The sequence below is a fragment of the Rattus rattus genome, chromosome 13 (assembly GCF_011064425.1).
Source record: "Rattus rattus isolate New Zealand chromosome 13, Rrattus_CSIRO_v1, whole genome shotgun sequence".
Classification (NCBI taxonomy): Eukaryota; Metazoa; Chordata; class Mammalia; order Rodentia; family Muridae; genus Rattus; species Rattus rattus.
This window is the reverse complement of record NC_046166.1, coordinates 52,840,466-52,911,401: the sequence shown is the minus strand read 5'-3', so window position 1 is coordinate 52,911,401 and position 70,936 is coordinate 52,840,466. Positions and strand designations below refer to the sequence as shown.

The 70,936-nt window shown below is 45.6% G+C and overlaps 3 protein-coding genes across 4 annotated transcripts in view; 2 read left to right on the top strand and 1 right to left on the bottom strand.

The window, feature by feature from the left end:
* The window catches only part of Mboat4 (membrane bound O-acyltransferase domain containing 4), an 8,186-nt gene extending 2,844 nt beyond the window's left edge, over positions 1–5,342 (top strand). Inside the window, exons 2-3 of one of the 2 annotated variants that reach the window (XM_032919043.1) lie at positions 1,763–1,987; positions 4,349–5,342. In XM_032919043.1, coding sequence (XP_032774934.1) covers positions 1,763–1,987; positions 4,349–5,312 — 1,189 coding nt within the window. In that variant the 3' untranslated portion in view covers positions 5,313–5,342. The remainder of the gene's footprint in view (positions 1–1,762; positions 1,988–4,348) is intronic. The other variant, XM_032919044.1, reaches the window with a different exon arrangement.
* A 13,905-nt stretch (positions 5,343–19,247) lies between these two features.
* Positions 19,248–30,064, bottom strand: Leprotl1 (leptin receptor overlapping transcript like 1). Its single transcript, XM_032919177.1, has 4 exons — positions 29,939–30,064; positions 23,425–23,500; positions 20,721–20,907; positions 19,248–19,723 (listed from the first exon to the last, which is right to left on the bottom strand). Exons 1-4 carry the CDS (start codon positions 29,952–29,954, stop codon positions 19,607–19,609), a joined length of 396 nt encoding a protein of 131 aa, XP_032775068.1. The 5' UTR covers positions 29,955–30,064; the 3' UTR covers positions 19,248–19,606.
* Positions 30,065–36,309: 6,245 nt separating this feature from the next.
* Saraf (store-operated calcium entry associated regulatory factor) lies at positions 36,310–54,751 on the top strand. The gene is made up of 6 exons (XM_032918862.1): positions 36,310–36,493; positions 44,193–44,371; positions 48,775–49,174; positions 51,669–51,807; positions 52,379–52,533; positions 53,985–54,751. Exons 1-6 carry the CDS (start codon positions 36,400–36,402, stop codon positions 54,008–54,010), a joined length of 993 nt encoding a protein of 330 aa, XP_032774753.1. The 5' UTR covers positions 36,310–36,399; the 3' UTR covers positions 54,011–54,751.
* Positions 54,752–70,936: the final 16,185 nt, after the last annotated feature.

Here is a 70,936-nt window from a genome sequence, read left to right as displayed (position 1 = left end):
AATGGAGTGTCTCACACTGAACCATCTTCTGGTCTCAGGAAGGTAACTGTTGCTAACAAGTGCCCGCCACTTCACCCAGAGCCAGATACACACCCCCAGTGACAGCATTCCCATGCTCTGAGTAGTAGAGAGATACGAGTTTTGTTCCCTCACCTCGCTGTGTCCAGTCTAGCCCATTTTACACGTATTCTCATGCCTTCCTTCAGTGGAAACCTTCCATATACGGCATAAAGAAGAACCAAGTCCACATAATACGGGTTCTCCCAGACTTTTCACACCTTCCTGGGGCTTCTGAGCAAGGACCCGGGCACACACTGTTGCTTCCACGTGGGCACCTTTCAACGCTGAAGAAGATAATCGTGTCCCGCTTCCCTGGATGCTTGAAGAATGAACACCGTCACTGAACTCCTTCGGTGTCAATGAATGGTCACCGATGTCCTTCACCCTAGGAAGGCAGTGATACTAAGAAAGAAAACTGGGTAAACCTGGCCAAATGTGCAAAGCCATACCAGACGAAAGCTTTTTTCTTTCAGTCTTTTTGAAACATGGTCTAGCACTAGATATGCCAGGCTAGTCTGGAACTTGCTATATAGCCCAGGCTGGCCCTAGGATTTGTGATTCTCCTGCCTCGGTCTCCTGACTGTTGGGATTACAGATGTGGGACACTGTGCCCCGCAAGTCGTCTTTTGTGTGTGTCACATCTCCTTTGGGAATAGCAAGGTAACCAAGATCGTTTACGGTTCTCTGGCTTACACAATGAAGAAGGAAGCCATGGATTGCATGAGATGAAGAAAGACTGCAGGCCGCGGCAAAAGGGAGCTGAGAACAGAGTGAAGAAAGTGGGGAAGAGACCAGTCCTGGGCTGGAGGGAGAGTCCCTGCAGTGACTGATCTGCAGTAATGGCAGATTTTCATAAGGGGAGGGGGTGTCGATAAACTATAAAAACTTAAAGCCAAAACGGCAAACCATGAGGTCGTAAGAACTGGAGTACAGCAGTGAGGACAAAGGGAGGACAGAGATTTGCTGCTCATGAGTTCAGATACTTGTCTGAGAGAGGCACTTTGTCTCCTCTCTGGAGTTCCCTCAAACACACAAGGCTGATGTACACGCTGTGAGAAGGGAGGAAAGGGCATTTGCTTTGGGGCTGGGGGTGACGGCTCCTCCGTGCTCATTTCCCTTCTCTGTAGTCAGATCTTGAAGAGCCCCATGGTCAAGCTGTCAGAGGCTGTCTTAGTTCCTGTTCAATTGCCGTGAAGAGACACTGTGATCAAGGCAAGTCTTAGGACAGAAAGCATCTAACTGAGGCCTTGTTCAGTTTTTGGAGGGTTAATCCATTATCATCATGGCAGGAAGCATTGGACTGAGAACTTACACCCTGATCCACAGGCAGAGAGAGCTTATATCCTGATACACACACACACACACACACACACACACACACACACACACACAGAGAGAGAGAGAGAGAGAGAGAGAGAGAGAGAGAGAGAGAGAGAGAGAGAGAGAGAGAGAACTTTAGAATGGGCTTTTTGAAACTCCAAACCCACCCCCAAATAACATCCCCCCTCCGACAAGGCCACACCTCCTAAGCCTTCCTAAACAGTTCCACTAACTGCGGACCAAGCATTGAAACATATGAGCCGATCTATGGTGGGCATTCAAATTCAAACCACCCACAGGTTCCTAGTGATTATAGCCACTCATACAATGGATATGCAAGAGTCACTGTCCTAAATGTCACTTTGTTGTCCCTTTCTTTCAGGTACCTCTTTCTCCTGGCTGGAGGAGGTGTCCTGGCTTTGGCCGCCATGGGTCCCTACGCTCTGCTCATTTTCATCCCTGCTCTCTGCGCCGTGGCTCTGATCTCCTCCCTCAGTCCACAGGAAGTCCATGGGCTGACCTTCTTCTTTCAGATGGGTTGGCAGACCCTGTGCCACCTGGGTCTTCACTACAAGGAGTACTACCTGAGTGAGCCTCCCCCTGTGAGGTAAAGACCCCGTCCGGCTGAGCTGATTCTAATTCTCACACATCTGTGCAGCATGTGCTTAAGTTACTAAGCCTCTCCCAGGGCTCAGCTTCCTTTCCTAGAAAAGGAATACGAAGCTGGCAATAGCTTCCTTGACAGGCTGTGGTGTTCCAGCTAACGCAAACGCAGTCCCATAACTACACACCGCCATTGCGTGTTGCAGTCCATAGAACTCAGTACCTGGCGCTCGCTGTAGCTGCCATTGTGCCTGGGAGTGACGACAGTTTGCTCCTCTCAGCCTTGGCAGCGTTGACACAGCCCCACCACAGAGGGCCTGGCTGGTGGCTGCTGGCTGCCATCTTTATTCAAGCTTACCTGCTTCATTGCTTCCTCCAACCAACCTGAGAGCTAATTACAGGCTAGAGACACATGCTGTGAGTCAGTGGGAATGACGAAGACTAGGGAAGAAAGTACCTGTGAGTCTGAGACCCAGTGTTCCTGGCTCCCTGTGGCTGTCGGCTACCCCAGGTCTGTGTCACTCATGACTGTACTGGGCGGGTCACCCGTCTGATTCTAACCTGCTATTAGTTCAGGGGATCAGCCACTCCTACTACCTCTAGAATCCTTTAAAAATTATTACGATAAACCAGACATGGTGACACTTGCCTGCAATCCCAGTACAAGGAGGGAGAGGCGAGAGGATCAGTGGTTGAAGGTGGTCCTCAGTTACATAGCAAACTGAGGACTGGGCTGGGATACAGAAGGCCCTGTCTCAAAAACCACAAACAGAAAAACAAGACAGGGTTCACCAAGGACTTCAGACTCGTGTGCTGGAGAGATGGCTGGAGAGTGCTTGCTGGGCAAGTCTGAGGACCTGAGTTCAAACTTTGGGAACTCAGGGGAACTCAGACTCTACTAAGGGAATAGGCAGACATCGATTGAGCAAGACACACATGTTCTCCTTCAGCGTCCACACATGCATGCACAACACAACACATACGAACACACGCACGCACGCACGCATGCACACAACTCAGCGGAGTTGGGGTGGGTCATAGAGAATGACTTAAGGCTTGTCTCTCTGGGAAAGATTAGATAGTACGTGGGCAGGATTACTGTTCTGGGTATGATGACTCAGGACTGCAGAAGGAAGGCAGGACCCGACAGAGGCCGGAGGGGCGAGTTGAACAGGCCCTGAGTGGGAGGAAGGCTGGGTAGGTATGCAATGAAAATCTATGCTAGCTAGCCAGAGCTGCCATGCAAGGCCAACTGACTGGGTGATACGGGCAGCAGAACTGGGTCTGTCCACAGCCTGGGGGCCCGAGATGGTACAGGCACAGTGGCTGCTGCCTTTGAGGCTTCTCACCTTGTCTTATGGATGGCTGCCTTCCTGGGCTGTCACGTGGTCATCATACGTGTGTGTCTGTGTCTGATCATGCACATGTGTGATTGTCCTCTCTTTAATTGTGTTGGATGAGTATCTGCCCATTATTCCCATTATTATTCTCTTTAATTGCTTATTTTAAAAAAATATTTAATGTATATGAGTGTACTGTAGTTGTCTTCAGACACACCAGAAGAGGGCGTCAGATCTCATTACAGATGGTTGTCAGTCTCTCTGTAATTGCTGGGAATTGAACTCAGGACCTCTGGAAGAGCAGTCAGTGCTCTTAACCTTTGAGCCATCTCTCTAGCCCTTAAAGAAACATTTTAATTAATTTATTTATCATTGGTTTGTTGTACACAACATAGTACTCCTGTGGAGTTCAGAGAGCAACTTTTGGGAGCGAAATCTCTCTCTCTCTCTCTCTTTCTTTTCTCTCTCTCTCTCTCTCTCCCTCTTTTTTTTCTTTCTTTTTTTTTCTTTTTTTTTTTTTTTTTTTTTTTACCGTGTGGGTCCTGGGAATTGAACTGGGGTTGTCAGCCCCAAGTGCCCGATGAGCTCTCTCCAGCCGTTTATAAGCCATTCTAAAATATTATAACCAGGAGGTGGAGAAATGGCTCCGTGGTTAGGAGCACTGACTGTTATTCCAAAAGACCCAGGTTCAAGTCCCAGCACTCACATGACAGCATGTATGTATGCATCAGATGCATGCAATTTTTGCTGTGCAGATCCTGGACTTGCTCTGAAAACCGTGTTAGCCTCGATATTAGAGATCCAGCTGCCTCTGCCTCTGAGTGCCGGTATTAAAGGAGTGTGATACCACTGCTTTGTGTGACTAGTGTTTTTGCCCTGGAATAATGCATGCTTCTGAAGTATTATAAGAGTGTTTGTGGAGTGTGATTTGCTATGAGATCTGTGGGCAGGTTGGAGAAGCAAGAACAGGAGTAAGAGAATGAATACAATGGCTTCATAGACATATGTATTTAAATGTCTTTCAGGTTCTATATCACTCTTTCTTCCCTCATGCTCTTGACGCAGAGAGTCACGTCTCTCTCCCTGGACATTTCTGAAGGGAAGGTGGAGGCAGCGTGGAGGGGCACCAGGAGCAGGAGTTCTTTGTCTGAGCACCTGTGGGATGCTCTACCCTACATCAGCTATTTGCTCTTTTTCCCTGCCCTGCTGGGAGGCTCCCTGTGTTCCTTTCAGAGATTTCAGGCTTGCGTTCAAAGACCAAGCTCTTTGTATCCGAGTATCTCTTTCTGGGCTCTGATCTGGAGGGGTCTGCAGATCCTTGGGCTGGAGTGCCTCAAGGTGGCGCTGAGGAGGGTGGTGAGTACTGGCGCCGGACTGGATGATTGCCAGCGACTGGAGTGCATCTACATCATGTGGTCCACCGCTGGGCTCTTTAAACTCACCTACTACTCCCACTGGATCCTGGACGACTCTCTCCTTCACGCGGCGGGCTTTGGATCTGAGGCTGGCCAGAGGCCTGGAGAGGAGGGCTACGTCCCCGATGTGGACATTTGGACATTGGAAACTACTCACAGGATCTCCCTGTTCGCGAGGCAGTGGAACCGAAGCACAGCTCAGTGGCTCAAGAGGCTTGTCTTCCAGAGGAGCTGGCGCTGGCCCGTGCTGCAGACTTTTGCCTTCTCTGCCTGGTGGCACGGACTCCACCCAGGACAGGTGTTTGGCTTCTTGTGCTGGTCTGTGATGGTGAAAGCGGACTATCTGATCCACACTTTTGCCGATGGATGTATCAGATGCTGGCCCCTGCGGCTGCTTTATAGATCCCTCACTTGGGCCCACACTCAGATCATCATTGCTTACGTAATGCTGGCCGTGGAGGGCCGGAGCTTTTCCTCTCTCTGCCGGCTGTGCTGTTCTTACAACAGTATCTTCCCTGTAACGTACTGCCTTTTGCTTTTTCTATTAGCGAGGAGAAAACGCAAGTGTAACTGAGAGCTTTCCCTCCCCTTCATCCCTCCCAGTCATTAAACACTGCTTAGAAAACACCAGAGGATGCCTTGTTGAATAACGTATTTAATTTTTTTTTCATAGTGAAAGTTTTTAAGTATTGAATGGATAAACGTGAGGGCTAGCCACAGAAATGTGCTTCTCTTCTGGGGTGGTTTGAGTATTAATGGCTCCCGTAAGTTTATATATTTAAATGCTTAGACGGTGGCACTGTTTGAAAGGTCTAGGAGGTGTGGTTTGTCGGAGGAAGTGTGTCACTAGGGGTGGGTTTTGAAGTTTCAAAAGTCCAGCCATGGTTTAGTATCTTTCCCTGCTGCCTGCTGATCTGTGTGTAGAACTCTAAGCTCCTCCAGCACCGTCTGCCCATGTGCCGCGATGGTTCCTGCCATGTTGATGATGGACTAAACCTCTGGAATTATAAGTCAGCCCCAATTAAATAACTTACTTTATAAGAGTTTCTGGGGTCGCGGTATCTCATTACAGCAGAACAGTAATTAAGACATTAACACAAGCTATCCTGTTGTTACTGAGGTACAAACCGGAGAAGCACGGGGACTCTTCTAGAATGTGGAAGTAATGTTGAAGTAAAGCTGTATATAGAAATGTCAGGTGTGGAGAGAGGGCATGATTGAGTGAGTGTCTGCCCAGCAGATGGGAGCTCCTGGGTTCAATCCTCACTACCAGATTTAAAAAAAAAAAAAAAAGCATCCTACCACTGTAAACCACTCTAGGATGTTATATGCACTGAGATTCAAATGCTCGGTGCCCAGGGGGCTCAGTTGATTCTGGGATGTGAATTACAGCAATCTGGCACAAAGGACTTCTTATTGCTAAAATTAAATATTAGAGACAGGCTGACTTATGAAGAAAAGGAGGTTTATTTAGGTCTCAGGTTTAAAGGCTCAAAGTCTGTTGGTTTTAGCTTATATCAAGGTCCTGACTGTGGATTCTGTCACATCACAGCAGAAGTACAAAGACAGTGACTCAAATCTCAGAGTAAACCAGAGAGCTGACAGGACCAATATTACTTTCTTTAACACTCCTCTTGGGAAAATTACTAAGACGTCTCATGAAAACTACTGTCAACTCTTCGGGTCACGTGACTCCATTGGGGCCCATCTCTTAAAGGTTTTTCTGTCGGTCAACACTGCCACCCTGGGCACCAGGACTCCAACACACACACCTCTAGGAAACATGATAATATAAGTCAGGCAAGGTGGCACAAAACTGAAATCCCAGGACTCAGGAATCCTAGGCAAGAAAACCCCAAGTCTGAAGCTGCTGGGTACTGCAGAGTGAAACCCTGCCTCATACAGAGACTCGAACCAGAAAACAAAAAGTATGTCAGACAGAAAGCAAAAATGACAAAACTCAACCATGTTATCACGAACTCAGCCCTAGCCATAAGCTTGAAAAACTTAAGTCTGTGGGGCCATCCCAATTCTGAACACGTCTCTTTACGTCCTACGAGACTGGAACTTCTGCTGGACCTTACAGATGAGCGAATGCTACACTTGAGGTCACTGAAGACTGAAGCTGGCTTCCCTGTTCTGTACCTGAGCTGTTTATTTAACCTGCCTCTCAGAGAACAGTGTAGCACCAACCTTCCGCGGCCTTGAACTTCCTATGCAAACATCTTTTACGAGCGAAGCTAATGAAAAGTTGTAATCTTTTGTTATATACTCTTACATGCCCTTGACCCAGATAATGCATGTGGATCATTTGCTGAAAGCAGCTGTCTTAGTTAAGGTTTCTACTGCTGGGAAGGGACACCATGACTAATCATGACAACTCTTACAAAGGCAAACATTTAATTGGGGCTGGCTTACGGGTTCAGAGGTCTCGTCCATTGTCATCATGGCAGGAAGCATGGCGGCATGCAGGCTGACACGGTGATGGAGGAGTTGAGAGTTCTCTATCTGTATCTGCAGGTAGCAGGAAGCAAGATGACACTAGGCGTGGCTTGAGCTTCTGAGATCTCAAAGCCCATCCTAGAGACACATTTTCTCCAACAAGGCCATACCTTCTAATAGTTCCACTCCCTATGGGGTTAGGGGAACATTTTCATTCAAACTATCACAGCAGTAAATACAGAAATGGAAAGCAACGTCCTAAAATGTACTATAAAGGTTGAAAGAAATATTTACTGATTGATAAACGATGATGTTTGTTGTCTGGGTCAGTCAAGATCAGTTGTGTTGTGGGGTCTGCTTAAATCCAACATACATCCAATCTAATTCAAACATCAGGTCAATGCAGATGTCGACATTTTATAGTAATCACGCTGGTACTGATCTATCAGGGCTGAGGAAGACTCAGGAGCTAATTATGACCCTGAAGGGACCTTGTACAGCATATTTAAAGGAGGAAACCATAAAGCAAGGGGAGTGGTGTGGGCTCTGGTATTGACCAATCATATTTTGACATAAGTTGAACAAGGGAGTGTCCATCAATAGGGATAGGAGTTGGTTCCTGGGGCTGGGAACAAGAACTTTGACCTTGCCTGCGAGATGGAAAAGTTGTCCTTGAGATGTCTAGACTCGGAAACAACTGTTTCCTTACAACAGTTATTGGGAAGTCCCCAGCTCCCTTAGAGCCTTGGACCTTGAATTTAGTTTCTCCCTATGATTAAATGGAGTCTGAAAATGAAATGGTTGTGCTTGGAATAAGTTTCTTTTGGTTGTTTCCAACAAGTTGGAGCCAGTGACTTAATTCCTTGTAAACTCTGTTACAGATTTCTGCAAATTGTCACATTCTTTCCCCATACACAAAGCCTTTTGTTAGGGATGGACATACAGACACACAGCAGACACAGACAAAATAGACAGTTACACAGAAGCAGGCACAGATACAGACTGATGGGGCAGACAAAGGACAGAAGGTATAGAGCATGCAACGGAGTATCCAAATCCCAGGCACGCTTGGTTAAGTGACTCCAAGAGGAAGTGCATTTCTTTTCCTAAGGCCTTCTCGGTGACATGAAGTCAGTCACTACTGCATTTAATCCATGCAGGTCTAAACTTGGAAATTGGATTCAAGAAATATAGACAGTCTGTTATCTTTCCCAGAGGAGAACAAGTGAATAGCCAAACCTGTATTGATTAGTTGTGTCAACTTGACACAAAATAGTCACCTGGAGAGAGGGGGATCTCAGCTGAGGAGTCGCCCCCGTCAGACTGGATGGAGTGTGAGCATGTCTGTGACTCATTTGCTTGATGAAAGGTTGGCATGGGAGGGCAGATGGCAAGCTGAAGGAGCCATGGGAACAACCTGGAAAAAAGCATTCCATGGTCTCTGCTTCAGCTCCCGCCTCTCTACTCCTGTCTTGACTTCCAATCTTGGCCTCCCTCAGTCATGGACTTAAAGTAAGGTGAAATGAATCCTTTCCTCCCCGGGTTTGTTTTGTTTTGTTTTGTTTTTGGGAAGTGTTTTTATCACAGTGACAGAAATCCTAAGACACCATCTAACACTTGGTAATTCCTTAGGGGGTTAGGGTTAGAGGATAACGAAGGAAGAGACAGATGCCGGAAACAAACACTGCCTCTGTGGAACTGTAAGGCAGTTGTCCTCCTTTTTCCTAACACACTGCTCCTTATGTTCCACACAGTATCAGAACCTCCAACTTAGCCCAGAAGGAATGGTACATCTGTGGGCACATGGACTATATATAATTATTCCTTTTCTTTAAGGAAAAAAAAAACCCAACAAATATAAAACAAACAACAAGAACAAACCAAAATTGTCAGGAGTGGTAGCACACAACTTTAATCCCAGTACTTGGAAGGCAGAGGCAGGTGGATCTCAGTTAAGGCCAGCCTGGTCTACTGAGGGAGTTCTAGGACAGCCAGAGCTACACAGGGAAACTCTGTCTTGAAAACCAAAACAGAAAAAGAAAAAAAAAATGTGTGTGTGTGTGTGTGTGTGTGTGTGTGTGTGTGTGTGTTTTGTAAGTACTGGGTGTTTTTCTCACTTGTTCCACCTTATTTCTTGAGAAGCTGTCCCTCTCTGAATGAACCTGGAACTCAGGAATTCAGGTAGAATGGCTGGCTGGCCAGCAAACCCCAGGGATCCACTTGCCTCTGCTTCTCCAGTGCTGGAATTACACACACCCTGCTGTGCCCTGCTTTGATGTGGGAGGGGATGATTGAACTCAGGTCCTGATATTTGCACAGCAAGCACTTTACCTATCGAATCGTCTTTTTAGTCGGACGTTTCTTTAAATCGATTTTAAGTCAACTCACTTTTTCTTTATGCCTTTTACTAATCTGAGAAAGCGTCTCAGCATGCAGTCCAGTCTAGACTCGAACCACAATCCTCCAGTTATTATCTTCTGAGAGCTGAGATTACCTGTCGGCACCTTGTCCACTTTACTAGTTTTAATTCATCCCAGCCTGCACTGAAAGAAACATGTACTTGTTCAAATAAAAATGTTGGTGTGCAGTCAACATTTAGTGTGTAGGGGCCCTGGGTACAGTCGCACACGACCAGGACACAGGGGATGCAGAGCAAAGGCAGAAGCAACTGCACGCAGTTGCAAGCTTTATTAATCCTTATATAGATATGAATATGCATTACCTCAATTTCCATTTTGGCAAGATACCATAAGATGGTTATTCCCACGATACCAGGAACAACTGAGGCAAGACTAAACAAAGAAATACGACTAAACAAAGGTTTCTTCTCAAAATATTCACATAACAAATAACCCCTCTTCTTTTTTTTCCCCATCTTTATTAACTTGAGTATTTCTTATTTACATTTTTGATTGTTATTCCCTTTCCGGTTTCCAGGCCAACATCCCCTAACGCCTCCCCTCCCCTTCTCTATAGGTGTTCCCCTCCCCCCCCTCCCCCCATTGCCGCCCTCCCCCCACAGTCTAGTTCACTGGGAGTTCAGTCTTGGCAGGACCCAGGGCTTCCCCTTCCACTGGTGCTCTTACTAGGATATTCATTGCTACCTATGAGGTCAGAGTCCAGGGTCAGTCCATGTAGAGTCTTTAGGTAGTGGCTTAGTCCCTGGAAGCTCTGGTTGCTTGGCATTGTTGTTCATATGGGGTCTCGAGCCCCTTCAAGCTCTTCCAGTTCTTTCTCTGATTCCTTCAACAGGGGTCCTGTTCTCAGTTCAGTTAAATAACCCCTCTTCTTCTTCTTTTTTTTTTTTTTTTTTTTTTTTCCGAGCTGGGGACCGAACCCAGGGCCTTGCGCTTGCTAGGCAAGCGCTACCACTGAGCTAACTCCCAATCCCATAACCCCTCTTCTTATTATCAAAGTATTCTCGCCATTACCAAGAGAGAGGGAGAACCGCTTCCACAGAAACAGGACACGGCAGAACATAGTTTAAGGCCAAGTGAGAAAGACATTTCCTTCGCAAGGGCGGCATTCCAGCCCCTACCTGCACCTGTCACCAGTCCTCACTTGACCCTGCCTGGGAGCTGCATCTCTATGTCTTCCACAGTGTGCTAACTAAAAGAGTCTGCTTACCTGAGATGACTTCTATTCCCCCACAAAAGGCATCGTATAGGGACTGACTGTGGTTCAGGGGTAGAGCACATGCTTAACATGGGCAAGGCCCTGGATTCAGTCTCCAACACACACACACACACACACACACACACACACACACACACACACACACACACACACACACGGAGGGTGCTGGAGGGAGGGAGGTTATAGGTCATCTAGAAAAGTGTAGGTCCTTGAGACTAATTCAGTTTGAAGCAAGGAGACAAAGAAGTCCAAATCTTAGCATAGAGAGGATCGCCGGGCAACCAATGAGGCTCTGAAGAGCAGAGATGGCGTGGATCTGTCTAGTCTTACACAGAGATGTTCTCTATACTTTCTCTCAATACTCCATAGCCCAGTAGAGCCAAAGCAGACGTGGGATTTCCCTCGATGATCCAGAGGAGATGGCTGATGGTCAAGGAATGTTAAGGGATCTATAAACCTGTCATTATAGTGATCATCCTTTGGCTGACTCTGAGAGGGAGTGTATAGTGGGGGACACACTATGTGGCAAGAAATTTAATGATGGTTGCATCATCGTTATTATTATTTACAGAAAAAAGACACCTGGGGAAGTTAACAATTAATAGCATTTAAAACATTAACATTAAGTAAGTTGTGATTGACCAATCAGATATTAAAAATGAGTAATTTATATGGAGGTGTTTCTGGGGAGCCGCCTATATAGGTATATTCAGCTTATGAAAAAATCCTTCAAGATGTCATTAAAACTTGTGATTCTCTCTCTCTCTCTCTCTCTCTCTCTCTCTCTCTGCCTCTTTCTCTCTGTCTCCGTCTCTCTCTGTCTCTCTCTGTCTCTCTCTGTCTCTCTCTGTCTCTCTCTCTCTCTCTCTCTCTCTCTTTTCAACAATACCTATTTCCTCTGAGTATTTCTGACAATTAAAGAAATATTCTGAGGAAATGTTAACAATGTTTTTTTTAAAAAAAAAAAACATCGGTCAATAAAAGTTAAAATGCTCTGGTGGGTCCACAAGGTGGCTTAGTAAAAAGTGCTTGCCTTGCAAGCCTGATAACCTGAGTTCGATTCCTGGAACCCATGCAAAGGGACGAAGTAATGATGACCACAAAATCCTCCTCTGACCTCCACGTGAACTCGGTGGCATGTGCACCCTCCGCCCATTATGCACACACACGGTAATAGTAAATAAGAATTGAAAATGCAATTTGTCAAAAAACAAATATTGGAAAGAAGTGGAAGGGAGGGAGGAGGAACGGGAGAAGAAAATAGAGAAGGAAGAGGAGGAGGAGGAGGGGGAGGCGGAGGGGGAGGAGGGAGGGAGTAAAGAATTTGATCTCAGAATACAGTTCAAGTTAGAGAGTGAGAAATGACTCCCTAAAGTGGTCCTTTGCTTTTGGCCTACACATATGTGCTGTGGTAACCACCTCATCATACACACACACACACACACACACACACACACACACACACACACACACACACACACACACACACATCAGCAAAAGGTTAAGGTATCATTCAAGAGCATTCTTCTATCTGGTGAAGATCTGCAGCAAGGCAGACTATAGCACCTGTAGGTGATAGATGGGTTTGGACATGTGGTGGTTGTATTTTATAGCTCCATTTTTTTCACCTTCTCCCCCTACATCTTTTTCACAGCTACTTGCCCTAACTAGACAATGGGACAGGTGACAGTCATCTTGATTCTCATGTCTTTTAAACGACTCATCATCAGGTCTGGATACCCCTTAGACCCAGGCTGCACCTAGCCTTGCTTCACGTTTCCTCAGTATGCAGAGGCCAGGAGCCAGATCAGAAGTTGCTCTTCCTGTGTTGCTGCTTCAGTTGCCTGCTGAGCCCCAGAAAGCTGAAGAGCCAACAGCAGAACTCTGGCTGCCGGGACCCCCACAGCTCCAAGTCCTGAGTGACAGCTTGGAACCAGACACTGCCCTGCCGTTACCTGTTTTTTGAATCCTCCATATTTCTCTCTTTAGTAGACAGGAGCTGGAATTCTCTGGTCTACTCTGGGATGTCTTCCGTCTCTCTAGATTGTCAGGTAAATGGGAAACAATGTTGCAACTGGACTTTGGTTATTTCTACCACCCTTCTCCACCCCAATCCCTTCCAACCCCCAACCCCCAACACTAGGTAGGAGAGAAAAAAGGTTAGAGGGGAAGGGGGGGTATCAATATTGTTAGATTACTTCCTGCTGATTAGGTACGTCGGGTTTTTTGGGGCAATTTGGATTTTTGTGGTCAGGACATCACCAACTAGCAAGCAGCCACCAGCAGCAGTGGCTGCATCCCTCTGGGGCTCTTGCATTTATAAACCCTCTCAAGCGTCCCTGGAATTCCAGATATCCCACCCTTGCAAAACCTATCGGCAGCTGGCAAAGTCACGCCCCTGCTAGAGCATGAGGCAAATCATAGTCAGCTGCTGTGGACAGTCTGAGGCAGCCTCATGTCCCACAGCTGGGGTTAAAACAAAGACATATTCCCGTAACATTTCTATGTTTTTAAAGATGCCAAAATTCTTACTACGCTATGTGCTTTAATTTATGTATTCGTTTGCTGAATTGGTTTTCTTGAAGGTCTCTATAACTCAGGCTGTCCTCAGATCTGGAGTCTTCCTGCTGACACCTTCCCTGCCCTGGGATTATAGACATTAACAAGCCCATGCTTAACAGATTTTAAAGACTACTTTGAGCAATAGACTTGAAAGGAATCACTCTTCCATTTATAGTGGTGACAAATGCCAGTTCTAATAGGATGTGTGGCTCAATAGCACATCCCTCTCCAGTGACCTCGGTTCTCACTACTGCTAACTAGCTCTCACTAGTTAGTATGTGTTCCTGTTGTGTGCCCGTGTTTGTGATGCATGTTTATGTGTAGGTGCTTGGCCACAGGTCTGTCAGGTTTCTTTCTCAGTCACTCTACCCTATTTTTTTGAGACAAGAGTCTCAAAAAGACTCTTTGAGACTCAAAAAGAGAAGTCAGTTTTGACTAGGCTGGCTAGCCAGTGCCGGGACCTGCCTCTAAGTACAGGGACAACAGGCACTTACAGGCTACCTGGCCTTTTATGTGGGTGCTGGGTGTCCACCCAAATCCATGAATACACAGCAAATTCTCCCTTGACTGGTCTGTCAGAGATGATTCAGACCATGGCAATAGCCAGTCTATCCCGGGAGGCTGTTTTAACTGCGGACAGTTTTTTAAAATGACCTCAAATCTTTGAAGGAAACCTAACTTTCAGGAAAACAACTGTTCTATTGGGGGGGGGCACAGTTCAGAAATCTATGATTATTTTATGCCACAGCTGCATTTACATGACTTTATGCAGTGGTCATCGCCATGAGAAACGTGCTTTCACAGTCAGTGCTAAGCACGCCGTAACTCAATTACTCACTAGCAATGGTCTTACCCATCACAGGGTGGGTTGGAGAGATGGCTCTGTGGTTAGGAGTCCTTACTGTCAGACGGGCATGTTGGTGCATTCCTGAGGAAGATTCTACATGCAGAGTTCCAGGACAGCCAGGGCTACATCCAGAGACCCTGTCTCAAAACAAGCAAGCAAGCAAACAGACAGACTACTTGTGGTTCTTGAAAAGGACCCAAATTCACTTCCCAGCACCCACATAGGGGTTCACAGCCATCTGCAACTCCAGTTCCAGGGGATCTGACAGTCTCTACTGGCCCCCACAGGCACTACAGACACATGGCGTACAGACAAACACACACACACAGGCAAACAGCTGTACACAGAGAATAAAAAGAAATAAATCTCCCAACACCAGCAAACCCATGGAAGTCCCCAGGCTTGTTCATTCCTCTTTTATCCTATGTGACAGTTTCTACTGCTCTGAGCTGCAGCAAAGCGTTTCCCTCACAGCATTAACTATGCTACTGACGCCTAAAATTAACGTCTTGCCCATTAGCGGGGCAACTGAACACCAAGAAGGAAACAGTGTTAACTGAAAAAGAAAGGCTTTGTGGACCCGACCTCTCATTTGGGGATTTTTTTATTCCACCCCAATATTTCCATGGAACTTAAAAGTTTAACAACAATCTGATTTTTTTTAAAAACTAGAATATGCAGTTCTAAACCCGAGGATCGTTTCAAATTATCTTCAGGCATCTGGAAGCAAAACAGGGCAGTCATTGTCTCACACCGATACATTTCGGTGGGCTTGGGACTTAGCTCAGTGGCAAAAGCAGAAGGCTAGGCTTTCCCAGCACAGGAAAAACAACAAACCAAAAAACTATTTGAGGCCAGGGCAGATGGGCTCAGGGACTAAGACTAAGGACTGTTCTTGAAGAGGACCCAGTTCAACTCCCAGCTCCCATAACAGCTCCGGATTCTGGATCCAGGGAATCTGAGACCTTCTTCAGGCCTCAGCCACACTCGCGTGCACACCCCCACCCCTCAGGTCTGTGCCGTAGATGTGAACGTAATTAAAATAAATACTCTTTTTTTTTTTGGTTCTTTTTTTCGGAGCTGGGGACCAAACCCAGGGCCTTGCGCTTCCTAGGCAAGCGCTCTACTACTGAGCTAAATCCCCAACCCCTAAAATAAATACTCTTGAGAAAAATTAAAATAGTTATAAACTCCACAGCCATTGAGCCGGAGGGAGTTCCTGCTACCATGTCTGATGACTGGAGTTCAATCCCTGGGACCCTCATGATGAAAGGAGAGACTCTCCCAACTCTCTCTAGCTTCCACTTAGACGTCATGGGACAGGCGAGCTCTCGAGCTCTTGGCTCTCTCTCTCTCTCTCTCTCTCTCTCTCTCTCTCTCTCTCTCTCTCTCCCTCCCCCCCCCCCTCTCTCTCTCTCTTTCTCTCCCTCCCCCACCTCTCCCCCCCCCCTCCCTCTCTCTCTCTCTCTCTCTCTCTCTCTCTCTCTCCCCTCCCCCACCTCCACACACACACACACACACACACACACAATGTAATTGGAAAAACTAAACCTTCAACCCTGAACACTTTGTAACTAAAAGCAAACAGTGAGGATACTTAATGAGCCAGAAATTAAGGTCTGTGAGGGGCAAGCACAGATCTAGCTCCTCCCTTAAAGCGTAGGAATCTTAACTGCTGGCTTCTGCTGGTGTCCCACAGCTTGTTTACTGCTCATGGTCTTAGATTGCCTGGACAGTTAAGGGCTACATTTGTAAGAGCCCTTTCAGCAGGAAGTACATTGTTCACAAGGCAATTTGCTTGCACAGGAGGTGAGAGAAGCAAATCCATGGGGTGGCATTGGGATGTGTACAGTGTTAAGTAACTGAATCAGAGCATTTGATTACACTGGTTTTCCCCTTCCTTTCATAGTATACATTAGCAAGCTAGAAACCAATTAAATTAAGGAGTGCTAGGGTCAATTTTAAGGCATCGCTGACATAATCTTTCCCCAAATATGGACATTCAAAAACAGGAAACGAATTCTTTTTAAATTGTATTATTGGTGTACGTGGGGTTGTATGTGTAAAAGCAAACGTTCGGAAATCAGAAGACAGTTTGAGAGTTGGTTATCTCCCTTAAAGTTTTTGTCTAAGATTTATGTGTATGAATTTTGCCTGCATGTATGTATGTATGTATGTATGTATGTATGTATGTATGTATATATATATGTATATATGTATACGGCTTGCATGCTGTGTCCCACGGGAGTGTGAGAGGGTTTGGGGAGCTGTTTTTAGATGGTATGAATGGTTATGAGCCATCAAATGGATGCTGGGAACTGAACCCGGGTCCTCTGGAAGAGCAATAAGTGCTCCTAACCTCTGAGCCATCTCTCTGGCCCCCAGTTCATTCCCGCCATGTTGGTTTGGGGGACTGAACTCAGCTGTCAGTCTTTACTAGCTGAGCCATTCTGATGGCCTGTAATTTTAAAAAAAGCGATTTTTGTGTGTGTGAGCATATCTGTGGGCAAGTGTGCACCACAGCGGGGTGTGGAGCTCAGAGGACAACGTGGAGGAACTGGTTTAATATGGGGGGGGGGGATCCCTGAGATTAAAGTCAGGTTGTTAGTGCCCCTCCCCCATAGTCCTTAATTACCAATGAAAAAGCAAACCGTTACAAAAAAAAAGCACAAGTATATGCTCTCCTTAATGCTTTTGTCGAATAGTTAAAATGAAGGCAGAGCTAGCCGCCTTTTTCAATGGGATTTAATTTCCCTGGGTTGGGTTAAGTGTGGTAAGTGCTCTACACAGAGCTGACATAGTTCTTCAAAACAGGTGATAGAAATTGGGACATCTCACCAATGCCCCGGGGGTCTAAGCACAGGCTAGCCCACACTAACCTGCACTTGCCAAGATGAGGCACTGCTCAGCTGAAATTTCTAAGTCTCTTGGAACTCGCTGTAAATACGGCCTGGTTTAGGCCCATTTAGAGCCACTCAGGACCAAGAGTCTCAAGGCTGTGTTGTTACCACGGTTTCACTTCCGTCCTGCAGGCTCGATTTGTTGGCTTGCTTGCTCTCTAGCCCATTCCTACTTTTGATTCTTTTAGACAGGGTCCCTTGCGGTCTTGGACTCTTGATCCTCTTGCCTCAGCCTCTCTTGTCCTGAGGCGATGGGCGTTTGTCACCACGTCTAGCTCAGCCTCCCGTTCTTAAATGGTTAGTACACTTCAACGACTGAACTTTTATTACAAAAACATCCACGAGCTAAAACGGATATTTAAAATCTTTATTGTTTCGTCATCAAAAGTTCTCTCTCTCTCCACGGCAGAATGACAATGTGTTGGTGCATACTTGTGAGTAGCTAGCCTAGGAATCAGAGATGGGACTGGCAAGCCAGTGTCATAGTGAGACAAGCGATGCTGCTAAGATTAGTACCCAGAAAGAATAGGCAGCTGTTAGAAGAGGAGGCTACGGCCAAGCGCTCAGCACTTCGTTTGTGAAGGAGCAGAGAGCAGGGAGGGCCAGAGACAGAACCTCCCGCCCCATCCTGATCCCAGGCAGGGTCTGACCATGTCCACACCCGCCCGTGAGTCTCCCTCATCATTACTCAACAAGCCATTTCTGGTCTAACCCACAAACGGCACAGTCGCATTTGGGCATTTCATACTGCTTCCCACCTCCCAGCCAAAGGTAATGAAACATGGGTCAAGGCAAACAAAAACAAAATAAAAACTGCAGCTTTAGGCGTCTTTAGTAAAAAGCTGAACAAACTTGGTGCATGTTCCTGGGTTTTGCTGTTTTTGTTTGTTTTTTTGAGAAATAAACTGTAGAAAAAAAAAACAACAAAAGACAGTTGTCATGGTTACTCATTTTCAGCTAAAGGCAGAACACTTCTTTTTATGTGAGCACACCAGAGAAACATACAAATGTCCTCACAAAATACTGCTGGATCAGTCCGAACATTTTCATAACCAGCTCTTAGGTTACGTACTGAGAACTGAAGAAGCAAATGACCGCTACGATGTGGTCATGCCTGGTCACCAAAAAGTTTTTGGTCAGGTCTGTGTTTGAAGCTGTGACACAGCTGGATTTGGCTACTCTGTATTAACACATACAATAGATACCTTCCTTACAACAGCAGATCCATCACCATGAAACCAGAGCCCAGACAACTGAGAGGTTTACAGCAAGCCTGCCTTAAGTGTTTTTAAAATACACGTGCTGTAAGGTGGGGAGACTACTCTTTCCACTGTCTAAGTCTTACAACTGTTTGCTCCTGGATTACCTGCAAGACTAACGAGTCACTTGTGAATCACATCAAGGCCTTGTGGGGGAGGGGCACTCTGAACGTATGGCATAGCAATCGGTTTCCTAGTAGTCAAACATTTCTAAACGTTATTAAACTATATTTGAAAAGTTCTTTTACTTAGTATATACAATGTACAAAATAAGTTAAAAGGAGGAAGCAGAGGGAAGTTTTTGAGCATCTACACTGCAAACACACACCTGTCCCATGCATATCCCTTTTGCCCTCCAAACCATGAGAGGCGACAGAGCTCACACTCGTCACCACAGATGAAGACAGCACTCAGACAGTGGGAAGCCGACGTCGCTTCTTCCCACACGGCAACTCACTTGCTTTGACCATAATAAACAGGAATATAAACTGGATCTCTGAACTTTTCACACGTGTACCTTAGAGTTTAACATAAATTCTTCCAACAGTTGAGGAGAAAAGCACTCTTTTATAGCAATTCCACAAAATAATTTTCGATTCACAAAACACCTGTCCACTAGTAAAACCAGCAACCCTTATGGAGGGCATGGGCAGGGTTAGTCGGCCCCCCTGAGGTATAAATGCAGCTATCTTTGCACTGAGTAAATAGTAGATAAAGTGTGTCAACGCCTGCATGTTTGCATTTACCTGGAGTGATGGCATCCTGACTGGATGAAAACTTTTTACGATAGTTTTTTATAATGGAGAGTAACTGATTTTTAGAGAAAATATGTACTTTAGCCCATAGTACAGCCAGAAGTTCTGAATTCCTAAACCAGTGCAAATGGTCATTACATCTTAAAAAATGTGTAACATTGCATACTGATTTTAAAACAACTGAACAGGGAAAACATGTACGTATTGAGATTCAGCAGGACACCATGGAAAGCATAGGCTAGAGAAGTGGGAAACCAGTCAAGCTTTTCCAAAAGAGAAAATCCTTTTAATCCTTAGCAGGTCCCTGTGGAAACAGGAGGCGGATAACAGTGAGAAGGGAGCACCTAGGACACCCCAGAGGCTCGCCAACAAGTCAGCATCACGGCCCCTCTCCTGTGCACGGGCGGGCAGACAGACGGACGGACGGCCGATGACAGAAGTCCATGTGACTACAGTTCAGCAGCGCTTCACCATTGCTGCCAGCTGAAGTCATCATTGCTCCCGAAGACCAGGAAGAAGCCTAGAATAGTCGCGAAGATGACTGTGTTTCCGGTGAGAACAAGTGCGCATGCTCCCCACTCAATCTGCGGAGGGAAGGGAGACAGTGAGCAGGCGCGCATAGCAAAGGCACCGCGGGGCAAATCAATGCTCTGTGCTTTAGTCGATCTCGGCTTTAAGGAACCTTGACAGTACATCGCCCACAACCTTTATGTGCCTTCATTTGCTACCGACTGATCGAAACAAAGAGAGTTAGGAGGCGATAATCCTTCGGAAAGAAGCTTAGCTTCGAGAACGGCCACTGTAGCGTCTTCCTTTGGCTGCAGTCCTGAGGGTCCATCCCAGGGTCCTGTGCATCTAGGATGCACCCTGCCCCTGGACCCCAGCACCACATGGGATTCTGTAATTACTGAACACAAAGGAAGTTACTCTTAGTGACTCTAAAATCTCGTTTGGGGCTAAAACTGAACTCTCAGCACCAATGAGGGAAACAATACTTGTGCTTTCTCTGATGGGGCAGAGGGAACAACTGCCTCTACCACACGGAGTGGAGCTAGTCTCCACCCTTCTCTCCACCTTTCCAGAGCTGGAGGTGTGACTCTGGGTGCAAGTCTGCCCTTTCTCCTCTTTCACACTTTCCCAGCTACAGAGGATAAACTAACTTCTCACACATCTATGTCAATGGTTCTCAACCAGGCAGCATTTCAGATATTTACGTTATGATTCATAAGCAAAATTACAGCTATGAAATAGCAACAAAATAAGCTTATGGTTGGGGTCACCACAACACGAGGAACTGTATTAAAGGGTCGCTGCATGAGGAGGGCGGAGAAGCGCTGGTTTCCAGTTTTACAGGGCAGGTCCAAGGATGCACAGCACAGTTACTGTGCCCTTCTGCTACAGACCCAAGCCACGCCCTCCGACAGTTACCTGACAGCAGGAACCAATGGAAAGCTGAGGTCTTAGTGCGCCCTCTCCATCCTAACATCTCTCATCTCAGTCTGCACCAGATGTGCTCTGGCAAATCTGACATAACGCCTCTCATCTCTGGTATAGAAGCCCTCACGGAGCATGGTGACTCACCAGATGTGCCCTGGCAAACACTACAGGGAGCCCAAAGGCCGAGACGACGACGCCTGTGGTGAGGAATATGGCGAGCTCCTTACAAGCGTTGCTCATGGCGTCTGTGTCGTCCACCAATCTTCTGGCTATGCAGTATGGAATGGGCGAGAGGATGTAAAAGAAGAGAACGAAGAGGGGCCAGTATTGGCTGGAAAAGAAAACGGAGTCAGTGGCCGTGAAGTTAGCCGTGTCGCCTTCCAACACTGACTATGCTCCTGTTGTAGACCAGAGGACAAGAGAGCAAACAGGATGCGCTTGAAAACAAACCCGCGGGCTCACGTGGGAAGCGCGGTCAGCTCGCCCTGTGTTCAATTACGGCACAAGAATAAAAATGTCTACTGACAAAATGCTTTGTGAACTGAAGCCCCCTCAAGACATTCACTTTAGCTTCTGAGAAGGCATACTGAAAACAAGACATTTACACAAAATCTTTTAAGGATCGGTGCCTTATTGTAATGTTGGCGCACCCATGATTCCTCTCACTGAAACCTGAGTATAGGCAGTAACAGAAGACTGTATCGAAAACCACAGGCTTAGTCTGTCATCGTTAGCCATGCTGTGCCGATGTCACTTTCTGGTTTTGGCAAGTGCAGTGCAGGAAGCTGTGTGAAAGGAACCTCCGTCCACCTCTTTGCAACGTTTCAACAGTCTATAGAGACAAACGGCCTTTAAAGCTGGCAAGCTTGATTACGGACACAGTGGAGACTTGTTAGAGCTATCTGTTATGCTTGCTTTTTAAAAAAAGATTTTTTTTTTTTTGTTTTCATTTTTCTAGACTGGGGTTTCTCTCTGTAGCCCTGGCTATTCTGGAACTTGCTCTGTAGACCAGGGTGGCCTCTGATGCAGAGATCTGCCTGTCTCTGCCTCCCAGGGCAGATTCAAGGCACGCACTGACACCAGGCTAGGAAGATTTTTTATTTGAGTGTTGTGCATGACTGTGTGTATCACGTGCATGCAGTACCCAAAGAGGCCAGCAGAGGGTGGCATATCGCCTGGAACTGGAGCTACAGATAGTTGTGAGGCGGCAGGTGGGTGTTGGTAATGAACCCAGGTCCTCTGGAAGCACTGAGCCATCCTTCCAACACAAATTTAGCCATGGTGAAACTCTACATAATACCATGCATATATAGATTTACAGTCCTTCCTCATTGCTTAAGGCTAAGTATTTTGTCACGAAGACACCCAGTCATTTGTTCTGGGTGCACATGTTTCCACTGCGCTGGTGTGTGTGCACGTTTACCGTTATGGAGGCCAGGGAACAACCTTGGCTGCTGCTCCACTTCTGTTTGAGGAACTGACCCCAACGGCCTGGGGCTTGCCAAATAAACAGGCATCGAGTTCTCCACCTCCCTAGCTCTCTACACTCGGCTTCTGCAGGAGGGGTTGGGGTTTTGAAATCAGCCCTCACTCTTACACGGCAGGCAGTTTCCTAGCTGCGTTAACCCTCCAGCTTCTACACTTTATACATGTGAGTGTGTGTTCACGTACACAGTGTGGGCGTCAGAGAAGACTCCTGGAGGTCAAGTTTTACCTACTGCATTGTTGAAACAGGGTCTGTGTTTGCTGATGTGCACGCTAGGCCTCCTTGGCCTGCAGAGCTCACAGGTTCTTTCTGTCTTCACTTTCTTCTCCTCAGGTCACTGGGATTGCAGACGTGTGCTCCCACACTGGGCTAGTACACAGCGTCTTGGGATTTGAACTTACGTCCTCATGTCTCTACTGCAAGTGTTCTATCCACTACACCATCTCTCACCTCATAATTTAGCTGTGGATGGGCATTTATGATGTCATCAGTTTTCCAGCTTTGCTATTACATGTATTATATATAAAATAGTATATATTTTGCTATTTACTCGGCAATATTCTTACCCAACTCTGTGTGTCTTGCAAGCAACTGTAAGTGGATTTGTATGAGGATTTCTAAGAAGGGGAGGGCCAGTTCAAGGAACTACAGGATATAGGCAAAATAGTTCCAAGAAACGGCAACTCCTCCCTTTCTAAACCCCTGCCCGCTTAGTCCTAGCCTGCCAGAACCCAGCAGTGCCCGCCCACTTCCTTTACCTTTGCTAGTGGATTTCATATAGTGCTGAGTGGGATTTGGTATGTTTCCACTTGCTTATTAGCTGCACAATTCTCTCGCGATTTGAGGCCCACTTCTATTCAGTTTTTGAAAACTAAGTTCCTTAAATATTAATTTAAAAAGTTTTCTGTACTGGGCACAGTGATGTATACTTGGAATTCGAGAACTTGAGAGGCTGGAGTGGGCCGACTGAATGAGACTAGCCTGGGCTACCCAGGGAGACAATGCCTCAATAGGAACTTCTTCCCACTCTAGGGGAAGCAACTACCTAGAGCTGGATCTAGAAGCTGTCTGTGTTGTCTCCTGTAAAGGACGCTTTAGGCTTTGTTGGAGGATTATCGAGGGCAGCAGGACTGAGTTTCTGTCACCAGGTCATTACGGAAGCAGGTCACAGCCAAACCTCTCTCTACGTTGGCATTCTAGAGTCTTTACAAGTAAACTGTAAGTGAGGATCTTCAGAAGAGGATCATGTCGGTAAATGAGTGTTTCCCGGCATTTCTTGTATGGTAGAACTCAAAGCATGCTAAACACTTTAGTAGAAGAATTTTACTTTTAAGCATTCAAAAAGAAAACAAAATGACATACTTGTATATTGGAAGGGCACATCCAAGCATCAAAAACATCAGTCCGATCGCTCCTCCAAAGGACAAACTAATTAAAGCTGCAAAACAAAAGTCCCAGAGATTAATCAATTAGGCGGCCATAGTGTCATCTCTGTTCACACACACACCAGCCTGGAGGATTACAACAAACTAAAGATAGACCAGTTTGAGATACAGGGTAAGACCCAATGTCAAAAAGTAAAACAAAATGTGCACTGTCTTCAAAACAGTCGATGAATCAGTTTCCGAGTAAGTTTCTATGGCATCCCCAAAACAGAACTACCTGTTAGAGGTTGAACGCCCTCCTTAATCCCCAGAAAGGCTCTGAAATCTGGGATGTCAGCCAGGCCTGGTGACATGCGCCTTTAATCCCATTTCTAGAGAGGCAGGGGCAGTGGTACTCTGGTCTACATAGTGAGTTCCAGGCTGACCAGGGATACACAGTGGACACATAGTGGACACACAATGGATACACAGTGGACACATAGTGGACACACAGTGGATACATAGTGGACACACAGTGGATACACAATGGACACACAATGGATACACAGTGGACACACAGTGGACACACAGTGGACACACAGTGGATACACAGTGGACACACATTGGACACACAGTGAATACAGAGTGATACACAGTGAAACCTCGTCTGAAACGTGCTCTGCATCCCAAGTATCTATTATGTACATTCAAATATTTCTAAGTCTGAGGAACCCACAAGCTGACCACCATTGGTTCCAATCACCCCCAACAGAGAACACTTAACCTGTACATCAGTTCTGACCTAACACTCACCAATTACTGGTTCCATGTCTCAGAACTATTAAGGCCCACAGAGTTAATATCCCACGCCCCAACACTGTATGCAGTCCATACATGAGTCAAGCACTAAGGCCAGTTCAATTCCTGGAATCCATATAGAAATGACAGGAGAAAATCACTCGAAACTGTCTTCAGACCTCACCTCCACCACACAATAACACTCATTATTCCCACGAAGGGGGGAAGGGAGAAGGGGCAGAAAAGTCTCACCAAAACAGAAACGCAAAGGCACAAAACTGAAAGAAAAGCTGCCTGAGACAATGTGTAGTTTATTTATATGTTTTCTTTTTGTTTTAATTATTTTTAGACAAGGTCTCACTGGCCCTGGCTAGCCTGGACTTTGCTATGTAAACCACGTTGGCCTCAAACTCACACAGTTCCAACCTGCCTCTGCCTCTTTTTCTTTTTTTAAATGTTCTTTAAAGTTCACTGTTACTATCTTCAGACACCAGAAGAAACCCTCGGGTTTCCATTACAGATGGTTGTGAGCCACCATGTGGTTGCTGGGAATTGAACTCAGGACCTCTGGGAGAGCAGTCAATGCTCTTAACCGCTGAGCCACCTCTCCAGCTCCTGCCTCTGCCTCTCAAGTGTTGGGATTAAAGGTATGTGCCACCACGCCTGTCTCATTACTTTTTTAAGGAAATGAGAATAGATTTACTATATCGACCTCACAGTAGCAACCTGCCTGTAGTTACTATTAGTCTTTCAACTCTGGCTTTGTTCCCAGGTCCTTAAATTCTAGAACTGCAGGGTTGCAGTGCGGCCTGGTGTGGATCTGGTACCACTGTCTTACCACAGCACAGAGGAATATGCCTTCCTTCATAGGATTCACCTTGGAAGCTCCCTGGACATGGCTGGTGTACTTCAAAGTGAGAAATAACTTTATTATGTATATAATCAATGACCTAGATATCAACCAAAAGAAACCTGATCAGTTGGACTTCCACACAGCCTGCATTTCTGCATCCTGGATGGCCGAGAGAATGACCTGTTGGTGAGATCTGCTCCATTAATTGTTTGTCTGTATTTACTTCGGGTGTGTGCATGTGGAGGTCAGTGCATCATGACTTGCAGGAGTTGTTCTCTTCCCCGATGTGCATTCTGGGGGCTGAACTTTGGTCGTCAGGCTTAGCAGTAAGTACTCTTCCTCACTCTTGAGCCACTTTGCCGGCTTTTAAAAATGGTCTAGCCTTAACAGCAAAGTTAAAATCCAAAGGGAAGGGTTGGGGATTTAGCTCAGTGGTAGAGCGCTTGCCTAGGAAGCTCAAGGCCCTGGGTTCGGTCCCCAGCTCCAGAAAAAAAAAAAAATCCAAAGGGAAGTGAAGATCTAAAATTTACCAGGTAAAAAACTATAGCACACAAACCAAAATTAGTGGCGCAGGGGGAGTCAGACAGTGCCTTCTACTACAGACAAGATGGCCGCTGACACTGTCTTGGCAGGCTGGGTGTCAGCTGGGGTGCTGAATACAAGGGTCAGGCCACCAGGCCACCACGGACAGTGTGCTTAGTTCTTAATGTCATTATGGTTTATACTTCAAGGAACAGTGGGGAGAAGTTAAGGGAATGTTCCCTTCATTTTAAACAGCAAACAGGACTTCAGGCTTACAGGGAACAACTAGGGAGAACACAGAGCTTCCCTCCTGCCCCTCATGGTCCTGTCTACGGCCCTTGACTTTGCCACATAGCAATAGTTGTGGCGTCATATACTGCCCTCTTTCCTATTCTGGAAACCCACAGCTACTTCACCCACAGGGCTTCTGTGCACGTTTGTCACCCTACCGCAGTTGTTTTTATTCATTTGGGAAATACTGATTGAGGCCAGACACACAGCAGAGACCCAGCAAGGATCTCGCTGGCTCCCTCAAGCTCCTGGAGCCTGCGTTCCCGCCCCGCTGTCTCTCCTCCAGCTCTGACTCTCTTCAGAAGTCACCTCAAGCGTCTGTTCCTCACAGCCACACCAACTCTGTCACTGTAGTTGTTACTGGTTTACAGAGGACTAGGGACCAGCTCAAGAAAACAGTGCTTGCCCCGTGTGCTCGAGGCTCTGGATTCAACCCTCACGTATTACAATTATTTATTCATACGACAAATATACTGAGCACTGAGTACGTTATAGTGGGAGAATAAAACAGCTCCTTAAAATGATCACATTTTATTTATTATATGCTATCTGTGTGCACAAGCTGATGAGCCATCCTGCCAGCCCACAAAATAATAAACAAGGACAGGGTGTGGTGGTGCACTCTGGGAATTCTAGCAGTTGGGAGGTGGAAGCAGCGAGGACCAGGGTTTAAGGCCAGCCTGGGTTACTTGAGACCCTGTCTCAAAAACAAGCAAGCAAGCAAGCAAGCAAGCAAGCAAGCAAGCAAGCAAGCAAGCAAGCACATAAACGAGGCTGCCTCAACTGTGAAGCTGCTGCGGGTCCTCCTGAGGAGTCTTCAGCCTGCTCACCGAGCACTTTCACTTTCTTAACTGCCTTGGGTTCCCAGAACAGGATTTATGTCCATGGACCTAATTTATGGTCTCCCGCAAAGATGGGAACCCTTTAAGGATGAATTTTGAGTCCTCAGGATTTTGTGTAGTGGCTGGCTGGCATAAAGTAGGCTCTCAGTAAACACTTAACGAAGGAATTACTGAGAAAGGGAGATGGAACACTGTACTTGTTCAATACACATGAGTTCTGCAGGAAGTTAGACTTAAAGGACAAATGCCCGGTGATGACCGCGAGCAGGTAGGGTAAGGGGTGGGAATGCGGGTTCCTGACAGGGCGGCATCGCTGATGAGGCAACAACTGATAATCAAGGAATGCAGGAAGAGGTGCAGGTGTGCGCCACTGCATGCAGCTCCTTCCTCTGCAACCACAGCTGCAATTCTAAATTGATTCTGAAACAATTCTGATTTCCTCCCACAAAGGTCGGCTTCTGACACCCATGCCCCAGCTTAAACACTCAGTAACAAAGAATGGATACTGCCTGGGGCTGGGGTAGCAACAGCAGAGTGTCTGCTACTGCCCACTAACCAGTTACCTAGGTAATTTATTTAATTCAGCTCTTCCTTTTACAAGCGAGGAAGACTGCTAGGTGGTGGTGGTGGTGGTGGTGCACACGCAGGAGGCAGAGGCAGGTAAATTTGAGGGTCAGCCTGGTCTACAGAGTGAGTTCCAGGACAGTCAGAAATACACAGAGACCAGTCTCAAAAAACAACAAAAAAACAAAAAAAAAAAAAAGAGAGAAAGAGAAAGAGAGAGAGAGAGAGAGAGAGAGAGAGAGAGAGAGAGAGAGAGAGAGAGAGACTGTATCCTACTACGAAAGTTGAGGCAAGTTGAGTGTGGGTTTCAGGGTATCCTGGACTACATAATGCTCAAAAAAGCAAATGCACAAGGTAATAATAAAAGTTAACGGGGTTGGGGATTTAGCTCAGTGGTAGAGCGCTTGCCTAGCAAGCCCAAGGCCCTGGGTTCGGTCCCCAGCTCCGAAAAAAAGAAAAAGGAAAAAAAAAAAAAAAAACTTAAAAGACTTTAAAAAAAAAAAAAAAAATCAAGGGCTGGAGCGATGGCTCAGCAGTTAAGAGCACTGACTGCTCTTCCAGAGGTCCTGAGTCCAATTCCCAGCAACCACGTGGTGGCTCACAACCATCTGTAATGGGATCCGATGCCCTCTTCTGATGTCTGAAGACAGCTACAGAGTACTCCCATACATAAAATATATAAATAATTTTAAAAAATAAAATAAAAAAAAACCAAGAAACTTAAAGATAAGGTTCTGGCACTGAAACACATTTAAAACTCAAGCTTTTATTACAGCTACTATATCAATATCCTAAGAAAAGTATTATGTTTTAAGTGTTTACTTCATTATGAATGTGTGTGTCTGTACGTGTGTCGATGAGTGCCTACTGAGCTGCAGTTACAGGCTTTTGTGAGCTGCTGGGTAGGGATGCTCCGATCTGAGCTCTGTTCTGTTAACTGCTGAGCCATCTCTCCAGTCCATAAAATTACCGATGCGTTTATTTATACAAGGTCCAATTCCTTTCAAGTACTGACATACAAAAAAAGCAAGCCCCGTGGAAGTGTCTAGGGAAATCGAGATACCCTAGGGTCATATTTCCATGCATTCAATACTCAGTACTTAGAAGATGTTCGAAAAAATCTGCATGTGACATCTCATCTCTTAAGTCATCACAGATAAAAGCTGACACAAGTAATATGCTGCTCCAAAGTGCTCCCCAAACCAGTAATGTCTCTTCAGTCTATGACACGGGCAGCTAGGTGGCCTATTTTATATAAACGGTGTCTTAAGTGACACACCAGGAAGGTAAGAATTCATACAGCAATTGACTGATGCACCATTCGGAAAATCAGATGGAGAGGAGTGTGGTTTCTACTCCCAAAGCCTCCAGGCCGGGGAAGGAACAGCCCAATTACCTAGCAAAAATCTCTCAAGATGACTGTTCTGGAACTACAAAGACAGAGGTGAAGGGGTCAAGTTCCCCAGCCTGGGAGTTAGCAGAAAATATAATTTATCACAAAGTAACAGGTCATGGTCTCTACAGCGATACTCCTTAATATAAAGGCCAACAGGAAGAAATATCTTGATAAGCAATCCGTAACTTTAAATACCATTGAAATCTTTACAAAGTAAAATACCCCACCCCACCCCCGTTCACTGTCACCAGATTAACATTACCCAGATTTGGAGAACCATAAAGTTGTTTTCTTTAATTAATAAAAAAAAAAAAAAGGGTCCCTCATTAACACCACGGAAGGGGGAAGAGGAACACAGGCAACATCCTAAAAAACTGACAGCACTTTACAATGACATCCATCCACATTAGGATGTGAAATGGTCTATTATAACTCAAAAAGAGATCTGAAAGTGTCCTAGTTGCTCGGATGACAAGGTTCTATACGAGAAATAAAATGTTTCTTAGGCACCGAAAATAAACGAGACACCAGAAAAATGTGACCCTGGGAAAAAAGCTCAACCAAAGTCGCCCTTACCAGCGAGGTGGAGGCACCACTATCGAACTGTTTTTACTTCCAACTAGGTTGTCTCTTCTACAAAGCAGGTCAAGAAATCAAAGCGATCCGCTGATAAGTAAATACAAAACTTTGCTTCTAACCCCAGGGGCAAGACTACTGAGCAACGATCCCTCTTCCCAAAGAATGCAACATCCCGTCTCTCTAAAGAAAACACACGAATAGACAAAGTAACCTTTCATCAAGGTGTTCGTTACCTTTTCTCTTTTTAAAAAAAATCATAACTAAAAAGTGTCAACGTGCACTTGTGGGGGAAAGGAAGCCGGGAGCACCCTGGGTTAGCATCCGGGCTCTGCTGCACCCTACAAACACCAAAGATGCATTCGATTTAGAGGCAGGGAAAGCTGGTGCACCGGGATCCCGAGAGTGGATGCAGAGCCCAGGTTTCGGAGAGGGCTACGTTCGTGCCTCCGGTGGGAAACCACACTGGTTTGCCCTGCGGGGCATCCCTCCGGATCGCAGCCCTCAATGTCTCTGGTTGCAAACTCGCGCAGAACGCGTCGGTGGCCGGGTTGCCCGGTTCTGATCCAGGGGCGGAGCGCCACCGCCGGAGGAGCCGGGCTCGGTGGTCCCCACGCCGCTCCGCCCCATCCCCGCGGCCCCGGCCCCGCGGCCCGCAGCTCAGGCCCACCTTTGATGCCCGCCATGGCGGTGACGTCGCTCCTGGCTTCACGACCCGGGCGGTGGCCCGGAGACCCGAGACGCGCGGCGGCCGCCAGACAACACCCGGAAGTGCACTCCGCTGCACTTCCGCCGGCGGCTCGCGCGGGGGCGTGGGGGCGCGCGAGGCCGGCCTTCTTCCTTCGAGGCTGCGGGGCCAGCCGGGACGTGCGGGATAGGACTGTGGTTCCTGTCAAGCACCGGCCCGAAGTCACCGCGGTCTCGGGAAAAAGACCTCGTGATCTTTGCGGGATCGCTTCACGTTCTGCACAGCGAGCCCATTTCTCCTCCCACCACCAGTCTGTGACACGGGAAATGGGTGGTCGCTGCTTCTCTCCTTGGGTTCCTACACAGATCCGGATCTCAAGAGATCAGTCCCCCCACACCCCCCTCCAGAGTTCAACGGGCGGAGTCATGGATGGGAAATGCAACCCCTTGGGAGTCTGAGAGTTTTTCTGTCTTCTTGGTGACAAAAGGGATGGGGGCGGGGTCGCCTCGCAGAGATCCAATATATTTATGTAAGCTTCCCACATAGTATATGCTGGGGAACTGGGATAAGCAAAACTAGGTGTAGTTTCTGCCCTCGGGTTGTTTGCAGACTAGAGAGAATACGCAAAAGAGAGCAAAAGTGCAACGAAGATAATGGCTAGTAAGAGGGATCTGCACCCCGAAATACACCACTGGGGCATTAAAGATGACTTTAGCTGAAGTCAATTAAAAAAGAGAGAGAGAGACATGGAAGGGGAACCCTTTTTCTGTACAAAAGCAGACCACGTTTAAGTTTTTCCTTGTAAAGGTAGCAGGAACTTCCAGGTGTTACATGAAAAGATATTTGCAACACAAAATTTCCCATTTGTAAATATTTTCATTTCTGGGGAAGAGACAGATGCCTCTACAAACAGCAGCAATTGGAGTTTGTAGAAATGTTACAAAAATAGCCTTTATTTCCCTTAGTTCCCCCCCTGAAAGCCCAAATTTCTTCCATCTAGTTGCTTTCCCACAACGCATTGCCTCCTATATCTCAGACCAAGCGAGTTGAGTTTTCCCTTATTCCGAGCCTTGCTAAGCCTGTGAAATACACTCTTTCCTTTAAATCGGCCTTACAGCTATTAATATGTCGGTCTCCACTGTTGAAACTGAGAAGGCAGAGACAACCTCTATCCTAGAAATATCTAGGAAATAGATGTGGGAAAAAAGTCCTTCGGTTTGATCTGACAGGATTCATTAATGGAAGACAAAGTTGGGGCTCTAGGCTGTGTGTGTGTGTGTGTGTGTGTGTGTGTGTGTGTGTGTGTGTGTGTGTGTGTACTGGGGCAGAGGGTGGAGCATGCTTTTTTTTTTTTTTTTTTGCCAACAAATGAAAAAGGGAACTTGGAAAGTTGGAGAGAGGAGAAGTCAGTGGGTTGGTCAGGGTCATAGGTCTAAGAAGTTTTGGAATTTGTACCTACGCAGACTGAAAGGGAGTCATCCTATGAGTTTATTGGGTGAGAACTGAACTGGGAACCAGGAGCTCATGGGCATCTTAAGATCATAACAGGGAAACCTAGCCCAGGAATTCATGGGGCGGGAAAGACTGTGGAAAGAGTGTCTCTCTTGCCCGAACCTCGTAAAGTTTTGGATATTTGACAATGAGATGGTCTGGCTCTATACCAACCTATTCCAGGATTCCTGGTGTGTGTGTGTGTGTCAAGGATCAAGGACCTCCTGACTCTGTTTCCCAATGTTGACCCAGCCCACTCCACTGTCTGCCTCTCCACCTGTTCATCTGTTGGGACCTGGACCTGATTCTCCATTTCCTGCCCTGGATTCTGCTCGCCTTGCTCACATTGTAGCTAGTTTCTGCAGCTTCATTCTCACACCGGATTTCCAGTGGCACCGGTCTGGCTCATTGTTTTAGCAAGACAAACGTGGTCCACTCCTGAGACCCCTTGAACTTTGTTTCAGCCTCTTTAACATGTACTCATTCTGTAACATATATATGTGGGTTAATACTAGTAACCCAATATTAGTAAGATCAGAATAAAGAACTTGAATTTACCTAGTCCAAGATACCAAGGTAGGCAGTAATGGTAAGTAATGGTAAATTACTGCCATTGAAATCGCTAAACTTGGGCTGGAGAGATAGATGAGTGGTTAAGAGCTTTGGGTGATCTTCCAGAGGACCCAGCTACAATTCACAGCATCTACATGGCGGCGCACAATTGTCTGTGTCTCCAGTTCCAGGGGGTCTGACACCCTCACACAGATATACATACATGTAGTCAAAATGCCAATGTACAAAAATAATAAAGAAGAAATCATTTAAAAAATCACTAAGCTTTGTGATTTTATTATTCAATAAATTGTGACATTTCCACATTGTGGGGAGACTTCAAAGCACTCATCTGTTTCTAGTGTTGTACACTCCAGACTTAAAATTGTGATGAAGTCAATGATTCTGTCTCAGATGTCACCCCAACACCTCCTTTTGTTTTGCGATGTTCTGTTCTTGAAAGCAGGGATGGTGGAGTGCATACTGCTGAAGAGCAGTTGATGACTGTGGCTGGAAAGTGACAGGTTCACATCTGGAGGCTGATAGCTTGGCTCCGAGGAAGTGCATTTTTAAAAAGTCCTCTGTGCGGTAGCTTCCAGAAGTTTCTGCACTTAAATTATATCCCCTAGTTTATTTGAATACAAATGTACTGGGCATTAGATATCTTTGATGGCATTAAAGGCAAACTCAAGAGTGCTTATCTGGGGCTGGAGAGATGGCTCAGTGGTTAAGAGCACTGCCTGCTCTTCCTAGAGGTCCTGAGTTCAAATCCCAGCAACCATATGGTGGTTCACAGCCATCTGTAATGAGATCCGATGCCCTCTTCTGGTGTGTCTGAAGACAGCTACAGTGTACTTACATATAATAAGTAAATGTTAAACAAACAAACAAACAAACAAAAGAGTGCTAATCTGGCCAGAGGGGTCTATATACACTTTTGCTCCCATAGTAACAGGATGATAGGATGTTGCCATCTTTTAACTTTCCCAGTCTTTGTAGCAAAACATTCAAACAAAACAAAACACTGAAATAACCACAAAACCAACCAAACAGAAACAAACCCACATCACCACTCATCACCCAAATGACTAATTTGGTTTCCTGATACTGCCTAGGGACCGGAAACTTGAGACCTCAAAAATAGTGTTTTCAAATGTTGTATTTTGAAGATCCCCTGTAACAGAATTCTTTGGGTTGCTTTTTAAACTCCTGATTCTTTTTTTTTTTTTTTTTTTTTTTCGAGTTGGGGATCGAACCCAGGGCCTTTGCGTTTGCTAGGCAAGCGCCTGCCACTGAGCTAAATCCCCAACCCCTCCTGGGTTCTTCTTTACATAATCTGAATTAGAAACTTTTGTGGGCAAAGCCCAGAAATGTAAAACGTTAAGATGACCTTGAATGGTTGCCATGCACGCTATAACTTGAAAATCATTGTTCCCCCAAAGGAAGATGGTTTGGAACTTTCTTCACGTTTGGAAACAGATCCTTCACGTTTGCTAGCATGGTTTATGTGTTCTTAAGCATTCCATGTATTAGTGACTCCTCCTCACCTTCCGTGACTTCCTAGACTCTAAAGTTAAGCCACAGAGATGAGGTAAGAGACTTCTTGTTTAGCGGGCAGCTGCTGTGTATCTAGTGCTTTAGGGTACGTTTGGGGCTGGACAGATGGCTCAGTGGTTAAAAGCCCTTGATGCCCCTTCAGAGGATCTGATCCAGTCTCTGGTACCCACGGTGGCTAACAACCACTTGTAACTCTAGTTGCAGGAGGTCCAATGCCATTTTCTGGCCTCTGAGGGCACCAGGCACCCCCGGAGTGCACATGCATGCATGTACACTCTCGTGAATCTAGATTCCTTAAAAGAGTTGTATCTGATTATCTTTTTCATCAGATATGATGAAATATTATATTAATACTAGCTGGGGATTCTAATCTTACAGACCAACTCACACAAAGCACAGAGGTTTCTGTTTCTGTTTAAAACCCTTTTCATTATGAAAAAATTTAAATGATGTATATGAACAGTACCAACAACGTCATAGTGAACGCCCATCCAGCATGGGGTACTTTCAGCTCCAACAAACTGTTAGTTGCTCCATTTATTCTCCATACCCATATCTGCTTCTCCATATATTTTATTCTTCATTTTATTCTGAAGCACATTCCATACTTGCATTTTGTGTGTGTGTGTTTCCATTTGTGTGTGTGTGTAGGAGAGGGGGAGAGGTATATCACGTAGAGCTCAGAAGATAGCTTTATGGAGTTTTCTCCTTTAAGCTTAATATGGTGTCCTAATTTTCTTTTTACTGCTGTGATTATAACTTTCTGACTAAAAGCAACTTGGGGAGGAGTTTCTATCATCTTACAGCTCACAGTCCCTCTTTGAGGGAAGTCAGGGACAGAATTCAAAGGCAGGTGCCTGAAGGCAGCATCTGAAGCAGAGGCCGTTGGAGGAACGATGCTTCCCAGCTTGCTCTCCGTGGCTTGCTCAACCTGCTTTCTTATACAGTCCAGAGCCACCTGCCCCAGTTCTGGCATGACTCTGAGGGAGCTGGGCACTTCCATCAACTATTAATCAAGAAAATGTTCCTACAGACTTGTCTACCGACCGGTCTGATGACATTCCCTCTTCCTGATGACTTTAGCTTTTACGTCAAGTTGACAAACATTCCCCCACTGCCAAACCAACAACAACCAGTACATAAGGGCAAAAGGGTCTTTATCTGTACAGTCACCCCTCTGTTCTCCTTGCTTGCTTTCTTTACCAGAGATCTCTTTTCAAAGTATTTCTAGGATCATCCACTCAGAACAGAAACAGCCGTTTAATCCCAGAGCTTGGTCCTCCCCTTCTCTTTGCCTTGTTGAAATTTTATGCCCACCTGCCTGTTTCTATGGCATCAATAACGGCCAGACTTTACATTAGCTTTGAACTTCGAGTGCGGCTATCTCTTGACTACTTGGCCTGCTTGCTTGGACACTTAACATTCACCTCCAAATCAACCAATGAAGGACAGAATTCTGTATTATTTGGGATTTTAAGATGGCTGGGTTCCACTTAACATTCACCTCCAAATCAACCAATGAAGGACAGAATTCTGTATTATTTGGGATTTTAAGATGGCTGGGTTCCATTCCTCTCCTTAGTTTCTTGGAAACTTAGTTTCACCGGCCTTGTTTGCCTATCTCATGCCTCCAACTTAAAAATTCTCCATTGTATCTACACTACCCAGGACGGTACTATCTGGTAGGTCCTGACAAGTGTGCTTCTCTAAAAAGACTGCTTCTCAAAACATAGGTATGGGGATGGGGGATGGGGATAAGGGGGGATGAGATGAGGTGAAGGGGGTTTGGGGGTGGAGTGAGATGTTAACCATCAAGCCCCAGACCGTGAAGATTAGACCTCTACTTTTTAGTAACATGAGTTCTTTCCTTGTTATTCACACCTCAGCTTCAAAGTCATTCCCTCAGCCAGGCCCTTGCAGAATTTGCCTCTGAGTGTGTATTATCTTGTTTTATTTTTGACAACAAACTTATTCCTATTATTATTTTTTTGTCCTGTGCTATGTCACTTAAAGTTTTCCGAATACAAGGACCTTGTTATTTTCCATGGCTAAAACAGCGGCTGTTTTATTTTATAGTTTATGTTATATTAGGCATTGAACATGTACTTGTTGAATGACCGCATCCAAGAAACTCAGACTTGAAGCAGACTTCAAAGCACAGGGAAACATATTGTCTGGGTGGTGGTTATCTATAGACTATGGTCTCCTTTTGGCTTCTTGTACATTCTTAAGGCCTTTAAGTTTCAGGAACTGTGAGAAGGTTCCATGCTCGGAAATCACAATGTCATTCCTTTGGTGCCTCTCGCCTGATTCCCTTTTTAGTACAAGGTAATTGAACACCAGCCCTAAGCAGGGCGGTGTTAGGTTCCCAACCCGCAAAATAACGCCCTTCAGAAAGATTATTGACATTTTGCATATATGTATTACTAGATTACTTCCTCGACTTCCCTTTCAGAAAGTTTTTAAGCTCTAAAACCCTGGAAGCTTCGCACTGAACGAACCTTCCAAAACATTCAGGCACTTGCTATGGCACCTAGGGCATCTGAAGGTGTCTGAGGTGTCTGAGGGTGTCTGGGATTAGACTCCGCCCACGCGACAGCGCCCTGTCTGGTCCCGCCCACAAGGGGGTGTAACGCCGGGGGGTGGGGCCGGAAGCTACCAATCACGGACGGCTACGTGCCGCAGCGGCAGTGACGTCAGACTGGCGCAAGGCGAAGAGCCGTCGCGCAGTGCTGCTGTCAGTCCGTCCTTAGGTGGTGGTGGGTTTTCGGGGTCGCTGCGTAGCAGCGGGCACACTTCCGCCGCGGGTCTCGGGCCGCCGAGCGCCGTCTTCACCCAGCGCCATGGCTGTGGCTGCTGTCGGCCGCCCGAGAGCCGTGCGCTGCCTGTTGCTGCTTCTGCTGGTGGCCGGCCCTGCGCTGTGCTGGAAAAACCCTGGTGAGTGTCGCCCTGCGGGTCCCCATCCCCTTCATCACCACTCCCTTTTGACCAGTTTTCTCCTGTCTGTCCCCTCCTGGTTGCTTTGCTTTTCTGGTGAGGCCCTCTAGGAGTGGGCGGGGCGCACGGATCCGTTCCGAAAAAGTTCTCCAGGTCCCAGGACTTCCAGATTGTCCACCTTTCTTATACTATAGGCCGCATCCTTGAGTCCTGATAACAAGTTAGCCCCTCACCTGCGTATCTTGTCTTGTTATCATGGCTATTTGATGTCGTCATCTCCCACCGTTGTCGTGGCTGCCTGTTACTATGGCTCGTAGTTACCATGCCACCAGCAGTCTGAGTCCCGAGTAGGGGCCAGTACTGCCAATCTGAATTCCCGCTGTTTATTCTAATTAGTGAAGCAAACTTATTGTTTACACTAGCTTTCTTCATACTTTTCACCATACATGAGAATTTAAAATACATTTCCTTAACTTTTAGGTGATAATACATGAGAATTGGTTAGTCGGGGTGCCGCGTGTGTGTGTGTGTGTGTGTGTGTGTGTGTGTGTGTGTGTGTGTGTGTGTTATTAAAATGTAGAAATAAACTATCTGACAATTAAAATGGCATTCGGGTTTGAAGTGGAAAGCTTGTCAGGCATGGAAAATACAGCAATGGCAGCGTATGCCTGGGATTTGAATTTAAGCAACAGGTTTATTTTTGTAAGATACTTTATTTGTGCGTGCTGAAGTGGTTAGCTGCATTTCACACTGAGTGAGCTTTAATTTGATAAGAATGCCTTGCCACGCTGTCTGGAATAAACTGCCTGTACCCTTTGTTTAAAGTAATCCTAGAAGGTTGTGTGAGAAGTGAGAGACCTGATTAGAATTCATTTAAAACCTGGGGGAGTTGGGAGACGCAGACTCAGGAGAATTAGAAGAAGAAAAACAACCACATTTAAATTAATGGTGAACCACTTCCTGGTGGTTCTTAGTCTGCTTTTGCTGTAAAATTGTTGTTCTGGAACGGAAAGCACCAAAATATTTTGCATCATTAACTCGACGATTGGTTCCTACCTCATTTTAAGACTTTTAGGGACTGTTTTATGAAGGTACCTGGTTGGAATATCGATTATTGAGGTGTAGTTAAGCAACTCCTTGATTTTTTTTTTTGTTTTGTTTTGTTTTGTTTTGTTTTACTTTGTGTAAACCCTTAATAATGCGTCTAGGAGGGAAAAAAGCACCATTCAAAGATTACTTAAACATTTTCATTTTTTTCCTTGAATATTCCTTTAAGTCAGTGGTTCAATCCCTTGGGGGGGGGGTCACCATTTCACAGGGGTCACCATTGGAAAACAGATATTTACATTGCTCCTCACAACAGTAGCAGAATTACAGTTACGAAGTAGCAATGGAAATAGTTTTATGGTTGGCGTCACTATTGCAAGAGGAACTGCATTAAAGGGTCCCAGGTTAGGAAGGCTGAGAGCTGCTCCCCACCCAGGCTCTCTGTCCCTTGGATGCTGAGAGTGCAGCTTGTTAAGTAGTGAAATCAGGTATGGACACTGGTTTGCAGGCAGAAGGGGACTTAAAAAAAATACCTTGATTAGGAAAGAAGACACTATTAAAGTGATGTTTTTCAGAAACCTAAAGAGTGGCAGGTATAAATGGTATGAGTGTAAAATGTGAAAGTTCATGTGGGCTGTCCTTTGGAAAACAGGCTGAAATGTGGGTGGGAGGGAAACAGGTCAGTGACAGGTGATTTTTCCAGTAGGTTCCCAGAGCAGTGACCCCCTTAGATCAGGAGAGAGCCAATGGAGTTGGATTATCTCACGGGTTTTGAACTTGGGTGTTCTGATTGCGGTGTGAAGGGGCAGATAAGGATTGGGGGTGGCAGTGAGGGGCACACCTTTAATCCTAGCACTGGGGATGTAGAGGTCATGGGATCTCTGAGTTCAAGGCTATACCCCCCCCCAATACCACCACCCCCCCCGTCCCCCCCCCCCCCCCCGCCCGCATAGAGAGCAAATCCCAAGACAGCCAGGGCAGATAAGGATGCAAACCTTCTGACTTGGCCTGAGTGACTGATGTTAATCAGTTTCCTGAGATGCTGCCAAGTGTAGGGGCCTTTCATTTATCTTAAGCCTGACACCTGAGAAAAGATTTTGAATTATGTGTCTGGAGTTCAGGGGATTCTTTGTGTGCTTTGCCTGGTGTAGGAAGTGGGGGGGGGGGTGGGGGTGTGTGTGGCGGGGGGTGGGGGTGGGGGTGGGGGTGGCGGTATTTTGTTCTTCAACTTGAAGGCTCTCTAGAGAATGGTGCTTTGGGTTATGATAATTATACTCCTGTGTATGTAGTTCTTAAAATTTTCTGCCAGTCAATTTTAATAAATGATATTTAAGGTTTACAATAAATGTGAAGACTACAACTTTTTTTTTTTTGGGGGGGTGGGGTGGGGCTGGGGACCTAACCCAGGGCCTTGCACTTGCTAGGCAAGCGCTCTACCACTGAGCTAAATCCCCAACCCCAAGACTACAACTTTTGAACAGACAAGTTTATTGCCTTAGTTAAGTTGGTGATGTCAAGTTAGTTCAGTATTTTTGCATTATTAAATCCTCCTGTATACATTATTTCTCTTAGCATATTAATAGTGTAACTTTTAAAGTCATAGATCATTTTCATTGTTTTAGTTTTTTTATGTATTAGGCAGTAATTTGGATTTAGTATAGCAAACTTAAATATAATAGTTCTTGGAAATTTTAGATTTTTTAAAAAGGAATTACTCTTATCATTTTAATTATATGTGGGTGGGATATGTGTACATGAATGCAAGTACCCACAGAGGTCAGAGGCATGAGGTAACTCCGGAGCTGGGGTTACAGGCAGTTGTAAACCACTCGATGTGGGTGCTGGGAATTGAACTCAGGTCCTCGGGAAGAGCATCGTGTGCTCTTAACTGCTCAGTCATCTCTCCTACCCGCTAGACTTTGTTTTGTATGTCACCAGCCTTGGCAAGGTACTTCTGCCTGGGCTCCCAAAGTGTTTCCGTCCTAGATCTTTATCTCAGAGGGAGTCGTTTGTGTGTAGCTGCAGGTGGATTGCCGTCTGGCTGCACCATCAGTTGCGTCACCTCCACTTTTGTTGTTAGGTCAGGTATTGTGTGTCTGCAGCTGACCTGGTCAACACTATGTGGTGAAGATGCAGCTTTTGATAGTGACTGAAGTGTTAATCAGTGATAAGGTTTAAGCAAACATTGATTAGTAAAGAGTGAAGACGTGAGAACGCCAGAAGTATCCTTAGGCATCATCAGGGCTACTGCTGACTGCACCTTCAGAATTAAACTCAACGATTTATATTTTATTTACTTATTTTCTTATTTTTGGTTGAGACAGGGTCTCTGTAGATTGTTTTGTTTTCCTTTTAGTTTTTTTTTTTTCTTTTTTTTTTCGGAGCTGGGGACCGAACCCAGGGCCTTGCACTTGCTAGGCAAGTGCTCTACCACTGAGCTAAATCTCCAGCCCCTCTTAGTTTTTTGAGACATGGGCCTAGGTTGACCTTAAACTCCAAACCATTCTAGTGATGGTAAATTCTTTCGATTTCATGAGTGATGCAATCCTGGTTTATTCTGTGTCTCCCATAATGGCTAATCACTGTGTTAAATTGGCCTCATCTTTCTTGTGAAGTTACCCTTTGCCCACCTGGAGAACAATTTGTGTAATGATCTTGGCACCGCACCAGAGTTTTACCGCTAATTACTCCTCGTCTGTATCTGTCTCCTAAGGGCTGGAAAAGGAAAGTGAAAACTTTCTCCTGCTTTAATCATTACCTCGCATTGTAAGGATGGAGTGGAGCTGTCCCTTAGCAGGAGGCTGTTTATGCATACATTTCCTGCTGGGAAATCAGGCTGCGCATTAAAATTTTAATCTTTAGTAACTATCTTTAAAGTAGGGAAGTAATTGGTTGCCACTTTAACAGTGAGTACAATTTTGATATTCACTGAGTGTTGTGATTTCTTGTTTCCATATTTTTATGATTTGATCCACTGTTTTTAAAATGCAGTGTAATTAAAAGAGAAAACAAGTATTTCAGAAGTTGAGAAAGGTAACATCGACACTCAGTGCACAGCCTCTATTTTCTTTGTTTTTGAGAGTTTTGTGATTTATATAAAGAGGATGAGCCAGGTTTTGTAACCAAAATCTTTATTAAAGCTGTAGACCACCGAGATAGCTCAGTGGGTGAAGGTGCTTGCGGCCTAAGTTCTATCCCTGGGACCCACATGGGTGAAAGGTGAGTACAGTGTCCAGAGATCGTCCCCTGACCTCCACACGTTACTGGTACATACTCAAACACAGATACAAAAAAATTTTAAAACTCCCCACCCCATTTTTTTTTTTTTTTTTTTTTTGAAATAAGATCTCATGTTGCCTAGGCTGGCCTTGAACTCAGTGTGTAGCAGACCTTGGTCTTGAACTCCTGATCCTCCTGCTTCTGCTTCCTAAGTATTGGAATAAGACTGTGTTAATACTTTAATAAACTGGATTTAAACAAATGAGAGCAATGTGCAATTAATTATGTAGCTGCATTTAGTCAGGTCGGGTCATAGCAGAAGGGAGTCCCAGAGTGATTCGTTCATCTGTGAGGACCCAGGACAACCACTGCACAGTTTTACGCACTGCCGTTTTTAGCATAGTTAGTTTTCCAGCTTTATGTCTGGAGTCACATGACACTCTGGAGCCTGCCTCCTCCTCCCACTTCATCCTATTGAAGCTGAATTTTGAAAACCAACCATGAACCCAGCTGTTCCCCAGAAGAAATCTGATCAGATCTCCATGACCGTCAGCACTCCCCATTTGTCCTGCTGGGCAGTCTTTCGCTTCTGGTTATCAGTTGTGTTGTTTTGAGACAAGTTCTGGATATTTAACTTTTTATATACACAAACCAGATCTATGTGTATGTGTGGCTGTGCATGTATGTGCTGGTGGATGACAGAAGAGGGCACCAAGGCCCCTGCAGCTTCGAGCCAGTTAACCTCTCATGACCGTCAACACTGAGCCTCTCAGGCATTTCAGTTTGTAAGGCCAATTTTAAATTTGATCTGTAAAGTGCAAATGGAGATCTGTATCTGCTAACAGAATGACTGACCGTGCTTATGATTAAGAAAGGAACAGGCCTGGGGTTGGGGATTTAGCTCAGTGGTAGAGCACTTGCCTAGCAAGGACAAGGCCCTGGGTTGGGTCCCCAGCTCCAAAAAAAAAAAAAAAAAAAAAAAAGAAATGAACAGGCGTAGTGCATAGCCCAGTAGGTAAAGGTCCTTGTCATACAAGCCTGATAAGTTTGAGCCGAACCAGAGAACCAGCTCCCAGAAGCTGCCCTCTGACTCCACACATGGACAGTGGTATGGGTGCCTGCTAACCCCTTACGGACAGTGCTGAGGAGAGAGGTTGAAGAGTGATACTTGCTCTAACAAGGATCTAAACAGTGTATTTTTGTTATGTTCTGACTATTTTTCAGGCTATTGTAATATCACAGAAATGGGGAGCTGGAGAAAGTAAAATTGGCTTTTAAAAGGAAAAGGTGACATTAGGATGGAATTGTGGGCAGCGTGACCCTCACTCTGTAATACAGTAAAGAAACTAGGGAAAGCAAAGCGTTTTATATATCTGCTTCTGCATATAGGGATGCCCGTGTAGAATGGTCAAAATGGCTGGTGTCTGATATGGCTAAGGTGGCTGGTTTAAAGACCCTGATGGTGGACAATGCCATGGTTTCCCTCTGGATAGATACTTTAAAGAGGTAGTGACTGTGCTCTTCTAGCATAGCCCCCTTCCCAAACTCCCATCCTGTTATCTGGTGAATAGTCTGTGCCTTGAGATGGCCCCTTTTCTGACCAAGGGCCTGCACCTTCCCACATTTGAGTTTTTTTTTTTTTTTTCTTTTTTTTTTTTGGAGCTGGGGGCCGAACCCAGGGCCTTGCGCTTGCTAGGCAAGCGCTCTTACCGCTGAGCTAAATCCCCACCCCCAAGTTTTGAGGTCAGAAGGTGCCAGCTCCCACCTTCAGGCGTTGGACTTAGTGTTCCTGCTTCTCCATGACTCTGATGAGCTCCACACACCACATACTGACAGTGGAGCACACAGATTCTTCAGGGTCTTCCCTTTCTCCTCGAGATACTCTCTGGAATTTGTGTTTGATTACCTCTCTGCATGTTTCCGTACTCTTGAGTCATCCGTCAACATTAATGTGTGCAAACATTAGTATGTAGTAATGGTTTATGTTTCTCAAGGTTGTGTAAAGCTGAACACTGTAATCTCCAGTTTGCGTGGATGTTTTTGCCCTCTGTTTAGTTGGATGCATGAGTCCTGGTTTCTTTTCTTTACCCTACCTAGTACAAGATACAAGAATAGGGAGGCAATATGGAGGTGCCTTCAACCAAACCAAAAGCCCAACAGTAGCTTTAAAAAGATGCAGCTCTGTTGCTTCTTGGTATTTATTCCAAGTCTCCAAGCCAGCATCCCAGAGCGATGCCTGCACATCCCTGTTACCCACAGTTCACAGTAACTGAGCTCTGAGACCAACCCTGTGTCTAGCAGCAGATGAATGGGGAAGGAAAAACTTATATATACACAGTGCAATTTTTTGCATAATAAAGTTATGTCATTTGCAGCAAAGTGGATACAACTGGAGATAATCATTCATCTGTAGGCCCTAGACATTATAGATATACAGTATATGTGTACTGATTACTGAAAGTGGAGGTGGGGGCGGAGGGTATAGGGGGTTTATGGACGGGAAACCGGGAAAGGGGATAACATTTGAAATGTAAATAAAAAATATCCAATAAAAAAATATGGAGGTGTAACTGGGGAATAAAGGGCACTAGTGGGATAGGGGAGGGATAGGATAGGTTTTATATAATTCCTGAATAATGATGATGATGATAGTGGTGGTGGTGGTGGTGATGGTGGTGATGATGGTGGTGATGATATTGGTGATGATGATGATAGTGGTGGTGGTGATGGTGATGATGGTGGTGGTGATGGTGATGATGTTGGTAATGATGATGGTGATGATGGCAAAATGGCTCAGTGCATAGAGGCTCTTGCTGCCAAGCCTGATGGATTTGAGTTAGATACCAGGACCCAAGTAGTGGAGGGAGAGCATGGACTCCCTAGAGCTGTCCTCTGACATACCCTCCCATGCCCAGGCAACATTTGCCTTGTGCACATGCACAACTACTACACACACAGTAAATGAATGTAGAAAATAAAAGAGTATAGAGATTGCATTCTAATTATGACAGAAAACACTAGGTTAGAGCCTGTCTTCTTTCGAGTGGGTGGACATCTATTCATTGAACGTAGGGGCATTTCTGTGTATTTTTACCGTTTTTAATTAACTATGGGTACTACTGTGTAGTGGTTTTGTGTTAAGCTTTTCTTCTGTTTCAGCAACAATTCTGCAGAACTTGTGATGGAGAAGCAACTAGCTCACAGTGGTGGGGTTTTCAGTGTGGACACTGGATTGTGCGTGAAGGGCCTGGGTGCTGTTGGGGTGGCTCTGAGTCGTCTCTCTCCAAAGCCAGGAGAGACATTTGGCTTTGGACATGCTCACTGGGATGTCTTTCTGTTTTAGTTTGAGGTAGGGAGGCCTGTCCTCCTCCTGCCTTTGGGGTAGTCACGCTTGCATCACGGGTACTCATTTTGATGCGTGTTCTTCTTTCAGACCGAATACTGTTGCGGGATGTGGAAGCTCTCACCCTCTACTCTGACCGCTACACCACCTCCCGGAGGCTGGACCCCATCCCACAGTTGAAATGCGTTGGAGGCACAGCGGGGTGCGATGCCTACACCCCCAAAGTGGTCCAGTGCCAGAACAAAGGCTGGGATGGCTACGATGTACAGGTAACAGCCACTACGTCAGCACAGCTCAGTGCAGTCACGGTGTGGGACACTATTCCCAGGAGACATGAGCAGATAGGTGACAGATCAAAGGAAGGATACCACTAAACCCAAGTTGGTGAACTAGCGAGTCTCGTTAGGGTTGCCTGTGGCATTTGGGTGAGGGGTTACTTAACGGGAGCCGGAATGACTCAGAATGATTCCGTGACAGCTGCATCATCAAATGCTCATCCCAGCCTGGGGCACAGCTCAGGTAGCTAGAAACCTGGAGCTCACCATATAAGCTGCAGGCAGCTGGACAGGGGCAGTGTTCCTTAGGGGCTCAGCAGGTTTCAGAGTCTATGGTGGATTCATGTCACAAGGTGAAGCCCGGATGCTCATTTTCAGAGCTTCCTGGGCTTTGCTGCAGGATGGAATTTGTCACCTGTAGTTAGGACTTGAGCCTGTGTCCTGATCAGCCTCCCTCCAACATGGAGGTTAAGACAGGATTGGTCTCACTGTGTAGGCCGGGTGGCCTGGAATTGGCTGAGTGGATCAGGCTGACCTCAAACTCAGTGATTTCCTTGCGGCTTCTTCCCAAGGCTTGGGATTAAAGGTGTGTGCCACCATGCCTGGTCTCATGTTGGCTGGTGACAATGGCTTCACAGGCCCCTCCTCCCATCATCACTTAAGTAGAATCTCCTAGCTAATGCAGATGTCTCACATATATTGCAAATTAGTTCACAGTCGTGGTGGGGAATGGTGGTGCTAATGTTGTGTAGAGCCCCTTCTGCTCATATTAAATGTATCATTACAGCTTGAACAGGATAGCAAAAGCTCATCTAGAAGGGGAGAGAAAATAAATGCTTGGTCCATACCAACAAAGTGGTGTTAAGGTGTGTTTAGCTGTAGACATTGATGAAGACTCAAAGAGCACATAGGTGCTGTATTAGGGGAGAGCACATAGGTGCTGATTAGGGAGAGCACATAGGTGCTGTATTAGGGGAGAGCACATAGGTGCTTTATTAGGGAGAGCACATAGGTGCTTTATTAGGGAGAGCACATAGGTGCTGTATTAGGGAGAGCACATAGGTGCTGTATTAGGGAGAGCACATAGGTGCTGTATTAGGGAGAGCACACACACAGGTGCTGTATTAGGGAGAGCACATAGGTGCTGTATGGGGGAGAGCCTCTCCTGGGTTGGCTCATGTTTACTAGAAGTACTGTAAATTGAGTGCAGGACTCAGAAACCACTCTAGTGAATACTATTGGAGAGTCAGCTTGTCCTGTTTACTTATGCCAGCAAATTCAGAAATCATTTTCCAAATAAAATTAATACATAGTACAGTAATAACAGCAACAAAAAGAAAAAAGTTGTATTATGTAAATAAAACACATTTAGGCTTGAAAGAAGTATTAAGAAAGATGCCACAAAGCTGGGCTTGGTGTCAACGCCTTTAATCCCAGCACTCAGGAGGCAGAGGCAGGCCTATTTCTGAGTTGGAGGCTAGCCTGGTCTACATAGTAAGTTCCAGGACAGTCAGGGCTACATAGTGAAACCCTGTCTTGAAAAAGAAAGATGCCTCTCCTAGGAATATATACAAGAGAAGTTAAGACATATTTCTTCCCCAGATCTATGAAGATACTTGCGGGAATATTCAAATAGCTAAAACAGAAACAGCCAGGGGTTGGGGATTTAGCTCAGTGGTAGAGCGCTTGCCTAGGAAGCGCAAGGCCCTGGGTTCGGTCCCCAGCTCCGAAAAAAAGAACCAAAAAAAAAAAAAACAGAAACAGCCCGAATGCCCTTTGCCAATGAACAGTACAGTGTGGTCCATTCATAACACAGAGTGTTGTTTAAGTCATTGAGCAGGACACAGTGCTGCTTGATACCGTAACATGCGTGAGCCTTGAACATGCTCTGCTGAAAGAGAGAAACAGTTACAGAGACCTGTGAGTCTCCCCCCAGGAAGTGTCTGGGTAGGGTAGATAAAGCAGACAGTTAGCGGGGGAGCTGGGAGGGGAAACGGGCAGCTCTATACGGGTTTCAGGTTTCTTTGGGGTTGACAATTAGATTTTTTCTTTTTTTTTTTTTTTTTTTTTTTTCTGGAGCTGAGGACCGAACCCAGGGCCTTGTGCTTGCTAGGCAAGCGCTCTACCACTGAGCTAAATCCCCAACCCCTGACGATTAGATTTTAAAGTTGGTTATAGCAATGGTTGTACAACTAGGTGAATTGTGAGTCACACCTCAGCAAACCTATTTATTATAAACAGTAAAGCAGTGCACCTGAACTTGAAAGAGAAACATAATTGAACAAAACCTAACAAAAAGGCAGCAGAACCAGTTACACTTGCCTAGCTTCTACCTCTAAACATTGTGAGGGTGAGTTTAAAGAATTGAAACTTGCCCGGCTTGTTTACTTAGATGGTGCTGTATTTCAAACCCTCGATGTTGTACATGCTCAGCTCTGAGTTACAATCCGGTCTTAGTTTTGTTTAATTTTGAGGAGAGATATTTCTGTGTTCCTGGCTAGTCTGAAGCCGGGTGCAGCCTTGGCTGACCTTGCACTTCAGCCTCCTATTGGCCTTATAAACTTGGGCTGTCATGTCTGCCTGAAAACCCTGATTTCTCTAGGTCTTCCCCCCCCCCCCCCTAAAATTTAAGCATTATGGACTCTGTCTTAGTTAGGGTTTTATTGCTGTGAACAGACACCATGACCATGGCAACTCTTACAAGGACAACATTTAATTGGGGCTGGATTACAGGTTCAGAGGTTCAGTCCATTATCATCAAGGCAGGAGCATGGCAGCATCCAGACAGGCATGGTGCAGGCAGAACTGAGAGTTCTACATCTTCATCTGAAGGAAGCCAGAAACAGGCTGAGCACCCTCAGGCAGCTAGGAAGAGGGTCCCCAAGTCACCCCCATAGTGACACACTTCCTCCAACAAGGCCACACCTTCTAATAGTGCCACTCCCTGGGCCAAGCATATGCAAACCATCACAGACTTTTTTTGGAGTTTACTAAATATTATTTTAAAAATGCTAAAGAAGATTATGTAGGGTTAGCCCCTGTGAAGTCAGTCCATGGCTTTTAGAAAATGCGTATGGAGGGGTTGGGGATTTGGCTCAGTGGTAGAGCGCTTGCCTAGGAAGCGCAAGGTCCTGGGTTCGATCCCCAGCCCCAAAAAAAAAGAAAAAAAAAAAAAGGAAAAGAAAAGAAAAGAAAATGCGTATGGAAAATTTTGTTTCATAGAAGGTGACCAGCCGTATGCAGCTGTTAGCTCTTCTATATCTGATGCTGATTTAAACTCATTTCTCTGTATATGCGTCATTTCCCCTCCCTTTCCTCTCTGAGTCCTCTTGCATACTCCCCTTGAATTCATGGCCTTTTCCCTTTAGTTGTTATTATTATACAATAATATACAATAATATTACACAATGATATATATATATATATAATTTATAAATACAATGCACTGAGTCCACTTAGTTTTGCAAGCATGTATATTATTAGAGCTTACCACGTGGTATTAGATAATCAATTAGGGGTTCTTCCCTGATCCTGATTCTTTAATGTTTAACATCTAAACAATCTAGCTGTACAGGACATACCTTTGACAACAGTGGCAAGCATAGTTTGAAGATTTGCCTTTGGTTTATAAAGTGTGGAAAAACTAGCATGTATTGTCTTAGTCACTGTGAACAGACACCATAACCATGGCAACTCTTATAAAGGAAAGCATTTAATTTGGGGCTAGCTTACAGTTTCAGAGGTTTAGTCCAGTATCATTATGGTGGAAGCATCACACGGTGTAGGCAGACTTGGTGCCAGAGGAGCTGAGAGTTCTACATCGTTATCTGCAGGCAGCAGAGACTCTGCCACACTGGGCGTAGCTTGAGCATAGGAGACCTCAAAGCCCACCCCCATAGTGACACACTTCCTCCAATAAGCCCACACCTCCTCCTAGTGCCAGTCCCGATGTGCCAGGCTTTCACATACATGAGTCTCTAGGGGCCATACGTATTCAGATCACCACGTATGCTGGCTATGGTGGCGCAGACCTTTAATCTCTGAGTTTAAGGCCAGTCTGGTCTACAAAGTAGGTCCAGGACAGCCAGGGCTCCACAGAGAAATCCTGTCTGCAAAACTGCACCCCCCTCCCCCAAGCATGTACAGAAGACTGTGTAGTGTACCATCTGGGGAATAAGGGCGAGCAGCAAAGTGACTGCCCATGTACCCACCACCAGCAGAAGAAGCACGCACTCACGGTCTTTGAGGCTCCGAGTTTGTCTCCTCCGCACTCTCTCACCTGTAGATCATCCTCTTGCTTTGTTTTGCAAATTTGTGACAGTTGCATAATCCACGTGGTGTGTAGTGAAGGAAAAGAGTCTTTTGGTTCTCAGTGGCTATCTCTCTTTCTTTCACAGTGGGAATGCAAGACCGACTTAGATATTGCGTACAAATTTGGCAAAACTGTGGTGAGCTGTGAAGGCTACGACTCCTCTGAAGACCAGTATATTCTCAGGGGTTCCTGCGGCTTGGAGTATAACTTAGATTACACAGAACTGGGCCTGAGCAAACTGAAGGAGTCTGGGAAATACCGAAGCCTCTCTGATTATTACCACAAGTTGTCCTCGGTGGACTCCTGTGGCTTGCTTACCGTTGCAGTACTGTTTGTTCTTGCCTTCGTGGTTTACAAGCTGTTCCTCAGCGATGGCCAGGGCTCGCCTCCACCGTATTCTGAGCACCCACCATACTCACAGCACTCTCGGAGGTTTGCCGGCACTGCAGGAGCGCCTCCCCCGGGCTTTAAGTCCAACTTCACAGGTATACGTCTCCGCTCAGGGGCACACATGGGCACATGTGAGCAGGCGAGTCTTGTGCCTGGTTTTGAAGAGGAGGCTTACTGCCTTGGAAACACAATGTTGTTGACCTACTGGAGTAAAACAATCTGTTCTTTTTTCAAAAAAGATTAAAAGAAGTGTCTTCACACATTTATGGAGGGCAGAAGCCGGTGTCAGATCCCCTGGGGCTGGAGTTGCAGGTAGTTTTATTCAGCTGTCTCTATAGGTCTTAGAGCCCAACACGGGCCCTCTGCGAGAGCGGAGGTGCTCTCGGCCAGTGAGCTGACTTTCCAGCCCTTCTTTTTTTAAAGAAAAATTTAAAAGTAAATATTATTATGTATGTGCATTATATGTGTGGGGGGGGGTGGAGGGTGTGTGTGGTGCTGATGTGGAGGTCAGAGGATGACCATGGATAGTCCTTCTATCTTTATCTGGGTTTTATGTGGGGCTTGAACTCAAAATCATCAGGGTTGCACTCTACCGAGCATAGGTCACACAGGTCACTGGTTCCTGTCTGTTTGTAAGAGTGTGCTACTAAGGATGCCTGGTAAATTGTAGGTCATCATTTTAGCTGCAACTATTAGTTAATAGGCATTATTTTGACTTCTACTTCATACTGTACACAAAATTAACTCATTAAATGTTAGAGAACTTCCTATAAAAGAAAACAACTTACTAGAAAGAAATAGAAAAATGTAGGTAAAGTTTTTACATGAGAGTATGTGTGTGTGTGTGCGTGTGTGTGTGTGTGTGTGTGTGTGTGTGTGTGTGTGTGTGTGTGAGAGAGAGAGAGAGAGAGAGAGAGAGAGAGAGAGAGAAGGTCTCACTCTGTAGTCCTGGTTGTCTTGAAACTTTTTTCTGTAGACCAGGCTGGCAAACTCACAGAAGTCCATCTGCCTCTGCTTTCCAAGTCCTGGGATTAAAGGCGTGTGCCACCGCACCTAGCTAGATAAAGAGTTCTTTTCTTTTTTTTTTTTTTTTTTTTTCTTTTTTTTTCAGAGCTGGGGGACCCGAACCCAGGGCCTTGCGCTTCCCTAGGCAACACTCTAACCATTGAGCTAAATCCCCAACCCCTAAAGATTTCTTTAATAGCACAATAAGTACTAGCTGCCAAAGAAGAGGGTAGGTAAACCAGATTCACTTAGTTAAAGAATATCTGTTGGGGTTGGGGATTTAGCTCAGTGGTAGAGCGCTTGCCTAGGAAGCGCAAAAGGCCCTGGTTGGGTCCCCAGCTCCAAAAAAAAAGAACCAAAAAAAAAAAAAGAATATCTGTTTGTCAGAAAACAGTCCTAAGAAATGAAAAAGGCAGGATAAAGACTTTGTAAAGTCTGGGCTGGAGAGAGACGGAGAAAGGCTCACAAACAAAAAGACACACTGCCGACGAACAACTTGAGTCTAGACGCTATAAAGACATCCATAGTCTGAGAAAAGACCAACTCTTTAGAACTGGCCAGAGAGGGCCAGCTAAATGGCTCAGTGAGTAGGGTGCTTGCCTCCAAGCCTGGTGACCCTGAATTTGATCTTCCAGACCAGGTGGTGGAAGGAGAGAATTGATACTCACAGGTTGTCGTCTGACCGCACATGCTATGCTGCTGTGTACACCCCAAATAGATATGTGTACTAATCTAAAATTGGGCAGAGGATATCCATTTTATAGTAAGAGGATATCCAGGGCTTGAAGAGTTGGCTCAGTGGTTAGGAGTACTTCCTGCTCTCACAGAAGACCTAGGTTTGATTTCTGCCACACACATGGCAGCTCACAATTAAAATAATGTAGTCTTGGGAGTATCCAGTGCCCTCTTCTGACTTCTGTGGGAGCTGAGCAGGCATGGCCCCTGAATGGACAGAATTAAAGCATAGGAAGGCTGAGTACTGTGCATCTCAGATAGCATACAACGGGTGTGTATTAAGCATTGTCACAAGCTGTCTGAGGGGCTAAAATGACTTATTGATGTGAGTGGTGGTTACATGGAGGGAACATACAACAAGCTTGTTGTTTCATAAGTGTTTGTAAGATTGGCACACTTTCCTAGGTGTTTACTCTGTCCTCTAAGCAGAAGGCGATGTGTGTAGTCTGACACCATGACTGATAAATGACAGACTGCCTTTTTCCATTAGAGACTCAGGTACAGCTCTCACCTGAGTTCTTACAGAGCTTCACAGCATAGGAAGGAAGACTGAAAGGGGCATTGCATCTTCTAGAGGCTGATCTTGAATAAGGGAGATAATCCCATAGGAAGACTGTCCTTGCAAGTTCTTAAAAAAAACCTCTCTCTCCCTTTCTGCCTGTGGGACTTGTGTTCTTGGCACATAAGCCAATATTTTATAAACACCCCTTCTGAGTTCAGCCTGTTCATGAGTTGAGGGGTGAACATTATTAGTAAATAGTACTGGAGATGAAAGAGAGAAATAGATGACATAATGAAGTGCCGTGTGTACGAAGGCCCTTCATCTAATAATGTGTGTTCTGTTTTAAGGACCACAGAGCACTAGCTATGGTGCAAGCTCTGGCTTCGGGAGTGCCTTTGAAGGCCAGAGCTATGCCAGTTCAGGGCCGGGCTTCTGGTCCGGCCTGGGCGCTGGAGGACTGCTCGGGTATTTATTTGGCAGTAACAGGTAGGTTTGCACTCGTCTCAGCCACCTTAGCTCCTGCCTTTGCTTAGTGTGAATCTGGCTCTGCAAGGGAAAAGGGTGATGGTGATCTCTCCCTATTACACGTGATGGTTTTTCTGCACAGAGGGGAAGGAACAGGGCTGTGGTGTGCTTTGGTCAGTATTATGTCTATTGTTTTCCCTCACTGTCTTCTTTCCTATGCTGTCCTCTGTGATAGAGAGCAAGGAAGAAGGCAGAGGAGGCCACAGCAATGGGGAGGGTGGGGCAGTCTCTGGGTAGAGTGATAGAGGGGGCTCTGGGGAAGAGCCTGGGCTGGGCTGTGTGGTGCTCTGCACTCAGGCTTTGCTTGGGAAATTCAGAAAGGAGGAAGACTTACTTCCTGTCACTTTCTGTCCCCACAGCACTTGCTGTAACTGGCAGAAGTAGACTAAATCCGAGTCACAGTAACCCTCACATATCAGAACATGCAGGGAAAAATACTTGATAAAGATGCTGGTTTCTGATGATTTAGAAACCAGGAAGTAGTTTAAAATTCTGGTGGGAAAAGAAGACAGCTGCCTTTTGTGTCTTTAAGGGCGGCGACCCCTTTCTCAGGCTCGTGGTACCATCCATCCTACCCTTCTTCCTACTCTGGCGCCTGGAACAGTCGGGCCTACTCACCCCTGGGCGGAGGCGCAGGGCGCTATTCTCCATCCTCCAATACAGAATCGAGGACCAGAACAACGTCAGGTAAGTGGAGACGATCCTGCTGTGTAGCAGAGAGCACACACGCCTCAGTCCCAAGGACGCCCGTGTGTGAGGAGTCCTGGTTTTACCCCTGTGCCTATGAAAATGTCAGTAGCACAGTTAACAGACTGAGTTTCAGAGTCAGTCTTCTTCACGCCTTAAATATTTCCTAAAAGTGGCTTTGAAATCAAGCCTTCCCAGATGTTAGTGTCTACAAATGGCTAACTCTAGAATCCATTAAGCTCTAAGCGAGGACCTTTCAAATTCAGTAGGATTATAAAAATAGATTGAGTTCCACTTGAAAAATGTCGAGGTATGATTATAATATCACTCTAAAGAGTGAAGAGGGTGATTTATAGAAAGCAAAGATAAAATATAAAAAACAACAAAACATCCACTGTTAGAGGTGGTGGGAAACAAGGCATTTGCATATCTCCCCGAATTGTTTGTCCTACTTCAGAAGGAAGGCACAGAGCAATGAATAATTCATGAAATTCATGGAAACAGACAAAAATTGCTTAAAAAGTATAAAAGTAGAGTTCTTAGTGCTGGTTTGGATACATATGAAATAACTACTTTTTACCTACTAACGTTGAACCCAAGCATCCCTAGGGCCCAGCAATCACACTGTCAGATGCAGCCCTCCTCTAAATGGGTTCCCACACACACCAAAGCATGTGGGTGCTCAAGTCCCTTACATGGAGATGGCCTGTAGTTGCATGTCACTAGGAAGCGTGCTCTCCCAGGTGTTCTACACCATCTCTGAAAAACCTACGGTCCTCAGACAGTGCACACATTGTCCCCCTTACACCAATGTTTAGGGGATGGCAAGGAAAACAGGTATGTGTACACTATAGGTGCATCTTTAAAAACTATATTCAAACTTTAGTTGGTTGAGTCTGTGGCTGCGGAACTTAGAGACAGGCAGCTGTGTTTCAGCAACAGGTACATACCCTCCACACTGACAGGTAGGCTCAGCGATGTTCCAAACTATTGACAGCCTCTTCGTTATGGAGTATGTGGGCCGATGGCTGCTGGGTGCTATTCAAGTAACATTTTAAACCATTACAAGTCCATGACCCCCCATTTCTTCCGTTTACCTGTGAGTTTGAGTGGTGGGTCAGCAGGACATGCTGTATGGTCCATTGCCCTTTCTACATTTTTGGGCTTAGACTTTCATATTCATGGTTATTATTTGCATGGTGGCATGTGGCTTGCTTGTTAGCTAGCTTACAGTGGAGCACTTCTTGGATTTCCTGACAGCAATGGTGTGTGAGGTTATGGATTTGATGACCAGGAGGATCTGTCCCATGCTGTCTTGTCCCATGTTGTAGCTTTCCCTCATAGCTTTCTTTCTCGTTTTCTGACAAGAAACACATAAAACTTCTGAAACTTTATAAGCAATTTGCATATATTTTGAAAAGCTGATGTAGACTTTGTTTTTCTTGTCCTAGGATATGGCGGCACCAGAAGACGGTAAAATAGGAAGTGGGAGGCAAGCACTGGATGCAAAGTTTTTGATTTGTCATCACCATCTCTTTAACACCGGGATAATGGGAATATCCAAAAGTCGTGTGGTGTTTGGTCCTTGTATAGCGTTTTGTGTCCTGTTGTTTGTGGCCAAGGGTTGATATGTGACAGAATACTTACATTTTGTATGCTAATGTAACATGCAGTTCAGAGTGATGGCTGCTGTGGAGTGCTGAAATTGTCATGCTTGTTTCTAAGGCCTCTGTACCAGAGGCAGCACTGAGAGTGGAGCACCCTCCTCCTGAGACTGAGCCCAGACAGCCTAAGCTGAGGTGGCTTTGGATGATGACTCATTCCCTCGTAGAAACAGCAGTGCCTCCTCTACTGGATATTACAGCATTGTGCTTGCTGTTCTTCAGACATTTAAGCCAGCACTGACTACTAATTATGCGGATTTGTGGGTTCCAATCGCTTGATCTTTAGAGCTCGGACCCCTCCTGCTGTGTTGCTCAGCATCTGGTGAATGATCCTGACCTTTTGCAGGAAAGGGTAGAAAGTAAATGACTGCTCACAGAAGGCTTGAAATTGCTAGACTTTTCAGTTTTCAGGTGGTAACATTCAGATGCTTCAGTCTCTCGGTAGCAAAAAGCATGGAGTTCTCTGTGGAGTCTTAAACTGTCAGATGTTTTTGTGACATTTTGTTTCTGCCTTACATTAATATGACAATAAATTAAAACAAAACAAAACAAAACAGGAGGTATTCTTGTTCTTTGTAGGAGCTGAGGCATGTTTTGTGTGCGGTTTCCTCATCTCACACAGGCACCCACTTCTGGGACTTGAGTGATGGTGCCCTGGTTAAGAGCTTGTACAGCTCCTCTAGGTGACCCGGGCTTGGTTCCCAGCACCTGTCGGGCAGCTCACACTGGCCTATACTCTGGTTCTAGGGATCGTGGTTGTCTCCAGTCTCCAAGGAAGCCTCACTCACGTGGTGTGCATGCTCACACACAGACACATGCTAAATTATTTTAAATTGCGAAAATGAGGCAAAACTTAGGCTAAGAGTAGCAGTACATGCCTTTAAGCCCAGCACTCAGGAGGCAGAGGCAGGAGGATCCCTCTGAATTGGAAGTCAGCCAAGGTTATACAGTGAGAGACCCTGTCTCTAACAAAACAAAACAAAACCAAACCTTATGGGGGTGGAGAGGGAGCTCAGGTGAAGAGTTTGGTTCCCAGTACAAATCACATCTGCTTCTAACTCCTGCTCCCGGAGATCTGACCTCTGAGGGTACCAGCATACCCAACATTCACTCATATTCTCCCCCCGCCCCACACACATCTTTTAATAATACATGGGAGTGGATGAGGGTCTCTGCTTAAAAAAAAAAAAAAAAAAAAAAAGCTTTTTAAGTCTTCAAGTATCCCAACTCACCAAGGACTTTTTTATTCATAGTTGAAGACCAAGGTTGGAGAGGATGTAGTTCTGATAAATAGAAATGGAGATAAATGGAGATAACGATCTCCGTAAAGCCAAGGATTGAAAGCCCTAAATTCTGATGTGTCTTCCTTGTCAGTAGCAACAGCTCTACCTCTGAGAAGAAACTGCTCCTATGCCTGGAGGCCATGCGGTCAGAGGTTTTCCTGCAAATACTGCTGAGTCTCCTCAGGAGCTACTCCTGCCCTCTGCCTCACCTAGACCTATAACTACTAGACCCATATTCTAGGAGGCACTAAAGGGTACAATATGTGACCCATGGAAAAGAGACTGCACACTAGGAGCCACCATATTTAGGAGAATAGCATTTTAGAATGGACTTGACATATAAGCCACCCACCTTGGGAGAGTCCAGAGAAAACAGTTCACTCACGTATGACTCTGCTCCTATCAGGTTATAATGGAGATGAAAGTTTCTTTTGGCCTAGTGATGGCTCTAACTGTTATAGTGTTACAGGACACCCATTAATCTTATGGTGGTGATGGTGTTAGCATGTGTAGTTTGTCTAAAAATATAACACGTGTATTGTAAATACTGTTACTGAAATGCAGTTGCTGTGATATCCTTGGTAGGATCAATGTCTGTACACAGGCACACAGCTTAGAGGTGTAATGGGTTATATATTATGTTTAAGTCTATGATGTTCACACAGTAAAATTTAGTTTTACTAAATTTTTCTTGAACACATAAGTTGCATGTGATCAGAATTATGAGGGAGACCCTAAAATTGCATTGGTTATCTTTTGTAGGTCAGATAGTACTCTGAGAATCATCTCCCATCACAGAGTCTCTAGATATCATAGAGCAAATGTGACCCTGAGGTTAAAAAGGGTTCAGTTGTTGACAGTCTCAAAGGCAATATGGCCTGACTACTTTCTTAGAGAACCAAAGCTGCAGTTGTCTTAGAGACCTGCAACAGTAACTGGTTAATCGTGACACCTGGGAAAAAACGTGACCTGTCTGCTAGATCCTCAGTGGATTGTTGTAGGTAGAAGTTCTAGGTTGACTAAATAGAAATGTAACCTAACTCAGCTAAGCATAGTCCTGGCCTCAGGATCATCGTTTCCTGCGATGAGCTCCTTAGGTGTAGAGCCCATGTTAGGATACCCTTTGTCATGGTGTTAGACACCTGAAAAGACAATTCAAAAGCGGGAGATGGTTTTTGCTTCCTAGTTCCAGAGATTCTCAGTCCTCTGTGAGCTGGTTTCATTTCTTTGAGTTGGTGGTAAGATAGAATATTATAGCAGAAGGTGAGGTGGAGCACAGCTGGTCATACCTGGTAACCTACAAGCAGGGAGGAGAAAGAGGTGAAGGTGATGAGGGCAAGATGCATCCCTTCCAGGGCACCACTAGTGGCATGTTTCTTCCTCCAGCGAAGCCCAACCTTGTTTTTTTCTGCCTCCTCTCAGCAGTGTTTTTGTGCCATGGATCATCAAGGGATTAATCTATTAATGAGGTCAGAGCCCTTATGAGCCCACCACCTACCTCTGAACACTGCTGCATTAGACAAATGCTTCAACACATGAGCCTTTAACACAGTGCATATCCAAACTGCAATGATCTGCCTGAGTAAGAGGCCTGCTGGCCTGCTAAATGTTTGTTTAACTTTCTCCTAGTCTTCCAGAAGGACCTATGGCTGTTGACTCAGGTGAGTATGCACTGAAGAAAGAAATAGCCAGATGTTTAGAAGATTGCTAGACATCATCTCTGAACTGACATGAATTCCCGACCATTGTTGTGATATACTTGCCACTGAGTAAGGGCTTGTTGACATTAGGTAACCAAAGAAGCTCCCATGCAGAGAATCTTGGTGAGTTTCTTTCACAGAACATCTATCCTGTAATTTCTTCAAGTCTAAGTGATAAGGCATAGGGAGAAACTGGAAGAATCATCACTTAGGTTCCCTGACCTGTGGAATGGGGGCTCTTAGAGTAAGAGAAGCCAAGTAGAAGTTACTAGAACTCTCTCTCTCCAAGACCTGCCTCAGTAGTTCCCCAGAGGCTCTTACATGGATGCTGCGGTATGACAGCTGATGAACATGCATGGACTGCACTCACAAGGAAGATGGTCACATACATGTTAGAAATGCTGGCTGCTGGGGATAGGGTTGGACTGATGGTGAAATGAGGAACACAGAACACACATAACCCAAAGCATGGTCTTATTTTGAGAGTCATAGTAATGAAATCTGTTAAGTCAGCATGAGATACTGGACTAGAAGAACTACTAGTGACTGGTTCGTTAGCTTCCCCTTTCTGTGACAATTCCTGATGTGACTTCAAGGAGGAAAGATTTTGGCCTCATCAGTCAAGGGTGTTACAGTCTGTCATGGCAGGTAGGGCATGGTAAAGCAGAGGGATTCACATCATGGTGGCCAAAAGGCAGAAGAACAGATATATAGGAAGGGGCCAGGGCAAGATAGAGCCCTCAAGGGCACCTCCTCAGTGACCTCCTCTAACTAGGTTCCACCTCTTGTGCTTAACCTCCCAAGAATGCCATCATATTTTGAATCCATCAAGGGCTTAACCTGACACTACCAAGGCATGCTTTTCTAATCCAGCTAGTTATCATTCCAGTCAAGTTGGCAACTGAAGGACCCTAGTTCTTACTGAAGTATAAGAGCTATTAAGAGACTTGGCCTGGTAGAAAGTAGGTAGGTTATGGAGTTCCTGTGAAGGACCCTAGGGGCTTTCACCAGTTTTATACCCTCCATCTCAGGTTAAGATTAGGCCAAGTACCAGCTTCCCACCTTGAGTCAAGGGTAGGCCAAGTTCCATTCTCCACCCACAGTTCTTGGGAGGAGCAGGGACTTGAGAAACCGCAGAATGTACTGACTGATAGTCACCCGACCCTCTGGTCCCAGACAGAGTTAGAATGCATGTCACATGCTTGCTAGTCAATAGATTCAAAGGTCAATATGTTTAGCCAATAAGTTTAAACTGTAACCTTGCTGAGGTAACTGTACCCCTAAAGAGTATAAAACCTGTTTGTTAATAGCCTTCTAGTCACTTGCCATGAAGGGCTGATTGGAGATTGACCCCGACATGCTGGAAAATAAACCTCTTGTGTTTGCATCGAACTCCGTTCTCGTATCTCACTTGGCGGGTGTGTGTGTGTGTGTGTGTGTGTGTGTGTGTGTGTGTGTGTGTGTGTGTGTGTGTGTGTGTGTCTCCCGGGAGTTAAGACTCACTTCAAACCTTACATAACCAACTATTACAACTCACATCACAATGTGTGTGTGTGTGTGTGGGGGGGATAGACACAGATGCACACTCAAAACATGATGTGAAGACTGGAATTATGTTGTCACAAATCAAGGAATGACAGAGTTAGCAAGCTACCAGGAACATGGAGACAGGTCTGGGGCAGATCCTTCCCCAGCTCCTTCAAAAGGAGTATGGACCTGCTTATGCTCTCATCACACACTTGCAGCCTTCCCAAATATAAGACCACATATGCTTAAGACAAGTAAACTGAGAGCAGCACCTCATCTGTCTTAGTTAGGGTTTCCATTGCTGTGAAGAGACACCATGACCAAGTCAACTCTTGTAAAGAAAAACATTTAATTGGGACTGGCTTACAGGTTCAAAGGGTTAGAGGTGATCATCATGGTGAGAAGCATAGACATGTCCAGGCAGACAAGGAGCTAGAGAAGAAGCTGAGAGTTCTACTACTTGATCCTCAAATAGCAGGAAACTATGTACTACACTGGGCATAACTGCAAAGCCAGCCATTCACAATGACATACTTCCTTCAACAAGGCCACACCTACTCCAACAATGCTATACCTCTTAATTGTGCCACTCTCTATGGGCCAAGCATTCAAATGCATGAGTCTTTGGGGGCCATACCTATTCAAACCACCACACCATTAAAGGCTTGAAGGATACAGGGTTGGGATCCCGCCCCATCCTCACTTAGTTCACCATTTGGCCTGTGCAGAAAGCAGATCTTTGAGAATATTAATCATAAGCTCTTCAGTGGTGACTCCAATTGCAGATGTGGTTTTATTGCTTCAGTACATTAACACATCAGGCGGGCACCTGTCACATTGGCAATGCTTTCCCTCTCCATCTCTTAGTACAGATGCCCCCAGAGGCAGCTTGCTGCTGGCAAGGCCATCAATACACCTTCACTTTATTCTCTCAGGAGGATATTCATTCTCCAGCCTCTTGTCATGTAGTAAGTCAAACTGTGAACACCTTTCTCTCAAGACTTCCCACTAGTCCATGACGCTGATGATGTCAAACTGATTGCACCAGGTAAACAATGCTAGAGGGTGAGAAAGAAATCAGACATAAATTCTGGGGTCTTCTGCTTGGTGGGATTTCTAGGTGGTGTGGAGTATGCCGAACTATCCCTCCACTGCAGTGGATATAAACAATCCCATTCTCTACGGGCATCCTAAGCTCCCTTCTCTAGAGATTAAAGTTGTAACACTAAGGCAGAGGAAGGTTGGCAGACCAGATAAGATAGAACAGCTGGGAGGGGAGAGGTGATACAAAGCTTTACAATGTGTTACAATGTGTTACAGTGTTGACTGTTGCTTCCTGGGCAGACAGGACGGGCTGTTTTGCGTACCACCCATTCTAAAAGAAAAAGGCACAACATTTGGTAGGAGATTGGAGGCAACTTGTTGTCTACAGAGTGCAACCCCAGTGTACCTATTAATCCCAAAGCTGCTGGTTTTTCATGGCTCTACAGTAAGAGAAGGCTCTGTAGCTGACACAGGATATCAGAGAGAGTGTTACATTTAGTAAGGTCTCTAACCATTGTTGTCTATCACCTTTCCAGATAGTTCCTATCTCTTCGTAGTTTTTCTTAGTTTATTTTGGTGCTTCTCATTCAGCTTTTTGTTCACGGCTATGTCTCTGGTCTCTGAAATATCAAGTAGGGTGTCAGCAAGAAATAGATGGCACAGTCAAAGCTGAATAACTTCTTCCCCTAATGCAGGGTTTTTCTGTGTAGCCCTGGCTGTCCTGGATCTCTCTCTCTCTGTAGACCAGGCTGGCCTTGAACTCAGGATTCACCTCTCTCTGCCTCTGAGTGCTGGGATTAAATGTGTGCCACCACCACCCAGCTAAAAGCAGAATGAATAATTTTGAGGATTTAATCAAGGAACTATTTACTTAAAAAAAAAATATGGCCATGTTCAGGAAAACCACTAGGACCCCTGTAATAGAAGAGAGCAAACAGTAGGTTGGTTATACCACAGACCTGAAAGACTATTCAAGCAGATGTAGTCTCCTTTGTTCTGAGTAGAAGCAGCTACATTCCCTCAGGGTAGTTAGGATGAGTTACCCTGGCCAATGCCACAAACCCCCTTTCTACCCATTTTGTTCAGTAGCATGAAAAGCTCAGATTGTCCAAGTTTTCATTTACGTAGTAGTGGTCCTTAGTAGAAGCTTTGCTTTCTCAGGCGATAGATATTATGAATTCACTATATAAGTTCCATCTTCTCATATTGTATTGTTATGGGTAGCCCGCCAGAGATGACCACTCAACACAGTTTATGGCTAACTAAAAGTCTTTATTCTAGCCAATTGGATCTACACTCGGGTATTTAGAGTCCCAGGTATAGCCCTGAGCATTTAGAGCAAGGGACTTTAAAAATAAAACAATGGGCTGGAGAGATGGCTCAGCGGTTAAGAGCACCCGATTACTCTTCCAGAGGTCCTGAGTTCAATTCCCAGCAACCACATGGTGGCTCACAACCATCTGTAAAGAGACCCGATGCCCTCTTCTGGTGTGTCTGAAGATAGCTACAGTGTACTTATATATAATAAATGAATAAATCTTAAAATAAAATAAAATAACAAAACACATCCTGGTATCTCACTCTGCCAGTGGTAGGGGGTAGGTTTTGTGCAAGCTAGCAGCTTAACAGAAACCAAGAAAAGCAGGTGTAGGGGGAGGTTTGTACATGCTGGTAGTTTCAGTAGCTAAGTTAATTGGGTCATTTTGATCTTTGATTCCTAGAGCATAGTTTGGTAATTTTCCATGGGATTCTTCATCAAGGAGTTCAAATTCTAATTAAAACAGAAGTGGTCTTGTCACCAATGGAAGAACCTCTATCTACATTATCTTGCACTGTCAGTTTCCACCAGTCCTCTTTTCCTCTTGGACACCAGGTCTCCTGTCCAGTGTGAGAACATGAATAAAACATGACAAGATCCTCACGTCATGTCTGAGATTTGGCTCGCTGAGTAGCTGCCAGGAGCTCAGATGGTGCAACTTGAAAGTTCAGGAAGTGCTGTAGCTGTGTCAGTGGGAGATTCCACAGTAATCATCTCTGTGAATGATCAGTGACCCAGTGAGAACCAAATGTTCCTCTTGTCAGGAATGACTACATAGTACAACTTCCAGCAAACTCTTTCCACATGTCTGCACACACATGTGCCTATGATTCTACACTAGCAGCCTTTTGTGTCCTTGTCTCTCTCCAGGAAGCAACATTCCTGTAACACTTTGCATAGCATTGTGTCATATTTCTCCCTTCTCAGCTGTTGGCTTCCAGACAATTTCAGACAGTGACCTAGCAACAGCTCACATCATCACCGGTTACTGAGTGTGAGCAAGGCATTTAAGAGGAGTTACCCCAGCTCTCTCTTCCCTTTCTTCAGTCTCTTTCTCTGTCATCATGTGTTCCTGGCTGATCTCTTCGAAGACTTTCTCTCTTCCTCTCTTTCTGTCCTTCCCCCATTTTCTCTACCTCTAAGCCTTTCCCCCTCCCCGTTCCCTTTCCCCAAAATAAACCTTTTATGCTAGGCCTGTCATATGGTGAGATTCCTCAGTGGGGACACCTTGTGTTGTTCTGTAAAGCCAATGTTTTGTAGAGCCCAGTATGGTGCAGTGGGAGTGGGAACCTCAGTGGTCCCATCCTAGGGCATTCCTCCCGACTGAGGTACCAGACATATGACCACCGGTGTAGTATAGAATAGTTTATTTGGGGGCATGGGAAGGGGAGTTGAGAAGGGAGTAAAGGCAGAGAAAGAGAGGAGAGAGGAGGGAAGGAGAGAGAAGGAGGGAGGGAGGGAAGGAAGGAGGGAGAGAGAGGAGGGGCGGAGGGAGGGAGGGAAGGAGGGAGGGAGGGAGACAGAGAGAATAAGCCAGGAGCACGTGAGGTGGGTGAGCTGGGGAGCTGGAAGGGGAGAGAGGGAGAACTGGAAGGGGAGAGAGGGAGAACAGGTCAGAAAAGAGAATAAGAGAGAGAAAACAGAGAGAGGCCAAACAATCCCTTTTATAGCAAGCTATGCCTACCTGGCTGTTGCTAGGTAACTGTTGGACGGAACCTAGAAGGAATGTTAAGTTAACCCCTTGGCCAGTCCCCTCCCCTGTTCCCCCCTCTCCTGCCACCGCATTACGCTGGATCATACAGCTTTATAAACCATAACACCAGCTGTCTGAACTCATCCTGTCTGCAGATTGCTCTTGTCCTAGTGTTACAACCTCCCTCGAAGTTGAAGAGAGGTTAGGATGGCCTTAGCGAGTGGGGCTGTTTGCTTGAATTAGGGCACTTGGAACAGCAACATTTTCTCACAGCTTTCTTGCTGCCATAGCAGGCACTCCACTGCCCCAACTCTTGCCTTTTCATAAAGGCCACACAGTAACCACACCAGAAGTTGATATCTTGCAAGATAACGTTCCTTCTCCAGACTGCATCCTGCCACAACTCTGCCTCCAGCCAAGTAGATTCAGGATCACCACCTTTAACAAGGAAACAGGCCTTGCTGTCAGAGCAAATAAATCACATGACAAAGGAGTTATAGCACCTAGCATGTGTGTGTGAGCAGTTCACTTGGAAGTTGCTGGGTGAGGGAGGGATGGTGGAGGAACATTTCATACACGCCCCTGTGGACTGAGAACCAGCGTTCTGTTCAGAACGTGAGGTACAATAATACTAGAATGCTTAAAGAGAGGCAGACGCCAGGGTTTCTGTGGCGGAGCACAGACTAGATAATTCAAAGCCAGAGCACAGGGAAACCATCAAACTGGACTGGGGTGTGTCTGTGAAAGAGCAGGTTCATTGAAAATAAGGGAAAGCGAATAATCAGAGGCATGGGGGTGGGGGTGGGGAGTCCCGAGCTGCCAAAGCTTCCCCTCAGGGACAGAGAAGTGAGCGAGCGGAGCGGAATGGAGGTTGCCAGGGCTTTCTCTTGGGAGCAGAGAAAAGAGCTGGGATGGAGGAGGGGGGGGGGGGAGGAGGGTGCTGGGGGAGTGGATGGGACAATGACCTCGCTGTTATAAAAGAGTTGGGGGAGGGGAGGGGAGGAGAGGGATAGCTGTAGAGGGCGGTGAGCTGTAAACTGGAGTAGCCTGGGAGCCAGTGTAGTTGGGGAGACTAGGTGAGGGTTTTGGTAGGCATAATAGGTATAAATTAATATGGACCAGAGGAGCCTGGAAGTTAGTATGGGGCTTTGATATGTAACTTGGTGCTCCATCTGCCTGACTGAAGGAGAGACAAGGGAAGTGACGTCTTGGTGGAAGGAAACCCTTCCACAGGTTACTGAGGAAGGCTGTGTGTGAGCTTCTATCTATCTACCATCAATCCTTCTACAGCGCAGCCTAAGCTGATCCCAGACTCTCATCTTGAGACCTCACTGCCTTTGGGGGGAGGGTTTCGGGAGCTCCCTTTGCACCTAACAGTAGGAGTGTTAGGACCGATTTACAAGACTGAATCACCCAAGACCTGACTTTCCCAATGAGCTATGCTTACAAGAATGCAGTTGACATTTTTAAAAGCCAGTGGTGGTTGCCTGGCAGCGGGTAAGATTAGTGGGAGGCTGTGTGTTAATTCCATTGGGTGAGAGTAAGACCATTACCACAATTTTGAGCCAAATTTGTACGCTTTCATTATATACTAGCAAGGATGGTGGATTCTGGCTAGGTCCATTCAGAAGTTCCAGAATGGCCACGAGGTACGTTGGCCAGGTGCTTATAAAAGCAAATTCAAAAGGATACATACTTCCCATCTTCATCAAATCATCCAATCTGGGACAAGCAGACACCTTGATGTACTGCCTACCAAAGTAACTCCTGCTGACATGTGTGCTCACACACATGTACAGTGCAGTTGGGCCAACCAAGCTTGTCTGTTATTCTATATGACCAGCAGACTCCAGCATCTCAGCAAGTATCTGTCCTTTGATGAGGGACTCACAGGTTAGAGGCATTTTTGGTTTATGGATCTCTTAGGCACAGTAATGACAATTTAAAATGAGGTTGCACAGGGAAGGAAGGTGGATGAATGTCTCTAAGCCCATCAAAGCTGTGATTTTTCTCTCTCTTCGAAAGGTTAATACCACCACATTGTGTGGGTATTAACAAGTTATTTCTCTGCTGGTGAAACGAACCAATTCAGGCCAGATTAAAGAATATAAAGGCAGATTTACTGGAAAGTCACTCTCAGGTAGGTTTGCTGGTCTTAAGGATGTAGGTCAGGGAAGTCACCATGGGGAGGGTGACAGCAGGTAGGGGGAGGAGAGAGAAAGTGCAGTGCAGAGAGAAAAAGAAAAGAAGAGGAGGAGGAGGAGGAGGAGGAGGAGGAAGAGGAGGAGGAGGAGGAGGAGGAAAGAGACGAAAATGGGTGGATTATGTAGGAAGAGTCCTGGGGGTCAGGGGAGCCCAGTCCCTTGGCTGGAAAGTTCAGGGTAGAGGGCAGGCTATGCCAGGCCGGGATGCTGGGATGCTGGAAGAATCTGTGGAACAGATCTGCTTTGTTATGTTAAATATGTACCTCAGTTGTTTGTTTCAGGTTTGAATCTCAACAGGTACTGTTGGTACTATTAAATCCCCCCCCACCCCCCCCCCGCCCCAGCCCAGCCCATCCTTGCCTTTCAGGGAAGAACAAAGAAAGAAATGTTATACAGGGATACTGTAGCAGAGACTTTCAATGTATCAACCCTGGTCAGGCCACACTGCCTGCTGGAGGCTCAGCTCCCAAGAGCAGAAAACATTGGCCTGCCTATGGCTCTCTTCCCTGGAAGAGCCAGGCAGTCGTCCAGTGGGGCACCGCTTACATTCGGATCCTTTGCGTTCTAGAAAGGGCAGTTTTCTTGTCGTTGGAATAGATATTTACTCTGGGTTTGAATTTTTTTTTTCCACTTAGAAGGCTCCTTGCTTTAGAACCGTGGTTATATGTGCTAGGTCCAAAGGAGACTCCAATTCCCCAAACTCTAAAGGCAGTCCAAATATCCAGACTTGAGCTCCACCTGGACTACAGGAGGGTTTCTAGGAGTTAAATAGAAGCCAGCACTCTGTGAAAATGGATCCCATTTACCAAAAGGAGTGGAATCATTTCTCCTACCTCTAGCAGCAGGGACAAATGGCCACCTGTGGTGCTTATTAGCATGTCAAAGCACCTGCCGGCATCCAGGGTCCGGTTACACATTTAGCCTTTCTCGTTCCCCCTTCCCCTACCCTAAACTCCCTCCAGCTCAGGGGCTACCTTATGTACCGCAACTCCTCCTCAAAACCACGGTCTTTTAACCCCCAACTCTTCTGCTTCTCTTAGGTTTTCTCTAGTCTTTATCCCAGAGGCTCTCAACCTTCCTAACACTGGGACCCTTTAACGCAGTTCCTCGTTTTGTGGTGACCCCCAACCATAAAACTATTTATTCTCTTTGCCACTTCATAACTGTAATTTTGCTCCTGTTATGGAAGGAATATAAATAACTGGTTGTGACCCCTGCGGAAGGATCAGCTGACCCCAAAGGGGTCATGACCACTGCTCTGTCCCTTGCTGCTCTCCCCTCTCTCATAAATAGCCCTAACCAGGTCGCGTCTATTGGTCATATTTACTCTGTTTCTCTTTCTGCTCTTCCAGATGCCTCTGGTGGCTCTCTCTCTCTCACATCTACAATAAACACCTTCATCGAGCAGTCATGGGCAGAGCCTCACAGTATTTCACAGTGCTGGTTCTCAGTGCTTATAAAATGTTATAAAAGTGTTCATAAAATGCAGCAGTGGGATCGTGTCTACAGCAGCCCCTGTTCTCCCTTAGATCTGGAAGGAGTGGATTTTTGTAATTGCGCCGCGGTCTATGATGTCTTCGGGAGGGTCCCTCCCCCCAACCCCGATTTTTGAGTTTCCTTGTGTGATAGGCCCTGTCCAACTTGTAAGAATGTAAGGTTAAAAACTAACTGCTGCCACGCACCTCCTTCCGGTTCTCAGATAGAGACGGGTAGTGTGTTTATATAGAGATGAAGAGAGTGGGGGATGTTCTCTAGAGGTGTGGGGGAAGGGGTGCCTCTGCGCGCCCATGCTGAGGCACCCCTTCCCCCTGAGGGATCAATAGAGTTTATTCAGGGCTTGGGGAGGGGAGTTAAGAGGGTAGTAGGGGCAGAGAGAGACAGAGAGAGGTGGGGGTTGAGAAATAGAGTTCGTCTATGAGCACGTGGAGGGAATGGGGGAGGAGAATGGGGAGAGAAGGGACAAAGGGGCAAGAGGGTAAGAGAGAGAGAACAAGATAGCAAGAAAGAGAGAGGAGGGGGCAAGCAGCCCCTTTAATTGTGTTAGGCATACCTGGTGGTTGACAGGTAACTGTGGGGCAGAGCATACCTGACTGTTGCCAGGTAACTGCGGGGGCAGAGCTTAGACAGAATGCTAACAACAGGGACCAACCAGAACATTCTGAATACCTAGCTAACAGATGACCCTGGAAGTGAGTCGACCTCAGAGGGTATTGAAATTAAAATATTGACTCTATCAGCCAGATCACATCCTGCTTCCCTGCCTCCTGTCTGGGCATCAGAGAACCTGCTGCAGACTATTGCTGTGAATGTTTCCAAAACTCTAACACAAACCTTTTGTCTCATTTACTAGAAAGTGGAATTTACCATGTCCAGACATTTGAGAATAAATCCATCTTTTACCTAAGTAAAAATTTAGAATGTAAAATTATCTTTTTAAAAGTGGAGGCAGCATCTCTTTACCGAATACAGGCTAACCTAGAACTCAGAATCCTCCTGTCTCTGGCTTCTGAACGCTGGGGCAGTAGGTATGCGCTGTTACACCTGGCTTGATCATTTTCCTTATCTACTTTTTTAGACCTCTAATATCTGGTCATTATTTTAGGTTTGATAATATTTACTTATCTGTTGTCACTAGCTCCATCTTTAGTTTCTTCCTTGTACTATATAATATTGAAAAGTACGACTATTTAACAACTCAAATTACTTATGTATTAAATTACATTCTTTTTGTCAGGTCCAAAGGAAACATTGTTTCCCTAAATTCTGTCAGTTAGGCTAAAGCCAGCATCCCTCCAGGAGCTGTAAAACTGGTTCCCTTCCAACCAAAGGAGCCGTTTCCCTATCACTGACAGAGGGGACACATGACTACCTGTGGTGTCTATGAGCACACAAAAGCACATGCTGGCCCCCAGGCCTCAGTACCATGTGCCTCCTACATGTTTCAGATCCATCTTGACATCCTGGTTCTTCTTAGCTCTTTTCTCCTCTCCTACCCCACATTTCTCTAACCCTGATCTTCTCTTCTCCCAGCTAGATCCTCCTCTTCCTTATAACCCTGCTATTCTGGGATATGCTCCCTCCAATGCTCACACTCCCTTTGTCTTCATCTCTTGCTCTCCCCTCTGCCTCACTTTCTGTTCTGCTCTCAATTCTCTAGTGGTTAGGCCTAGTCTGCTGGCCATGTTCAGTTTACTACTGCCTTTCTCTGCTCTGTACTGTCTCAGATGGCCCTGGGTATTCTCTTCCTCATATCTACAAAAGACAAAAACAAAAATAAAAACAAACAAACAAACAAACAAAAAAACCAAAATAAAAGAAAAAACCCACAAAAACCTCTCTTCTTTTTAAGCATGCCATAGAATGGTCTTGTCATTAGTTTGCACACTGTTGACTTGTATTAAAAACTGAATTATGGGCTGGAGAGATGGCTCGGTGGTTAAGAGCACTGGCTGCTCTTCCAGAGGTCCTGAGTTCAATTCCCAGTAACCACATGGTGGCTCACAACCATCTGTAAGGAGATCGGATGCCCCCTTCTGGTGTGTCTGAAGACAGCTACCGTGTACTCACATACATAAAATAAATAAAATCTTTTAAAAAAAAACCTGAATTATTTGTAACCTTACATAGTTTAATGATTTTAAGTATTATGTACATATTCCATAAGAAGTAAAAGTAATAGAAGTTTTTTTTTCCTGTAGAACATTCAAATAATTTAGAAGAATATTAAAAAAGAGAGGAAAACCTCCTCTATGTCTGGTGTACAGCCTCTCTAGTTAGAAGCAAGCGGTTTCTTTGGTTATAATACATGGTTCTCAAACATTTTTCACAACAAATGTTATCTATTCCTTTCACAGCTTCATAGCATAATTTTAATCTGTTCATACCTTTATCGAAAGATCCTGTCCATGTTTTTAATCCCCCCCAATTTTTAGCAGTGTAGACAGATTTTTTTTTCATGTTTACGTCATGGCCACTCCAGACGATGGTGTCAGATGAGTGCAGTTTACATCGTCAGTGAATGTGTGCATTTGGGTTTGTAGAATATTAAGATCCATTCCTAAACGTGGACTCAGGCTGTAGCTGCTGTCTGGACCTGGTCTTCCATCCTGCGTGGGTGGGAAAACTGAGTCCCTCTGAAGTACGTCTTTGTCTCGGTAAGGTTACCGTCATGGCTCTTCAGGGAACACACACAGGGTGAGTAGGCAGCGACTCCCCCTGGGGAAGCCCGTAACATGAATAAGAGGCTTCAAGAATGCCTTTGCTTACAGTCTGTAGAGATGGAAGGCTACCTGAGAGGGACGAGGGGCGTTCTCTAGGATATCTGATTGGCTAACAGAAGAAAACGCACCTATATTTCTCAGAAATCTCTTGGGTTCGCGGATGGTGCCTTTGGGATGTAGAGCCAATTTTCACAGCTTGGGGAGGAAAGGGTTTATTTGGCTTATACTTCTGCAGCACCATTTATCACTGAAAGAAGCTAGGACAGAAGCTCAAACAAGGCAGGAACCTGGAGGCAGGAGCTGATGCAGACCCATGGAGGGTGCTGCTTAGTGGCGTGTTCCTCATGGTTTGCTCAGCCTGCTTTACTGTAGAACTCAGGACCACCAGACCAGAGAAGGCACCGCCCACAGTGGGCTGCCACTCAACCCCCATTCATCACTAGTTAAGAAAATGCTCTGTAGCCCAATCTTATGGAGTTCATGTTCTCAATTGAGAATCCCTCCTCTCTTCACAACTCTAGCTTGTGCCAAGTTGCCATAAAACTGTACAACACAGAATGGTTTAGACTAAGGATTCTGGCTGTGTGTGTGTGTGTGTGTGTGTGTGTGTGTGTGTGTGTAGAACATTCAAACTTAGAAGAATGTAAAGAGAGAAAAGTTGCCAGACTCTAGGTGGTGAGGAAAAGCTGATCTCGTGTTGGTTTGTGGCTAAGTCTGGAACTGACATTTCTGAATCTCAGAGTAGAGCACTCAAGAATGCTCTAAGAAATGGCCGCACACGTGGGTCCAAACTAGGAAGCGAGATACGAGAAACCTAAAAGGATTTGACCTGTCTGGGGCATAGACTGAAAAGCATGATGGGATAATTGTACCAGGAACTGTAGGAAAGATGAACTTTCCTAGTGTAACAATGAAAGCCGTCTGCTATTGAATAGGTCAGGTCCACTGGCTTTCCAGAGCATTTAAGAAGTACACTGAAGGAATAGACCATCAGCTGATCTTCTCTCTGTCTGTCTGTCTGCCTGCCTGCCTTCTCCCCCGCTGCTTTTGATGTTGTTGGGACCTGAAACCAGTGTCTTGCATGTGGGAAGCATTGGCTTCAGTATTGGGTCATAAAGACCTCACTACTGGTTTTTATAGCTGTAGTAACTGTAATACATTAATCAATGGGTTTTACAGATGACTGCAGGGCAATGCCTGATTCTGTGTTATAGAATTGTTCAGAATGTCGCCCACTGTGTGTTGTGGTGGAGAGCCAGACATGGCTCAGCCACTAAGAGCACTTTCTCTCCTTGCAGAAGACTTGGGTTTGGTTCCCAACACCTAAATGGTGTCTTATAACAATCTGCAACTCCAGCTTCAGGGGATCCAATGACATCATCTGAGTCCTGTGAGCATCAGACGTGCACACACGTAAAACACTCATACATATAAAACAACAATAATACATCTTAAGAAGAAGTTGTCTGAGGCATTAGTGCACACGGAGGTTTCTAAGCCCATGCTTTCCTTTGCCACTAGAGGGCAGCAATGGTCTATTATGCAAAGTTAGAGTACTTCCTACTTCGGGACCGTGCCCCCTTAAACGTTTATTTATCTCTCAAACCTGTAATATATATCATGTTATGCTGTTGTAGACCTACTAGGTAGATTGATTTTTGCAGACTTATGAGAAGTAAGGTTTTTTTCCTAGAGTTACTTTTTATACAGAAAGTTCTTTAACATGTTAGTAGGTCTAATATTATCTGCT

Excerpts from the sequence above, each read along its gene's own strand:
- Leprotl1 (XM_032919177.1), bottom strand. Across the intron at positions 20,908-23,424 it reads TGTGCCCTTCCAATATACAA|CCAATACTGGCCCCTCTTCG; the intron begins GTATGTCATTTT and ends TTTCTTTTCCAG. Across the intron at positions 19,724-20,720 it reads TGTTTGCCAGGGCACATCTG|ATTGAGTGGGGAGCATGCGC; the intron begins GTGAGTCACCAT and ends TTCCCTCCGCAG.
- Saraf (XM_032918862.1), top strand. The coding sequence starts at position 36,400 with ATGGCTGTGGCTGCTGTCGGCCGCCCGAGAGCCGTGCGCTGCCTGTTG. Across the intron at positions 44,372-48,774 it reads GGGATGGCTACGATGTACAG|TGGGAATGCAAGACCGACTT; the intron begins GTAACAGCCACT and ends TTTCTTTCACAG. Across the intron at positions 52,534-53,984 it reads GAGGACCAGAACAACGTCAG|GATATGGCGGCACCAGAAGA; the intron begins GTAAGTGGAGAC and ends TTCTTGTCCTAG.